At 32.9% G+C, this 72,089-nt stretch overlaps 2 protein-coding genes and 5 pseudogenes across 2 annotated transcripts; 6 read left to right on the forward strand and 1 right to left on the reverse strand.

Moving 5' to 3' along the window:
* The first annotated feature begins 4,454 nt into the window (after positions 1 to 4,454).
* On the forward strand, positions 4,455 to 5,308 carry LOC120146427 (annotated as a pseudogene).
* Positions 5,309 to 8,506: 3,198 nt separating this feature from the next.
* On the forward strand, positions 8,507 to 9,337 carry LOC120146439 (annotated as a pseudogene).
* Positions 9,338 to 24,766: 15,429 nt separating this feature from the next.
* Positions 24,767 to 29,177, forward strand: LOC120146423 (fatty acid hydroperoxide lyase, chloroplastic-like). The gene is given in 4 exon segments (XM_039159987.1): positions 24,767 to 25,321; positions 28,044 to 28,503; positions 28,506 to 28,529; positions 28,532 to 29,177. Coding segments are annotated over 4 exon segments (1,491 nt in total). The 5' UTR covers positions 24,767 to 24,856; the 3' UTR covers positions 29,074 to 29,177.
* A 174-nt stretch (positions 29,178 to 29,351) lies between these two features.
* On the reverse strand, positions 29,352 to 32,235 carry LOC120146440 (annotated as a pseudogene).
* A 16,036-nt stretch (positions 32,236 to 48,271) lies between these two features.
* LOC120146441 lies at positions 48,272 to 48,819 on the forward strand. Its single transcript, XM_039159996.1, has 2 exons — positions 48,272 to 48,326; positions 48,473 to 48,819. Exons 1-2 carry the CDS (start codon positions 48,272 to 48,274, stop codon positions 48,817 to 48,819), a joined length of 402 nt encoding a protein of 133 aa, XP_039015927.1.
* Positions 48,820 to 51,416: 2,597 nt separating this feature from the next.
* LOC120146442 lies at positions 51,417 to 52,531 on the forward strand (annotated as a pseudogene).
* An 18,881-nt stretch (positions 52,532 to 71,412) lies between these two features.
* The window catches only part of LOC120146431, a 1,505-nt pseudogene continuing 828 nt past the window's right edge, over positions 71,413 to 72,089 (forward strand).

A 72,089-nucleotide genomic window follows, 5' to 3' on the forward strand; every position in this document is an offset into this window, starting at 1 on the left:
ACACATCTTTTTCTTTGACCATTGCGTAAGAAAGCTTAATAAATATAATTTTTAAAAGTTGAAGGGTCAAAATATAATTAGACTATTTTTCTTTTGAAAGAATAATTAGACTAAAATTAAATTAAAAGGACGCTTAATAAATAAGCAGGACGAGCAATGTGAACGGTCAATAATGGCCCAATGGCTTACACTCCATTATCGTAGAGATATGTTTTCTGAACTTAATTACATGGTTGTTGAGCAATTAAACTCTCATTACAACTGAGTCGGTGAGTTAGGAGGAAACACCCAACTCACTCCCAAGAGCTGGTAATTTCAAATGATACTTTATGAGCTTTTGCCCGCTGCAAAATCAAATTTTAAATCAAATTTGCATCGATTTATCAACAAAAGATTAAAGATGACGATATAGATATATATAAATGGTGGATCATTCATCTTTTTTTACCGTTTAGAAATGAACACGTGATTTTAAGTTAAGGGAGTAAACCTACAAAGTTTCATAAAACAAATTAAATTATCAAAGAAAATATAAAGAAAATTTAAATTATATAAGAATTTGATCACCTCAGCCAACCCCTTAATGCATCCCTATTATCTTCTATACGGTATCTCTATCACTACACAACTAAATCTATATGTGTGTGTAAATCAATTTAAAATATATGTTAGTATAGCAAAAGAGAAAAGATGCTGCAATTGCAAAGCTTATAAGGATCAAAGAAAAGCTCACATGTGTTATCTGATCAAACTTGAGTTGGGGTCTTCTTGGCTACCTACAAATCTACAATAATCATCATATCACCTGTTGTGCAGTGGGTTTGAACCTGTTGGAACTCTTCGTTTCTCCACGAACTGCCTCGGCGCTTGGCCGGTAAACCGTGGACGAAAAACCTGTCGGCCAGCTTGTCCGGTTCCTTTGCCCGAAGCCTCGAATGCAACCACGTTTCTCCGGTGACTCAAAACAAGGACCAGAATCATAAGGAGGGGCCAAGGCTGAAAGCGTTTCATCTTTTCGTTGAGAATATGGAAAGGTAGTTTTAGGCTCATGTAGGATATAGCCATACTATATATATGTGCGTGTGATCTTAGACCAAAAGACTTTGTCACCGTTGGATCAAAGATCGGACGGTGAAATGCATGATTTGACAGCGAGAGATCAAACATGAGATAGGGACAAGAAAACCAGAAATGGACATAACCCGACCTAATGTGTAAGAGCTTGAAGGAAAGAAAAATGTTCCCCGTCATAATTACTAATAACTTTCAGGAATATTTCCGAACAAATCATTGGACTGTACAAATATCCTACTTAAATCAACAAACTCTGAAATTTTACAATTTAGTCACTAACCCGTATTTTGGGATGTTACAAATCTCTCCCCTTAAGAAAATTCGTCCTCGAATTTTCATTGTTCAAAGAGATGGGATATTGAATCTTCATATCCTCTTCGCGTTCCCACGTAGCTTCTTCCACCTTGTGATTTCTCCATACACTTTGACTAATGGAATAGTCTTGTTCCTTAATTGCTTGACTTCATGAGCCAATATTTGAACAGGTTCTTCCTCATAAGTCAAATCTGATTGAACTTCGATCTTTTCAGTAGTCACAATATGAGATGGATCAGATCGATATTTCCTCCAGCATGGAGACATGAAAGACGTTATGGATTTTCTCTATTTCAGGTGGAAAGCCAATTGATATGCCACTGGTCCTACTCTTAACGATTTCATATGGTCCAATGAACCGAGGACTCAATTTTCCTTTACGTCCAAATTATTATACAGTGACCAAAAACCAAGACACAGACTTGTTTTGGTTTTAAAAAGTGGTTGTTTTGTTTTATAGCAAAGTTAAGGAATTTTTTCTTGTCCTAAATGATGAGATGTTGAAATGTAAAAGAAAAGGGGTTAGAGGAGGGACCCTAACGGCCGGCAAAACCTTCCAAGTTTCCTTATTTCCTATTCCTATATTTATATTTATGAGATTACGCCCCATGGTGAATATATATATATATATGTATGCATGTATAACACAAAAAATAAAGAAAAATAGAATAATTGATACGATTAAACGGATTAATTAAACTACATGAAATTAGTTTATTAAGATTTATATAAATAAAAAATAAATTCAATTATAATATAAATATATGAATTATTGAGTTTGAAAACAATAAGTAAAGTCATTATCAAAATATTTTACAAAAATAAAATCTCTTGAAGTTGCAAGTACCCAACAAACGGAATTGTAAACGTAATATTTTGTCTAGGCTAAATTATGAGGCCCAAAACAATTCAATATTGCCAGTTTTAGGCCCAAATATACTCATCCCATTTCCTTAGACCCTAAACAGTCTAAATTATCTCAAACCCAATTTCTTAAACCAAATCTGAGCCTAAACCTGGGTGAATCTACCTCCAACCTCTCCCCATGTACATCGGCAACCATCTCCTCCAAATCCCTTATTAAAATTTACAATTTGGAAAGTACAGGTACTAAAATTGATCAGAATAAAGTATAAAGTTTTATGATTTATATATAATATAGGACTAATGACAAATTTAACCAATAATTTCTCATATATTTTGGGGTAAAATACACAAATGGTCCTTTGAATATAGGGTGTTGCTTTGTTGAGTCTCTGGACTATTAAAAGTTATAAATGGTCCTCCAACTAAAGTACATAGCTTTGTTGAGTCCTCTGACTATTACAAGTTACAAAATAGTCACCTAACTATTCATATTCTAAACTTATAATTTTCAGTTAAAAGTTTACGGTCATCTAAGCTTGACGTTAACTTGTTGATTGAGATATGATAAAATATGATCCCAAAATTATTTGAGTTGTATTTTATGGATCGAATCGATGTTTGCATTATGTCGTCGAGTCAGTGCTTGAAACATTATATTATTGAGCTATGTTTGAAAGTAACAACGGTGCTATTAGAAATTATTAAAATATAATTTTATAGTACATCAATCATCATGTTAAATGTCCAACTCATATAAGTTTTTAACGAAAAAGGATGAGCTTGTTATATATGAATGATCAGGGACTCAATAAAAATGTACTATAATGAAAGGATCATTTTATAACTTTTAATAGTTGAGGGACTCAAGAAAGCAATGCTCTATAATTGAGGGATCATTTGTATATTTTACCCTATATTTTATAAAAAAAATAAATGGTAACTTACACATTTAATACATAAACTATCAATTTTAATTCGTTTCAGTACCTATTTTCAAAACAATACCTATTTTCAAAACAATACCTAAAGTTTAGTTTTTGTTTTATTTTAATATCCTCGTTCAAAATGTAACGTTATCTTTGAAAAAAAAATGAAAGTTTAGGTACAAAAAAGGAACAAAATTGATAGTTTAAGTATTAAACGCATTAAGTTTTTAACAGTGAGTAAGGGTGTTTAGATTCAATCTGATCCAAATAATAACCAAAAAATTATCCAAAAAACAATAAACGAAGAAAACCGAAACTGATTTAGTATGTTTTTTTTAAAACCGATTGGTTCAATTTCGGTTTGGAAAACCAGAACCGATCCAAACCGAACCAAACCAATACTCTCTTATAATGAATGACTATCTCCCTGCGCAGAATGACACCGTTCCATTTGATAGATATTACAGGCTGTTTATAACCGATCCAAAAATATTTTCCAATGTTTTTGTTTTTGTAATATATTCTTGTTTTATTTTTTTTGTCTGTGTCCTGTGGATATTACAGGCTGCATGTGATGATGGGGCTGAAAAATATGAGAGGGCATTTATTCTCCAATTGCTAAACTCCAACAGTAGTAAAGAGGTTTTCGTGTCTCTCTCCCTCTCTCCCTCTCTCCATGTTTCATTTGTAAGAAGCTGGGAAATCAGTTGCATTCTCATGGACTCATACTCATGTGTGAAAAGTTTTTATCAACAACTAAGAATAAGAGATTTTAACTTTTTTAGGGATCTACTTGCAAAAACCTTTCTATATATATTTAAGTGCAATGGAATTAATCAAAGGGAAAGTCACTTAGGACTTATTGTCTTTGTTTTTTTTTATGAAAAAAAAATTCAAGAATTATTTTGAAAAATTAAAATCCAAAAACCGCACAAATTCAAACCGAATCAAGTCGCACTTAATTGGATCGGATCGGATCAGATTTTTTTTAGAAACATCCAAACCGATCCAAATCGCAAACATTTATACTTTCGGATCTGATGAATTTTTAGTCAAAAAACGATCCAAACCGACCGCGAACACCCCTAACAGTGAGGTACTAAAATGAAACAAAAAATAAACGTTAGGTATGATTTTGAAAAAAATTAAAAGTTTAAGTATTAAAACGAATCAAAACTGATAGTATATGTACTAAATGCGTAGTTTATCCAAAATAAAAAACACTCCTAGCCTCTAGCTTCAAAGCGCTTCGCCTCTTGGAAGCCCCTCACTCCGCAGCTTCATTTTAGAAGTCCCAGCGCCGCATCCCTCACCACTCCCCAACATGGTAAATCTCCGTTCATCCTTTTCATCTTGTACTTAACGCTATCCATTTTCTGCTATTCATCTCTCGTTAATTCATTGTATGTTTCTTATGGTTAAACCAATAACATCTGGATTTGGGCTGTTCGTTTTGTAATAATTTTAGGTTCTCCAAAACGATATTGATTTGTTGAATCCCCCGGTGGAGATTGAGAAGAAGAAGCACAAACTCAAGCGTCTCGTTCAGTCTCCCAATTCATTCTTCATGGTAAGATATCTGACCTTTCTCTCTTCATTTTCATATCAACAATTTAGTCTATATGGTAGATTAACGTTTTTTTTTCGTTCTGTTTGTTTATCTCTTCCAAAGGATGTTAAATGCCAAGGTGCTTCAACATGTACGTGTATACATTGGATTTTAGATTTACCGTTTTAAGCTGTATAATTCGCAATCGCATCTTGAATTATGTGTTTAAACTTCCTCTTTTTCTTAATTTTTTTTCAGAACAACTGTATTTAGTCACTCTCAAACCGTGGTGGTGTGTGGTAATTGCCAGACAGTTCTATGCCAACCTACCGGTGGTAAAGCTAGACTTACCGAAGGGTGCTCATTTAGGAAAAAGGGTGACTAAATCTGTTTCATATGGCCCATTCTGGGTATCTTGTTGATTTGTTAAAATGTCTTTATTTTAATTGCACTATCAATCCTTTATAAAGATTTTGCTACTTTTTTCTATTAATCCCATGGATTTTTTTTGTTTAAACGAGTGTTTGGTCTTTTACATTTGGTTGGTTTTATATATGAACATTAATATCTTTATTTGATGTGTTTAGAGTTTGCCCATAGTTTGTCCTGATAATTTGTCAATATTTTCCTTGTACTGGTTAACTATCAAAGTTGTCCTGATAAACATTAAGTTTTTGGATCGAGTTTCATTGCGAGTCTGGATCATTTTTGGGTTTGGTTCTGGTTTTTTTCTAGTTGAATCGAGTCAAGTCCGGTTCAGATCACAATTGAAATGTTAGATTCTGCAGAGAAAGTTGGTAGTAAACTGTTTGTTATTAGTTTCTGCAAGCATTGTCGTTACGGTTGATGTCATTTTTGCTCTGTGCAGCCCCCCCGGGGGGCTTATTTCTAACTTTTGAACCAACCTTTTATGTTCTCTCTTCAAATTAACTGAATAGTTTTGTCATTTTAATTTTTGGGTAAATTATACTAGTGACTATCCAACTATAATTCCTGTTCATTTTGACTACCATTTTTTAATTTTTATCAATCAGGTTATTCAATTATTTAAGTGCATTTAATAAGACCACTTGCAGTTAATGGAAATGATTGATGAGAGATTTAATAAAATTGGTAAAATTACACATTTGATCTTCAATACATATACATTCTATCAATTCAGTTATAATTTTAATTAAATTAAATGAAATTTATCTCCAATTAGATGATGACATGTGTCACTATCATATTGGATGTATTTTATTGATTTTAATTATTTAATTTATTTTATTTTGCATCTAATAAAGTGGCGACACGCCTAAACCACTAGGGTAACCCTCTCGATTGGTTATTTTTTTACAACATTTTGTATGTACTGTCATAATTAAAGGCAGGGAATTTAAGAAGAGTGCAAGCACTTTAACCCTTAAACCAAATCCTATATTCCATTAAACTAATGAACAGTTAAAGGTTAAAAATAATATAAAAATCAATATATTTTTATAATTATAGTTTAGGGCTAAAAAATATAAAAAGTTAATATATTTAAAATGGTAGTTTAAGCTTAAAATAAATCAAGTCAAAGTTTCTCAACATCCTGGTGGCTATAAAGCTGATACTTAGGGGCTGTTTGTTTACTTTAGAATAATTTAGCGCTGAATAATTCCAATACTGAATGATTTAGAGACTCTGAATGAATTAGCTCTGAATGTGACATGTTATTTGATAATGGCTCTCAGCACTGTTTTACTGAATTAGTCAGCACTGTTTTACTGAATTAGTTAGCACTGAATCATTCAGATGTGCGAAACAAACGCGCTGAATGATTAACAATTCAACATTCAGCGTTGAATGGTTCCATTAAGAGGCAAACAAACAGCCCCTTAGTAAAGAATGTTTAGGAGTTACTAGCTAGAATGTTTTATGTTCTTATTTCACCAAAAATTAAATAAATAAATTTTTTATATATATAATATTGTAAATTTTAATTGATATTAATGATTTTGTTTTTATGTAAAAAACAAAAAAACATGTTATTTAATAATAAAATATTTAAATGATAAAAATTATAAAATAAAAAGAAATAATAAAATATTAGTTTTTACCCAAAACTGTTCATTAGTTTAATTGAATATAGGGTTTGGTTGAAGGGTTAAAGTGCTTGCATTTTCTCTTAAATTCTCTGCCATTAATTATAACATATTATATATAAAGTGTTTTAAATATGTAACCAACCAGGAGGGTTGGCCTAGTGGTTCAGGCGTGCCTTCACTTACTTCAAGTTACAGGATTTATACTCCTTGGAAGCAAGCATATTTTAACGTGTCTTGCTTATCAAATAAGGTGTTAACACGTGTCAATATTTTATTTAAAGCCATCTAATTGGAGATTATAATATTAAAATTGAATTAAAATTATGACCTTGATAGAAATTCAAAAAGGATAGTCAAAATGAAAAAGAGATATAATTGGGTGGTCAATAATTTAATTTACCCTTAATTTTTCTTGTTTTCACTCAAATATGATTCGTTAAATGAAGAGTTCAACTAAATGACAAAAAGGGAAGCCTTTTTATATTTTATAAAATTATACAATAAATTAGTTGATCTTATTTTCATATGTAATGGGGTAAGGGAAGTAAGATAGTAGGTTGTCCCTAACGCCAGGTTGAGAGCAGCTTCTGTGGGAGACCTCCGACAGTCAGAATTATGAATTGCTCATCGTGGGACTCGATCTCACGACCACAAGATTAAGAGCCTTGCGCTCTAATTATAAAATTATACAATGACTACCGATATTAGTCGATTCTATTTGAATTTGACTTTAGATTTAGGCTAAATGATAAATTTTACCTACCTAAAATTTTTCTTACTCTTATTTTAATTATTAAAATTAAGAAAATCACTTAATCGTTAACCTCTAGATATTACATTATTTTTTTCCCATTTCTCTATCTCTAAGTTATTTTTCAGTGGCATGACACTATGATGAGACATTTCTTATTACTTTTCGTATTGTCATTTAAGTGTTAGTCAATATTTTATTGATATTAGTATTGTTTTATATTTTTGGATGGATTATACTATTGATTATTTATGGTTTTTTTTCATTGATTTAAAAATAATATATATATATATATATATATATATATTTAATTAATATATATATTTAATTAAGTTGGTCATCACATATTAATTATCGTTAACAGTTAACATATTAAGTGACGGGTATTTTGATATAATTATACATTTGATTTATGTTATTTATATATTCTTTCAATTTAGTCATACTTTTAATAAATTAAAATATATTTAGTTTCCCAATCAAATTATATTACTTGTCATTGGTGTCGGGTGTCGTGTCCTGTGTACCCAACTATTGAGCTAAGGCCAATGCTTAGTTTAAAATAAACTACATGACATATATATTGTGTATCTTAGTGTATAAATATTTTACTTAAATTCGTAATATTATATATATATATATATAATATTAACTTTAAGAAATATTTGTATATTAAATTATTAAATATATTTTATTATTAATTTAATATAAAAATAGGGTTAATTCTTCAAATATCACCAACCTTTAAACATTGACTCGTTTATACCACAAACGTTTAATTTTGTTAATTTTAATACTAATATTTATTTTTAAGTGTAATTATATTGCTCTGCCGTTAACGATTTAACGGCACAATGACATGACAACGGCATGTCGTGACGTCGTTGACGTAGATGTCTCATCTAAACGACGTTGTTTTAACATTTTTGTTTTAGTGCTAAAAAGACTCAAAATGACGTCATTTTGTTTGAACCCTAATTTTCCTAGGGACTAAATTCAAATTTTCTCATTATATTTTTTCTCTTCTTCTTCCTCATCATCTTCTTCTGCATCTCCTTTTCCAAGTTTTCTCGGCAACCAAACAGATTTTCCCGACAAACACAAGGTCTTCGATTATGTAAAAGATTATGCAAATCACTTCAAACAAAGGTTCAACAGTGTTCCAAATATCCTGGAATTCCCTCCGAACTAGGGTCCCGAAGCATTTCACGGCAAGGTGATACACTCCATGGCATGGACTACGCAGCCATGGAAGATGCAAAGGCGATGGAATTCATCAAAGGCAAAAGTCATCGTTGTTGGGTTCCAAAAATCCGCACTGGACATCTCCATGGAGTGTTCTACAACAAATAGGATGGAAAATCCATGCACATATTTATACAGGACAACACACTGGAACCTCCCTGATTATCTTCCCTGGGGGCTTTCATTGGTGCATATGCATCTTACTCGTTTTTCGGAGCTCATAGTTCATAAGCCCGGTGAAGCGCTTCTCCTTGGTCTTTTAGGCACAGTTTCATGCACCTCTGGTCAACTTCAAATCAAATGGCATGGCGTCTGTATAGTTTTTTGTTCACTTTTGGTTATTTGACAAAGATGGGTGTGTTCAAAATTTGTGGAGAGTAACATAAGAAGAAAGCTTCGTTTGGCGAAGAATGACACCGTGCCAACGCACAGTTTCCTCCATGAAATCTGTTTGGTTGCCAATAAAACCATGGAAAATGAGATGAAGATGAGGAGGAAAAAGAGAAAAATAATGGGAAAATTTGAGTTTAGTCCCTAGGAAAATTAGGGTTCAAGCAAAACGACGTCATTTTGGGTATTTTCAGCACTAAAACAAAAATGTTAAAAGACGTTGTTTAAATATGGCATCCACGTCAACGACATCACGTCATGTCGTTGCCATGTCATTGTGTCGTTAAATCATTAACGGTTGAGTGACATAATTGTACTTAAACATAAACGTTAGTGTTAAAATTGGAAAATTGAAACGTTGGTGGTATAAACGAGTTAGCGCTTAAAGGTTGGTGGTATTTGAAGTAGTTAACCCAACAAAATATTTTATTTTTATATATATTTTTATTCTTTAACTTCAAAATATTTTAACACAAAATATATATTTTTAAATAAAAATAAAATATTTTCAAATTTAATTGCAAGACACGTGACACTAGTGACATATAGCATCATTTGATTACATAATTAAATTTATTTTAATTTATTAAAAGTATGAGTAAATTGAGATAATATATAAATAACAGAGACCAAATGTGTGATTGTATCAAAATATTTAATGATAGTAACTCGTGGTGATCACATCTTAATTAAATAAAAAAGAAAATGATCATATATATATTTTTAGAAATCAATGATAAAAAATAGACAAAGCTCAAACATAAACTATTAATCATGTAATTAACCCTATATTTTTTAGTTGAATTGGACTTTCCGCTGTCCATCTCTTTTGGCCCATGTCCCGGTTTCTGTTACATCGTCTATATTTTCAGATTAACTATTAACCGAGCATTCACCCAATTTCAGATGAAAATATTGATAAGATATATTTGACACCTTACAAATGCATAAATCTTAAAAATTATATAAATTAAAAAAATAATTTAATTGTAGGAAAATTCTAGAATCATGTCATTCATTGTAATTCACCGTTAGTTTTATAGGATAAACTATGTCAAAATTATCCTTTTGAACATTTAACTTTTAAAAGGTACATAATAAATATTAAATTTTAATTTTATTGAAAAATGGGCACAAAACCAATAAGAAATATCTCATTTGACCTTTCAATTGTAACTGAAATTTAATTTTACTCTTAATTTTAATTGAAATCATCCTTATTAGGCATAAAATAGATATAGATAAAATAAATATTATCTTTTAATTTTGTGTTATAAATGTTAAATTTTTACTATATAAATTAAAAATTATTTGATATGATATTATAAAATTATTGATGTATGATTTTTAATTTACATTTAAATTTGTTAAATAAAAGTTAAATGCTTAACTCACATCATTAATAAAAATAAAACCAAAATTAAATAAATAGTTAGTTATAAGATAATTTGTGCTTCATCATTAATAAAAATAAAACAAAAATTAAATAAATAGTTAGTTATAAGATAATTTGTGCTTAATAAAAATAATTAATTTCATTGTTTGATAACTGAATTTTTTGAAAATAAATTTTAATTTTTAAAATTAATTAATTTTCATATATTTAAAATTTATAAAAAATCTATTTTTTAGAATTACTACTTAAAAATGTTGAAAAATATTAAAGTGAAATTTTAGTTATAATTGAGGGGCTAAATTAGATATTTTCATTAATTTAGTATTTTATTCGCCCTTTAATAGCATTTAACGGTTTTTTATTATTTTTAAAAAGTTCAAAGTTTAGTCTCTATTTTAGCTTCTAAAAATTAAATTATAAATAAAATCAATTTTAAAAATTTGTGACTATTTATGAATTTTATCCTATTTATATTAATGGTGCATTTCAATAAATATCACTCATTATAAACTCATCCTTAATTGTAATACTCAAATACAATTTTATGACCTAAAATTTTAGACTATATTTATAATTTAAATAGTTAAAAAAATTCATCTCTCATAAACACTGATTCATTTAATTATTATATAAATTTAGGTAAATTTTATTTAAATTTTATACTTTTAATACTTTTATAATTTGATTTTTATTATAAATAACGAAATAAAATTATTGATAGTTATCGATTATTATTCCAAAATGGATTTGATTGTTGATTAATTTTAACGTTATTTATTTAAATTTTTATAAAATTTAAATATTTTTCGGATTAAAACCTGTAATTTAACTTATTTAGAATAAGAAAATAAAAAATAAAGACAAAAAGTATGCACGGTCCCTAAACTTAAAAAAATATATGATTCTCATCTTATTTTTTGGATTAATGTGATCTTCTAACTTGAAAAAATAACTTAATGTGCTAATTTGATCGACATTTTTTGTCATTGACCAACAGTTCCATTAATTCCTGCTGACGTATCATGCTAAGCAGGCCAACCCTTCGTTTAATGTTGTTATAAATGGAAAAATTACACCATTCATCACTCAATTATTTTCTTTCTCCATTTTAGTCACTAAATTTTAAAAGTTTTCAATTGAATCACTCAACTTTTGAATTGCTCATATTTTGATCATCATAACTTATTTTATTATTATTTATGTATGGTGTGAAATTTATTATTATTTTATTAATATTTAATTAAAATAATATTAATGAAATTAAAATTTTAAAATTGTAATTAAATTAATTACCATAAAGTTTTTGAATCAAACGAGGTTGAAAAGTTCATCTTGTTCTTTATCATTCTTGGGAAAACCCAATTCCCGTCCAGGCTCTGTCGCATTGACCGCTGCTAATCAGTGTCGATCGTCACTCCCCGACAACAGAGAAGAGAAAGTTTGGCCTTTTTCGACTCTTTTCTTAACCTCAAACTCAAATTTAAACTTAGTTTCCTCAAAAAGGACTCCGATCGATTTTTATTATAATTAATTTAATCATAATTTTAATATTTTAATTTAATTAATATTATTTAATCATATATTAATAAAACAAGAATACTAAATGTCACATCATACATAAATATTAATAAAATAAGTTATGATGATTAAAATAGAAGCAATTCAAAAGTTGAAAACTTTTAAAGTTTAGTGACTAAAATGGGAGAAAGAAGATAATTAAGTTATGAACGGTGAATTTTTCCTTTTATAACAACATTAAACCATGGTTATCAAAACCGAACCGGACCGGCCGGTTCAACCGTGAACCGGTGGCCTGTCCGGTCCGGTTACCTCACAAAACCGGTATGGCAATGAATCGACTGAAAACCGGTAAAATCGGGGTGAACTGGCTGAAAACTAGCAAAACGTGTTTGAACCGCCGGTTCACTTTTTTTCTTTTTAAAAAAAATTAAACCAAACAACGTCGTTTGTTCAACGAGCCAAGTCAAATTCGAGTATTGCTGAGCTCGACTCGAACTCGAAAACTTTAAAAGTAAGCTCAAGTCGACTCAAAAACTCACGAGCTAAAAATTATCAAGTTCAACTCGAACTCGAAATATAATATTAAAACTTGAACTCGAAAAGGCTCGAACTCAAAAAAAAATTAGAAGTTCGATTGAAGCCTAAAATTTGAGCTCAATTGAAGCGAAAGAATAGTTCGCTTTGTGCTTACCAAAAGGCTCCATGATTTTGAATGTCAAATTACCTCTATTATTTATAGAAGTAAGTTGAGATGCTCTTCTATGTTTCTTAGCCATGTGAGATTGTTTTGTTCTCATATTTTTACTCTTTAAACTTTTGGGATGCTCTTCTATGTTTCTTAGCCATGTGTGATTATTTTTTTAAAAAAAATTAAACCAAATGACATCGTTTGTTATGATTTTTTTAAGCCCCAATTTTATTTTTTTGATTATAGTTATATAATTATATTTATTATTTAATATGTTTTACCTTAAATATTATGTTGTAGTTGATTTGAATCATTTTGTTTCACTGATTTTATGGTTTTTAATTTATATATGTTATGACTTGTGATATTTTTATACCTTTAATATTGTAAACTTAAAAAAAGTGTTACATATATATTAATATTGCTTTGAATATTATGTAAATTAAAAAAAATTATTTTATATAAAATCCGGTTCAACCGCGATTAAACCTGATTAAACCAATGAACCAGTGAACCAGTACCTTCACCGGTTCAATGTCTGGTCCGGTTTTAAAAACATTGCATTAAACAGATGATCAAAGGGTTAGATTGAGTTTTTTTAGTCACAGGACCATATCTAGAGAAAAAAAATAGGACGAGGGTCAAATTAACGTGTCATGTCAATAGAAACTGTTGAAAACATTTTGATATTTCGATATAACAAATTAAGTTAAATTAATTTTAATATTTTCCAAAAAGATTTCTAAGTATATTCAATATAATTATTTGAATATCAAAATATTACTCCAAATCTTTCAAATGTCATTTTTAATCCTTACTCAAGTGTAAAATTAAGTTTTAATCTTAAAATAATTTCAAAACAATTTTACAAAATATTTCGAACCATTTCAAAGCCAAAAATTTCAGATTGCTCAGAGGGAACCGATTCCCCCTGAATGGTTTGGCTCCGAGAAAAACAGAATGCTCGGAGGGAACTGATTCCCCCTGTTTAACGGTCGAAATATTTGAATTTTACACTTAGGGAACCGATTCCCTATGAGGGGCACGCTCCAAGCAGAAATATTAATTGTTTTCACACTTAAACGACTCTATTGACTCCACTAATCATCCCCAACGTTTAGAATCATTTGAAGGTGTATTTAAACAAGCTTAGAAGCCATTGATCAAAAACAAGAAACAACAAGCAACTAGAATCAAGAGAGAATCAAAGAGAAAGCATCAAACCTCAAGTTTGAGCATTTCAAGCTTATTTTTTTCATTCAATATTCATTTTGCTTTCAAGAACACTACTTGTACTAAATTGTATTCCTTCTTGAGTGTTCTTTTCTTTGTTTTAGAATTGTGCAAACAATCTACCTTGTGAGGATTTCCTTGTAAGTTTGCAAATTTGTATTGTTCTCTTTGGGATAGAGTGTTCTCAAGAATTTGGGGTATAATTCTTGAGGGTTTGTAAGGTTACTCTTTTTCCTCAAAACAAAGACAAATTAATGAATTTGTGGAAAATCCTTAGTGTGGATAGCTAAGGTTTGGACGTAGACTTTGGTTGAGAAAGTGGAAAATCCTTAGTGTGGATAGCTAAGGTTGTGGACGTAGACTTTGGTTGAGAAAGTCGAACCACTCTAAATTGTTGTGCAATTATTTTCAATTTTCTGCAAAAGCTTCCACCAAATTTTTAATTGTCAATTCACCCCCCTCTTTGCCGATTCCGTCAATCGATTAACTCAACAATTGGCATCAGAGCCTAACTCATTTAAAGGTTTAATCTCCTCTTGAGTCAATTCGGGAAGAGTTACATCGATAATCAAAGTCATCAATGGCCTCCACTTCAAACTTCGACTCCGGTCTCGATTCGATGCCCGTCAACAAGCCTCCTTTCTTCAATGGGGCTAACTATGCCTATTGGAAAAATAGGATGATGTACTTCATTCAAGCAAGTGACATGGGAGCATGGAATGTTGTAGAAGATGGATATATCAAGCCTCTCATCCAAGAATGTGGAGTGAAGAAGAGACAAGATTGTTCCAGCTCAACTCTAAAGCCATTCATATCATATTTTGTGCTCTTGGACCAGATGAATACGAAATAGTTTCATCTTGTACAACCGCTAAAGAAATATGGGACAAGCTTCAAGTCACTCATGAAGGTACCGATGAGGTAAAAAAATCTAAAATTAGTATTCTAACGTATAGCTATGAAAATTTCAGGATGAAACCAAATGAAGATATCAAAGCTATGGCAGATAGATTCTCAACGATTTTCAATGGTCTCAAATCATATGGAGAGATCATTTCAAATGAAAAACTTATGAGGAAGTTAGTTTACTCCCTTCCAAAATTATGGCAATAAAAGAAGACGGTAATCATCGAGTCTAAGGACCTAACATCCTTAACTCTTGAAGAACTAATTGGTTCCCTCCTCACTCATAAAATGATGCTTGAAGATGAGGTGGACCTCGATAAGATTAACGAGACACCAAAGGAGAAGGAGAAAAAGAAAAACATTGGAGTTGCTCTCAAATCCACAAAAGATGAGAGTGATTCGAATGAAGATGATGATCACGAGGAAATGACATTGTTTTCCAAACGGTTCAAAAAAATGATGAGACCTTACCGAGGAAGAAAATTCAAACGAAATGAAGGCCTCAAAAATGAACCAAAAGAGAAGGACCCAATCATTTGCTATGAATGCAAAAAGTCGGGGCATGTCAAATATGATTGCCCACAATTGAAGAGAAATAGTCAATCAAAGAATAAGCACAATACTCATGTGGCTACATGGAGCAATGAAGAAGGTTCCGATGAAGAGGAACAAGAAGTAGCAAACTTGTGCTTGATGGCATTCGGGGAAGATTCTAAGGTAACCTCTAACTCATCTGATTTTGATGATTTATCCTATGATGAGCTATTAGAGGAATATAATGGGTTGGCTTTGGATTATGAGAAATTGTTTTTAAAATATAAAAATGATGTTTCAAAATTGAAAATTGAAAACAAACTCATATCCAAAACCAACAACGATCTTGAAAGTAAAATCAAAGATTTGCAAATCAAACTAGAAGAGTTTGAAAAGAAAAATTTGGATTTGCAAAATTTACTTTCAAAGGTCAATGATGATCATCAAAAGAAAATTGTTGATCTTAAAACTTCTTTTGATAAAGTTGGAACAAAACGTTTTGAAAAATGAGAAAATTCAAAATCCAACTTTGTTAGAAAAGATTTTAAAAACTACAATCATAGAGGTCCCCAAAGAACCTCTAATGGAAAATCGTTAGAAGTATGTGGGTTCCTAAGAACTCATTACTACTAAAGATAAAGATATCCTACACAAATGGATACCTAAGGAACTAGGATTTTGGAAACTAATGAATATGGACCCAATAATTTGGGTACCAAAAATTAAAAATTAATATATGTTTGTAGGGAAAGGAGCATTGCTACAAGGCATGAAAAACAAATTCAAATTCATGGTACCTTGATAGTGGATGCTCGAGACACATGACCGGGACAAAATCCGGTTCATAGAGCTTAACGCCAAAAATGGAGGAGAAGTGACTTTTGGTGATAATTCAAAAGGTCACATTGAAGGTATAGGTACAATAGGTAATACCTCTTCCATACAAATTAAAAATGTTTATATGTGATGGTGAAAGCATAATCTTTTGAGTATTAGTCAATTTTGTGATAAAGGATTCAATGTCTTGTTTGAAACTAATGGTTGTAAAGTTATTGACATTGCATCTAATTGGATTATGCTTATTGGTCATAGAATAGGAAACATTTACATGGTGCATTTAGATTCTATTAATGTGACTAATTTATGCCTAGTTGCAAAATATGAGCATGATAGTTGGTTATGGCATAGGAGACTAGGACATGCTAGCATGAGTGTTTTGCAACGGTTAGTTCAAGGAGAATTGGTTCGAGGGCTGTCTAAACTAAAATTTAATAATGATAAAATCTGTGATGTTTTTGCTAAAGGAAAACAAAAGCGAGTTTCTTTTAAATCCATTAATGATGTGTCAACTAGTAGAGTATTCCAATTGATCCACTTAGATCTTTTTGGGCCATCTAGAACTACTAGCTTGGGTGGAAAACAATATGCATTTGCCCTGGGAGATGACTATTCTAGATATACTTGGGTTCTATTCTTAAGTACTAAAGATGAAGCATTAGAAAAATTCATCACGTTTTTAAAAGTAATCTAAAAACGAAAAAAGGTTACTCTATAACTAGTGTTAGGAGTGATCATGGAACTTAGTTTGAAAATTTTGGATTTACTGAGTTTTGTAATTCTAATGGTATTAGCCATAATTTTTCAGCATCTAAAACCCCTCAACAAAATGGAGTTGTTGAGAGGAAAAATCGAACTTTAGAAGAAATGGCTAGAACCATGCTTTGTGAAAATAATCTGCCAAAGTATTTTTGGGCGGAAGCCACAAATACCGCTTGTTATATTATTAATTGAGTAATGATTAGGCCTATTTTAAAGAAAACTCCATATGAACTTTTCAAAAATAAAAAGCCTAACATTAGTTATTTTCATCCTTTTGGATGTAAGTGTTTTGTTTTAAACAACGGTAAAGACAATCTTGGCAAATTTGATGCTAAAAGTGATGAAGGAATTTTTCTGGGTTATTCCTTAAATTCTAAAGCTTATCGAGTATTTAATAAAAGAACTTTGGTTGTAGAAGAGTCTATACATGTTGTTTTCGATGATAATCTCCTTCCAAGGAAGGATTCTTGTTTGAATGATGATGTAGGTATTATAAATACAAATGACGTTGGAGAATCATCATCAAATGAAGAAACAAAAGATGAGGAAACTCATGATCCTCTCTAGAATCCAACCATTGAAGAAATGGAAGTATCTTATCCAAGAGACTACAATTATGTCAAGGTTGGTGATATTATAGGTGATACATCCAAAGGGGTAACAACTCGATCTTCTCTTAAAAATATTTTGTAATTATGTTGCATTTATCTCATGCATAGAGCCTAAGAATATTAAAGAAGCATTAAATGATTAACATTGGATTATGGATATGCAAGAAGAGTTAAATCAATTTGAGAGAAGCAAAGTATGGACATTAGTTGAAAGGCCTAGTAATAAATCTACTGTAGGTACTAGATGGGTATTTAGGAATAAGCTTGACGAGAGTGGTAATATAGTGAGAAACAAGGCTAGACTTGTTGCTCAAGGGTATACTCAAGAAGAGGGCATAGACTATGATGAAACATACGCTCCCGTAGCTAGGATGGAAGCAATTAGAATGTTATTAGCATTTGTATGTTTTCATGAATTTAAATTATATCAAATGGATGTTAAAAGTGCATTTTTAAATGGTTTTATAAAAGAAGAAGTGTATGTGGAACAACCTCCAGGTTTTGAAGATTCAAAATTTCTGGATCATGTTCTTAAATTGACAAAAACACTTTATGGTTTAAAACAAGCTCCTAGAGCTTGGTATGAAAGATTGTCAAACTTTTTAATTGAAAAAAGGTTTTTCAAAAGGGAATGTTGACACTACATTGTTTTTAAAGCATAAAGGTAAAGATTTATTAGTAGTTCAAATTTATGTTTATGATATAATATTTGGTTCTACTAATGATGTTCTTTGCCAAGAATTTTCTAAGCTAATGCAAAGCGAATTCGAAATGAGCATGATGAGGGAGCTCTCATTTTTCTTGGGACTCCAAATCAAGCAAAGAAAAGATGGCATCTTCATCAATCAAGCTAAGTACGTCAAAGATTTGCTCAAGAAATTTGGACTGGAAAATGGCAAGCCTCTTGACAGTCCAATGACCTCTTCAACAAAGCTTGACTTAGATGAAGGAGGTAAATGTGTAGATGTTAAATTATATAGGTCAATGATTGGATCTTTACTTTATCTAACTTCAAGTAGACCAGACATTATGTTTAGTGTTTGCTTATGTGCTAGATTTCAATCATGCCCTAAGGAATCACATTTACTAGTTGTTAAGAGAATCTTTAGATACCTTAAGGACACTCCTAGTTTAGGACTTTGGTATCCTAGAGACTCTAGCTTTAGCTTGCATGCCTTTTCTGATGCGGATTATGGAGGATGCAAATTAGATAGGAAAAGCACCTCCAGTACTTGCCAATTCCTTGGAAATATGTTGATTTCTTGGTTTTCAAAGAAACAAAATTGTGTTGCATTATCTACCGCTGAAGGTGAATACATTTCAGCCGGTATTTGTTGTGCACAAGTTTTATAGATGAAACAACAACTTTTTTATTATGGAATTGATGTAAGTACTATTCCTATCAAGTGTGACAATACTAGTGCTATTTGTCTCACTAAAAATCCCATCCAACACTCTAGAACTAAGCACATTGAAATTAGACATCACTTCATTAGAGACCATGTCACTAAGGAAGATGTAGTTCTAGAATTTGTTGATACTTTGCACCAATTAGCGTATATCTTTACAAAACCTTTAGACAAAGAAAGATTTTGGACACTTAGGAGAGAATTAGGTTTAACTGACCTATCTTCACTTAGTGTTTAAATCAATTATAGCACTTTTAGAATAAATGGAAAATGCTTATAATAATAATAATTTTTTATTGCATTCTTTGCTATTAGTTAGAGGGAGTTTATGATTCTTAGTTAAAATTAATTTTATGTTCAAATGTAGTTTAAGGATAAATTGTTTGATTAAACATAATTAATTTTTCTATATATGAGATGCCAATACCACTAGAGCAAATTAATTTAGCATTTGTGAAGTTTTAAAATACATATTTTTGAATTATAGGGCAGAGGGAATCGATACCCCCATGAAGGGGAACTGATTCCCCCTTTGAATGGGAACCGATTCCCCCCTTAGGGGAATCGATACCCCCAAGGGTTCTGGATATACTCGGCCAGAATCCATTTTTCCTCTTTTATCTCTTTCTCTTCTTGCCGCCTCTCACTCTCTCTATCACTCAAAATCTCCACTTTGCTTCAAACATCGATTTTTATTCAGAATCTCTTCATCTTTCAATTCCTAAACCTCTTGGAATCATCAAACTAGTGCAAAAATCATCACATTCTCACAAAATCTGAAAATCTTCAAGGTATTTTTCTAAAACTTCTATTTTGTCAATTTTTGAACATAGGACTAGATTTACTTAGTTCTAGATTGAAATAATGATTGGGCATTGATTGTTTAGTGTTTAGAAACTATATTTTACAACCAATTTCATCAAAATCTCACAACTTTTAAAATAATTTTTAAAATTTTAAAATATTTAAAAAAAATTGTGTTTTGATTTAATTGTGTTATTTACATGTTAACTATACATACTATAGTTTTTCAAACATTATTTTCAATATTTTTCAAAACTTTGCCCATTAGATTTGTTTTAGAGAACCTTGAAATATTGAGGACTCAATTGAGTTTTGGGATTGATTGAATTGCATACATGTGTTTTTCTAAATTGCAGGTTATCTATTCTATTCTGATTTCTTAAACCATGTCAAAACGAGTTAGGTCTAGTCGTTCAAACCGTCAATCAAACCCTCCTCCAAATCCTCCTCCTATCCTACCAAATCCTATTCCTAATCCCATTGATCCTAATTTAACTATCCAAAACTCGTGCTTCAATCAACCTGGTCCTAGAAATCATCGTTTTTGGTATTATCAGTATTTTGACTAGTACAAAATTAGAGAAGAACATATCACATCTCTTCAAGCTATGATTGATATCAATTTTAAATATCTCTCTATCTTACGAGAATGGAAATTTGATAAACTCTGTGATCTTGAACCTAAGGTTTACCATCAGCTTGTTCGTATCTTTTATTCTAATGTCGTTTGTATTAAAAACTGAAATCAATACGAAACCATAGGAGTTCGTTCATGCCTTCTAGGACAATACTTCTATCTTGACCCGACTTACATAGCCAATGCATTAGGATTAGATAATGATGGTTTATCTAATGAAAAACAGTTATTAGGTTCTCGATATAAAAGAAGGGATAGTGCAAGTGTCTTAGATCTTCATGAGCGTTTTCTTCATCTAATGATCACTTGGTGGTTTCGACCATCCAAAGGTCGTTACTTTACTCTTAGAGCTTTGGATCTTTGGTGATTACATTGTTTTGAAAACAATATTAAAATAAATCTTCCTGAGATTATTTTTGCTGAAATTATTGAAACCGTAAACTTAGTTCCAAATAAGAAACTTTGTTCTTCTCTAGTTTATGGTTGCATTCTGAGTAATCTTTTTTCTAAAGCTGAGCTTAGAGTTGGTCTAGATGCCTTCTTTCCTCTTAAAAAACAAATCAATCTTCTTTCCTTAACGAGACCGGGATGGGTCAAGGATAAAGAAACCGGTGTATAGGTTCGATCTGCTGAATTTACTCCGGGATCTAGTTCTTCACAAGCACCACCAGCAGTTGATGACGATTCTGACGATGAAGATGAACCAGATCAGCACGCGGAGCAAGCACAACAAGTGGATCAAATGCCTCCATATTTTTAATCTTTTATGGAGACATTTAACTTACATTCTGCATCCATGGAATCACGCTTTTCTTTCATTGAGTCCCAGCTCACTTCCTTGGGGGCTCAATAACGGGAGATGAACGATCGTTTGGATGGACTCTCTCTTGAGATGAGAGCTCGATATCCTCCTCCTCCTCCCGATCCTTCTATGGATGAATATATCTTGCTTTGTTTTAGTTGTGTTTGGTTTGAATTTAGAACTTAAAATTGTTAAAACATTTTGAATGCTTTTGGATTGTTTATTTTTGGTTGTTCAAACTTATGTTTAATACATTTGATTTGGATTTCGTGTTTATTTTGCATCTTTAGACATATATGACCAATTATCCATTACATGTTTATGAATATTGATTATGAAACTAATAGCTAACGTTTCTCTTGATTGTGATCTTAGCAGATTAAGCTATTTATCTATATATAATCAGTTGGCTGAATGATTTCAAAACCTTGTTTAAAATATTTTAAAAGTCTTTTTGATTTAACAAAAAGGGGGAGAAATGTTAAAAGTGTTTTAAAGGGGAGAAGTGTTAGAGTAAGGGGGAGTAATTTCAAACTTGATTTCAAAATAAAATCATAAAATTAAGTTAAATTAATTTTAAGATTTTCCAAAGAGATTTTCTAAGTATATTCGATATAATTATTCGAATATCAAAATATTACTCCAAATCTTTCAAATGTCATTTTTAATCCTTACTCAAGTGTAAAATTAAGTTTTAATCTTAAAATAATTTCAAAACAATTTTACAAAATATTTTGAACTATTTCAAAGCCAAAAATTCCAGATTGCTCAGAGGGAACCGATTCCCCTGAATGGTTTGGCTCCGAGAAAAACAGAATGCTCGGAGGGAACCGATTCCCCCCAAGGGGGTACCGATTCCCCTGTTTAACGGTCAAAATATTTGAATTTTACACTTAGGGAACCGATTCCCTATGAGGGGTACAGATTCCCCCACGCTCCAAGCAGAAATATTAATTGTTTTCACACTTAAACGACTCTATTGACTCCACTAATCATCCCCAACGTTTAGAATCATTTGAAGGTGTATTTAAACAAGCTTAGAAACCATTGATCAAAAACAAGAAACAACAAGCAACTAGAATCAAGAGAGAATCAAAGAGAAAGCATTAAACCTCAAGTTTGAGCATTTCAAGCTTATTTTTTTTCATTCAATATTCATTTTGCTTTCAAGAACACTACTTGTACTCAATTGTATTCCTTCTTGAGTGTTCTTTTCTTTGTTCTAGAATTGTGCAAACAATCTACCTTGTGAGGATTTCCTTGTAAGTTTGCAAATTTGTATTGTTCTCTTTGGGAGAGAGTGTTCTCAAGAATTTGGGGTATAATTCTTGAGGGTTTGTAAGGTTACTCTTTGTCCTCAAAAGAAAGACAAATTATTGAATTTGTGGAAAATCTTTAGTGTGGATAGCTAAGGTAGTGGACGTAGACTTTGGTTGAGAAAGTCGAACCACTCTAAATTGTTGTGCAATTACTTTCAATTTTCTGCAAAAGCTTCCACCAAATTTTAATTACCAATTCACCCCCCTCTTGCCCGATTCCGTCAATCGATTAACTCAACAGAAACTAACAGAACCATTAGTCAATGACAAAATATGTTAATCAAAGAGTTACGTTGAATTTTTTTTCTTAGAGTATCACTCTAATCTAAAAAATAAAATGACAGTTACATTAGTTTTTTTTTTAAAGTTCAGAGATCTACCGTCCATGTGTCTGATTGCCAAAAATAAAGAGTACAAATAAAAGGAAAAGCAATAAAGGGTGGGATTCAGATTTGTACCACCATAAAAATGGTTGTCCTTAGGGCACAAGTAATGGAAAGCTTATCCGTACTTCCTCATAACATTGTACACATCAGCCGTCCTACAATTAGGGTGCGTTTGGTTCACGGAATGTAAGATTACCAGTGGGAATAAAAGATTACCAGGGAATAGGATTACTGGGAATGTTGTATTTTATGTTTGGTTGGTTTAGCAGGAATGTAAGATTACCGTGTTTGGTTAAAGGAATAAAGAGATTGGAATGTATTTTGACCAAATTGTCCTTATATATATTTGTAATATTACAATTGTAAAATTTATATATTTTCTTTAAAAAAATAAATTCATAATATTTATATAATTTTTTTACAAAATTAAAAATATAAAAAAAGTTTAATGAAAGGGTAAATTTTTTTTAATCTCTGAACTTCATATAAAATTTTAATTATAGAATTATTTTTGTAAATCTAAAATAATTTAAGGATAAATTTTTAATTTAACCTTCGTAGAATTTTTATTATTCAATGATAGAAGAATGATATTTTTGAAAAAAAAAATAAAAATTTAAGGACATTTTAGTCCAAAACGCCGGTAATGTTACAATACCTAAGGGAAGGGAGGTAATGACATTCCCGGTAATATACCCCAAAAAATCTACTATTGGTAATAAAACATTACCGGGAATGAGATTCCCGGCCAACCAAACATGGGAATGTGGGATTCCCATCCCATGGGAATCCCACAATCCTTGAACCAAACACCCCATTAGGGTTATAAAAAATTGACTCGACCTGTAAAATTAATTAAAATTAATTTGAGTTAAAATTATTTTTAATCTCGCTGTAGTGATTTAAAACCGACTCTTTTGAGTTGGACTTGGAAATTGTGGATCCGAACCCGACCTACACCCGACCTGACCCGAATTGAACCAAAAAAATGATACCTGAAACCGACCTGCATCCGACTGATATGAACCCGAACCCGAGATTGACCTGGTAAATAATTAGTATTATCTGACCTGTTTTTAACATGACTTGCTGATCTGATATTTATCTGACTTAACCATGGACGAAATTATAAGATTTTAATAAAATTATGAGTTTTTTAGTTTATGATGTAATTAAAAAATTAATACGATTAATTTTTAAATGTTATAATAAAATATTTATTATGATAATTAAATTAATAAATAGACATATTATATAAAATTATTTAATAAAATTAATAAAATTATTTAAATGTAAATTATATAAAACATGATTAATAATGTAAAGAAAAAATAATATAGTTTAATTTATATAATTTAATTTATGTAAAGAAAAAATAATATTAATAATGAAAGTATTTATTATGTAATTATGTCAGATGTTAACTGTTAGTGTCTTGATTGACTACAATTAAATAATTGTTTGATTTGATTGATAAAATTAAAAGATCGATGGTAAAAATAAAATGATAAATAATTAGGTGATCAATATATAATTTACCCAATATTTTATGTATCACGTTTATTTTTTTTTTCTTATTGAAAATGTATCACGTCCATTTATTTTGTCATTGATTGAACAATTTCAGACTTGGTGGGCCTCGATTGGTCCTTTTCTTTTTTTGTTTCTTGTGTCTGCCTTTGAGTCCCACTTATAAGAAACTATTTCAGACTTTCTATATACCACTCAATTCCCAATTATGAGAAAACTAAAATTTAAAACCAATACCACAGAACCAATATCTCTTTTGGTTTCTCTTTCCCAGTATCCAAACTAACCCGCCATGGCGACCATGATGATGAGCAGAATGATGAACATAACCCCATCATCATCATCACCACCATCGTTGGCAACTGACTCTCTATCAGCACCACTACCATTATCATCATCAAAGCTCCCACGCCGTACAATCCCAGGATCACACGGCTGGCCTTTGATAGGACAACTATCCGACCGTCTAGACTACTTCTGGTTCCAAGGACCAGACGCGTTCTTCAGGTCGAGAATGGAGAAGCACAATTGCACCGTTTTCCGTACCAACGTTCCACCGAGTTTCCCTTTCTTTTCGAGATCGGTGAACCCCAACGTCATCGCCATCGTCGACTGCAAATCTTTCTCCCATCTTTTCGACATGGAAATTGTCGAGAAAAAAGATGTTTTAGTCGGCGACTTCATGCCTAGCACCGAGTTCACTGGTGGCTCCAGGGTTTGCGCTTATATTGATACCTCTGAACCCAAACACGCCCAGGTATTTCTTCATTTTCTTTTTTCTCTTTAATTAACTTCAGATCTTGGATGCTTCTTCAAGAATTTGAATTTAAAGAAAAAACAGTAAGTAAAACTTATTCGCAGCAGCGTAACTTGTTGAGTTTGAGGTCAACATAAACTTTAAAAATTTTAAAAGTTTAAATTAAAATTTTTCAAAACATTTGGAGGTTTAGTTTACATTTTTTTCAAAAAAAAAAATAACTATTTTTCAAATTTTTTTTAGAAATTTAATAAGATTTTTTTAATTATGGGAGAAGATTTAATTAATAACATTAAAAAAATGAAAATTTTATATGAATTTTTTAAAATTTTAGAGATCAAATTAAATTGTTTTAAAATTAAATGATATAAATTATAATTTTTAAAATTTTGGGTCATGTCCCTCACTAGCCATTCTTCTTTTGTTCCGTCACTTCTTATGCGGTTCACTCACATATACCGAAATAATATCTCTGGTAGTTTTGAGTATAATAAAATGTTTTAATATAAAAATAAGTGTTAAAATTATACTTTTTTTCTCATTTAAATATCTAAATTATTTTTTAATTAATCTAGATTCTTAATGTTTTCAATGTTATAATTTTAGGTGACTGGACAATTATTACCGTTAAATTCTGCTGTTAAATAACATTTGTTGCTTATATTAAATTAAAAAAAATTGTATTTTTAAAAAATAAATTTTTAAAATTATATAAGTTTGACACATGCTACTTAACAGTGTGATTTAACGTCCATTATAACTGAGGCACCTAAAAGTATAACGTTGAAAATATTAAATACTTGATTGACCGACTTAAAAATTTAGACATTTAAATGAGAAAAACATATAGTTTGAGCACTTATTTTTATATTAAGCATAATAAAATAAAAAACATAATTAATTGCATCATATGTTCCTAAACTATGACATTCATTTTAAATTGGCCACTAAACTTTAAATATTTTAATTTCATCCCCAAATTATGAATCTCATTATAAATTAGTCCTTCAACTATTGAAAATTTTAATTTTATTCCTAAACTATGTCCATCTTTCTAAATTGATCCCAAACTTTTAAATATTCTAATTTTATCCCCAAATTCATCCAAATATGAAACTAATTTCAACCATAATTTAACCTAAATTTTGTTTTTTTTTTCAAAAATTTAATAATATAACTTGACCTAATAATTTTATTAACAATGAATGTGATTAATATATACGTATAGTTTAGGACAACATTGAAATGTTCAAAAAATTTAGGGACTAATTTAGAATTAATGTCATAATTTGGGGATGAAATTGAAATGTTTAAAATTTTAAGGACTAATTTAAAATTGTAATCATAGTTTAAGGATGGAACTGAAATATTTTAAAGTTTGGGGACTAATTTAAAATGAGGGTCATACTTTGAGTAAATGTGGTACAATTAACTCTAAAAAACATGAGACGAATATCATATTTTTAATGAATATGTTATAGTTATTAAAATTACTTAAATTATATTCATATTAATAAATGTTCATAAATCATATTGATTAAGACGGATAAATCTGTTAACCATAGGTGTGAATGTGAAGGGACCACGTCAGTTTATATAGGCGATCCCTTATTTCTTTTGTTATGGAACATTAGAAGTAAAAAGATTTTAAATTACCAATGTATAGGTGGTAAAAAGAAATATTGTATTTTTAAAAAAAGTTTTGAATTTGAATAATTGTGTTTATAGTCTATGGTATACATGTGTTTATCGATTGATTGAGAAAAATACGAATATATATTACTTTACAATATTAAAAAAATATTAAATTATACTGTTAAAATTTAAAAAAAAAATTATATACTTTTTATATGGATAAGAATAAGTTACTAGTGTTAATATATTTTATTATTTTTGGCTTTTTAAAATAAATTTTATAAGAAAATAAAATTTCTTTTTTGAGGTGTAGACTGATACCCTTTCATAAAGGTAACTCTGTCATTGCCAAATACCCTGCTTGGATCTTAGGAAAGGCCAATGGGAAAAATAAATAGAAAAAGGATGGAGAAAATGGAGTAGTTATTGCATATATTATTTGCAAATATCTTATTAAAATAATTTTTAATGTTTTTTATATGAATTGCCCGTCCAACTAAATTGATAGAGCGCAATACTCTTAATCTTATGGTCGTGAGATTGAGTCACACGGTGAACAATTTATAATTGCTAGAGATCTTTTACGGAAATTGCTCTCAACCTAACGTTGAGACCAGCCTATTACCCTAGCTCCCCTTTATTCCATTACATATGGGAATAGGGTTAGCTAATTTTTTTAATGTTTTTTTATATATTTTTCATTATCATTATATATATATATATAACCAAGTAATTAAAGCAATGGATGAACGATGAACAACTGAAGTAAACACATGAAGCTTTTTCATTATCCGGCCAAAGACATGCAAAATGTTTAGTTTGAAAAGGAGTTGTTTGTTTGAAAGTGAAATTTGATCACGTGGGTCCAACCAGACCACGTGCCGTGCTTTCTAATTGAGATGCTGATTGATTTCCCACTATCACCTCGTCTTTTATAATTAAGAGATTTTGATACTGAATGAAATTATTTGAAATAGAATTAATTATAGTTTCATCCTCAATTATGTAACTTAATAGAATTTCCACTAATTTCTATCATTATTATTATTTTTTTTTTTATTTCATGGCCATTTGATAAACAACACAGATCAAGAACTTTGCCATAGACATACTGAAGCGGGGTTCCAATGTGTGGGTGAATGAGCTCCATGACAACCTCCACAAATTCTTGGACGCCATCGAATCCGACATTGCCAAAGGAGGCAGCGCATCCTATTCCCCACATCTCCAGGATTTCATCTTCAATTTCCTCACCAAGTCCCTCGTCGGCGCCGACCCCGCCATCGACCCCGAACTCGCCAAGTCCGCTCCCTCCACCCTCAACACCTGGATCGCTTTCCAAGTCCTCCCCGTCATGCCCCTCCGCGTCTTTCAGCCCCTCGAAGAGATATTCCTCCACTCTTACACTTACCCTTTCGCCTTCATAAGAAGAGACTACCAAAAACTCTACAACTTCATCGAAGAGCACGGCGGAGAAGTTGTGCGGCGCGGCGCCGAAGAGTTCGGCCTTCCTCTGTCTGAAGCAATCCATAACTTGATCTTCGTTCTTGGTTCAATGCCTTTGGTGGTTTCTCTGTTTCTTACCGTCATTGCTTAACACTGTAGCTAGTGATAAAACCGGGTTACAAGCCAGGCTAAGAGAAGAAGTTAGAAAACTATCCGACCCATCAACGAGCTTGAGTTTTGACTCGGTGAAAGATATGGAGCTGGTGAACTCAGTTGTTTACGAGACGTTGCGGTTCAACCCGCCTGTCACGCTTCAATATGCACGAGCGAGGAAGGATTTCGAACTCACTTCTCATGACTCGGTTTTCGACATCAAAAAGGGTGAGTTGTTGTGTGGGTATCAGCCTTTGGCTATGAGAGACGGTAAAGTCTTCGATGAGCCGGAGAGTTTCAAGCCGGACCGGTTCGTTGGGAAAGGGAAGGAATTGCTGAATTACTTATTCTGGTCGAACGGGCCTCAGACCGGATCCCCTAGTGAATCAAATAAGCAATGTGCAGGAAAGGATTACGTGACACAGTCGGCTTCGTTAATTCTAGCCAACGTCTTTGAAAGGTATGATTCAATCAGTGGAGGAGCTGGTAAAATCACAGCCGTTGAAAAGGCTAAGTAATTGGCACTTCAAACCCTTATGTGTCAAATTCATAAACATTAAACAATTAAATTTGTAAAATCAATGTCTAATCAAACTGTGAAATAAGTTATGTTTTTAGTCTACATTCTAAAAAAGTAAGTTTATGTATGGGATATAGATGCTGTGTACTGTGCATTCCAAGTGACAGCCTCGACCAGCCTGAATAAGGTAAATTGCACTCCATCATCGAATGAACGACCCTGGAAACTCGCCGGTAGATCGAGTGGTGGTGCTCTGGCTAATTTTTATATTGCAGATCAATTGTGTAGGTTACCAAGGGATTCTGGATCACCCTGGAAAGGAAAATAGCACGAGGAATTGTTCAAAAGGCAAAAGAACCGGATGAAGTTTCTGAAGCTTATTTGAAGGGTATTGACATATTTGGAATCCATCAGCTTCCGAGGAATGTAGCTTGACAATTGTGGTCGTGTCCTACTTGTAGAAATAACAGGTTTCAAAATTCAAGCATTAAAGAATAAACTGGTACATATGATATATACACATATGTAATGTACAGAGAGAACATGTATTTTTGGCTAACCTCTGGTTTTCCGAGAGCCTGAGATAGCAACCGATGATGTTTCTCAGCAGGCGCGGCAGATTTTCTTCATCTTCTTCATCAAGTCTCTCCCCTAATTTTGCCAAACATTGGCTTACCGAAAGATACCGCTCCGCAAGAGTGAAACAATACTTGAGGCCTTCCTCAGTCGGTAAGATTCTGTAAATTATAAAGGTGGCAACCTGTAGCGTCCATTATATTAGCAGCTGATAATGTTAGCTTCAAGAATATAGCTAAGCATGTTAATAAGAACTCTTCTTTTCCTAAAGTACCCATAATTTATCAAGCCTGAAAATTTTATAAGCCGACAGGAATTGTTGGTTTTGATTCATGTCTAGTGTTGTTAACTTTTTTATGATATGGACACGCAAAAAGAGAGAAAAAGAGGGTGAAACAACTGATGCAACATTTATAGATTTCTATGTTTGAAGAAAGTGCAGTCACTCACTGTTTTTGTCTACGTTCTGCCGAACTCCATGCAGCGTAGGCAACTAGGAAATATTTGGGTAGAAAGAAGGTATTCAACCACTTCTGGATCATCAACCTGCATAAATCGAAAACTCGAAAAACACGAATCGAAAGAAAGTAAAATATATTAACTGAAAAACCATTCAATAAAATTCCATGAGTTCTAATGGTGTATGTATTCTGCTAGTGATTGAGACGAAAACAGAAGAGCAGATGTGAGGGAAGGGTACCTTTTCTAGCGAGCAAATGACACCTAAGCTGGTGAGCCTTAGATATTCATAGTTCCTTTCACTGCTCATAGTGTTCAAGAAGGGATAAAGATACACTGGCATAGTAGCTACAAAGAAATATTTGAATTAGAACAATTCTTATGATGCAACCAACAAATATTTTTATAAAAGGTACACTAATACACAAAGCCTCACGTGCTTGGAGGACTAAAAGTGGAATTACCTCTAATGAATGGCATCTTTGTTTCAGGGTGAGAAGCCACAAACTGTGAAGTTACAAGCAATGGATGTAATTTAGTTTTTCAAAGAAATAAAATAGCATAATGTAAAAATACAGAAAAGAATCATCTTTGAAATTCTTAGCTCCAAGCTTAAGATATTAAAGTAGGCTACAATAACAAGAATTCATTGTACGCAACACCATTATACATGTTTGGACCAGTATCCATTGATAGAATCATTAATGAATAATATATGAAACTGAAAAATACGTCTCCATGAAAGTTATTCCAAGATAGAAGATGAAAAATCAACCAATAAGTCAAGGATGGACCTAGACGGGCTGGTGGGGTGTTCGTCCTAAAAATTTTAAATTTTTATATGTTTTAGATATTTTCTTTGTATTTTATATTGAAAATATGTTTCGCTCATTAAAATTTTATAAGATCCATAACATAAAATTATGCGTCTGGTCCTTCCACGATTAAAGACTAAAACTTGGCCTTGTTCATCCACAAAAGTGAATAGAAGAATGGACCTGGAGAAGCGCTATGGCATTGCAAACTTGTGTGACCGCTCGTTCTTTAAGGCTATCGGATAATAATGGACAGTAGTTATTACCTGAATATTGACAAGGTAAACAATCATTTAGTATTGAATTCGTGTGGGCATTGTATGTATCAATAAAGCTTGCAAATCTATGATTTTCTTGGAGAATAACATTGGTATGATAGACAAATAGTACTATTCTAGAGATGCATGGGAATTGATTATCGCATGAGAATAGATACATAAAACATGCTCACTAATATTTAAAAAAAATGAAAAATCCGACGCCAAAACTAATGCTTAAAATTAATAAAAATAAAAAATCAAAATAACATAGAATGAAATAGCAAAACCTACCACTAAAAGGACATTAATAGTACCAAAAGAATTCCATAATAAAATTGCCAACTTGTCACAAGTTTGTCTATTCTGGGGAGATAAGAAAAGATTACAAATGAATCAAAATATCATATGAAATTATTACTAGAAAGCTATGTATCTATCTAATAATCAAAGCCCTAATTTTGGCGAAATAAGATCTCAAAAAAGAAAATTCTTAAAAAAAAGGGAAAGTAGCAATCATGAGAAAAGAGGAGCAAATCTTTTTAAAATATTAAAAATGGTTCTACCATTTCCTGAGTTAAAAATATTAAAAATGGACCTTCAATGAGTAATAGGCATTCTGATGCTAATCAAGAAGATATCTTTTCCATCCATCATGAAGCTTTGTTGCATTTGCATTATTTTGTTTGAATTTGTTATTGTTATTTCTCTATTTTTTACTTAAATATTTTGTAAAAATGTTTGGTGATTGAACTTATACCTTCTTCTAAAGTTATAAACAATGAAATAAGTTTTAATCTTGAAGTTCTTTAAATATTGATGAATTAAAGATACTTTTAATTTTTTTTCAATAATTATAGATCTTTGGCAAGTGGCAAGATTAGACCTTTCATATCCTGTCCAAAGCCAAAAGTACAAACATTTGATTCTTTACCTTGACATTACCTCTATTTGAGACTCTAAAGTCATGCTCTTACCTTTTTCGAGACACAAAATTCATACTTTTACCTTCTCGGGTAGAGCCGATCTTTTTATATCAATACCTTTCTCCATATATACGACTTCAAAGTCACACCCTTGTTTTTTTAGAAACAAAATTATCTTTTTTACGCCAATAAAACCTGAAGGCCTTAAGTGCAAAACTTTCATTTGTCCGTGAATCTTCCTGGAAGAAGAGACGATATGGGGTATCCTAGATCGAGTTTTTGAAGATAAGCTCGAATAATTGGTGTATACCATAGCAAGAAGAAGAGGAGGAAATAAAGGGAATGATTGAAATAAAATGATTGAAATAAAATGATTGAAATAATTATATCATGTATTAATTACATTGTTTTCATATGAATAAAAGTTAATCTTGAATATTCATCCCCTTGAGGATACCTTTTTTTTGTAAGGACTTATGTGTATGAAATGATGAACGGCCTTCTTTCATTTATCCCTTTACAAAAAGAAAAAGATATATCCCTTGTTGTCCCCATTTAAGTCTGGATTATTTTTCTTCTGATTCAACCATAATCAAGAATCACCCCACACTGGGGGGAAAGGTGAAGGAAATCTAATCGCAGGAGTGAAGACCATCAATTCATGTCGTTGTGAAATAAAGTGCGAAATAATAAGATACCTTGAGGTGGATCAAATACAATGCGTTCGAAGACCAAATCCAATCGAGAACAACAAAAGAAGCTCTAAATGCAAGGAATGAATAGAACAAGAAGGTGATCGAAGACCAAATCAATTCGACAATAAAGAGAGAGAAAAAAGAAAAAAAGTAATAAAAAAGAAGCAAAAAATGTGAAGCAAAAAATGAGAGGAAAAAAGTAAAAAAGAAAAAGAAGAAAGAAAACAGATTAAATTTTTCAAGATGATCGATTCATTGAGCCTCAAGCCACAAGGTTGATCAAGTACAATCGTTTCAAAAATCCAAATCACAAGAAGATTATGTAACACCAAAGGAAAGCAAAAGAAAATAAAAGACATATCACAAGCAAATTCAAATTGAGCAACGCAAGATTTACTATATCAGAATGAATTGATCCTTGGTTTAATCACCCTTAAACACTTGTTTGGGCATGTTTATCCATTTCTTTCATAACCGTGAATCATGACCTATATTATGTGCCTAAAAGGTCCTTCTAATCATACATGGAGTTTTAGCAGAAAAGACCATTTTCAGAGTTCATTTCGCCTCTCAGGATTAATTTTTTATTTGCAAAAGGTTTTCTAAAATCTTTAATGCATGATAGGAAAATGACAAAATGGGGGTTCAAGACGTAAAATTTTGAAAGACGTCTTGAAGCCAAAGGAGGATTTGAGTTGAAAGCCTGAAGGGGCGACTCGAATATTAAATTGCACAACTATGCCATAAGAGGCGGTCCTACAAATCTCTTGATGAAGCACCACACATCCCAAATGCGCTCCTGAGAGTGGGAACCGATGAGTATCTCTAGAAGATGAACATAACAACCACTTCCTCCCAGATATGTTATAATGAAAAAGGCCAACTTGAGAGACCTTACCTTTCCAGAATTAACATATACCTCAATTTTGTCATTAATCTTGACACTTGTCATGGGGCTATAATTCTTGAAGAAATGAAAGAGTAATTCATTTGTTGATACCAAATTAACTCTTGTTTTATAATTTGTTTCAATTGCGAGCCCATTGTATGGGGCACCATTTAAAAAAAATTCTTAATTAAACATTTTCATATTCTAAAAAATTAAAAGAGAAAGAAACATTTTCAAACAAGACAATCTCTCTGGAATAGATCTTGGAAAATGGCAAGTGTCTCTCGGACATAGAATCTCATTATCAAAACTGGAGGAAATGACAATTTTTGGGGCAAAACATGCTGAGGCAAGCAGAACAAGTTGTCACAAGTTAAGAATTGCAAGGGTACACTCTGGTGTAAAAAAATAATAAAGACAACCAAACCAGGAAGAGAATGAAAACTGCTCTTATAAACATTCACACAACATATCAAGAAAATATGTATTTATACATGTTACATGAATTTACATCATTGCATCATATCATTCATCATTTCATACATACATGATAAATTTTGATTTCTCTCTCATAATGATGCCAGTAAAATCTATTTTGAAAAAACCATTTTGTTTTTCTTAAGACTGTTTCCTTAGAAACCTCACTCTAATCCTTCTTAGGATGATTTCTCTAGAAATTCATTTTTATCATTTCTCTAGAAATTTGTTAGAGTCCTTCTTAGGATCATTTCTCTAAAAATTCGTTTTGGTCATTCTCATGATTATTTCCCTAGAAACTTCAACTTAACTTTCTCGTGAAGAGGAGTCAATCTTTCAATGTTGTCATTCTTGACTTTCTCATGAAGAAGAGTTAATCTTTTAGTTATGTTATTCTTGACTTTCTCGTGAAGATGAATTAACTTTTTAGTGATGTTATTCTTGACTTTCTCATGAAGAGAGTCAATCTTTTAGTGTTTTCACTCTTGACGTACTCATGAAGAGGAGTCAATCTTTCAGTTTTAACTTTATCGTGAAGAGGAGTCAATCTTTTAGTGTTGTCCATCTTGACTTTCTCGTGAAGAGAAGCCAACTTTTTAGTGATGTTATTCTTAACTTTCTCTTGAAGAGGAGTCAATATTTCAGTGTTGTCATTCTTGATGTTCTCATGAAGAGGAGTCAATCTGTTAGTCTTGACTTTCTCGTGAAGAGGAGTCAATATTTTAGTGTTGTCCTTCTTGACTTTCTCGCGAAAAAGAGTAAGCATTTTAGTGATGTAATTCTTAATTTCTCGAGAAGATGATTCAACTTTTTAGTGATGTTATTCTTGACTTTCTCATGAAAAGGAGTCAATCTTTCAGTGTTGTCATTATTGACTTTCTCGCGAAGAGGAGTCAATCTTTTAGTGTTGTCTTTCTTGACTTTCTCGTGAAGAGGAGTCAACATTTTAGTGATGTCATTCTTGATTTTCTCGCGAAGAAGAGTCAACCTTTTAGTGATATGATTATTGACTTTCTCGCATAAAGGAGTCAACCTTTTAGTGATGATATTCTTGACTTTCTCGGGAAAAAGAGTCAACCTTTTAGTGATATCATTTTCAACTTGACTTTCTCGTGGAGAGGAGTCAACTTTTCTGTAGTATCCTTCTTCAACCTAACATTTTCGTGTAGAGAAGTCAGGTATTCATCAAAAAGCGGCTAAATCTATTAAATGTTGATAAGAAATGTCGTCTTCAGCACCAAATTATCTCAAATTTACCTGATTCCTCAACTAGAAGGAACAATGTCATCTTCAACAAACAATTTATCTAAAAGCGGCTAGATCTCTTCAAAGTGGATGAGCAGTGTCGTTTCCAACATAAAATTCCAAATTAAAAAATATGACTAAATAAAAAATTCGTGTCTTCACACCAATGGTTCATGCATTTTACATGAATATTCATCTGGGCACCATTCACCATTTCATCAAAGCAAGAAGAGTTTATCCTCTCATGAGGATGTCTTTAAAATCTATTTTGAGAAATCATTTTGTATTTCTTAAGATTGTTTCCCTAGAAACCTCAACTGTGAACTTCTTAGGACTTGTATCCCAGAAAACTCAATTTGGTATTTCTTAAGATTGTTTCCCTAGAAACCTCAATTATGACCTTCTTAAGACTTATATCATAGAAAACTCAATTTGGTTTTTCTAAAAATTGTTTCCCTAGAAACCTCAGCCTTGTCTTTCATAAGATTGTTTCTCTAGAAACCAACTTTATTTACTTTAGGTTGTTCCTTTAAAAGTTATAATTTCTTCTTTCTTAAAGACCTTTCCACATTTTCAAAGGAATAAAGATAAATGAATTGCATCATTGCATTCATGAGAGCATTATTCATATAGCAAATAAGTTGCACTTTCAAGATGAATATTTTATAGGTTTTTTTTAGAAAACTAAAGGTTTATGACAAGAAGAACTCATTAACCAGATATAAACCTTCAAGATGGAGAAAGGAAAAGGTCACGAGATTCAAGACAGAGCTTAATGTTTGTTGAATTAGAGATGAACTTTCATACGAGAAATTGATTTTTGAAGATTTCTTGAATATTAACCTTCAGGTATGATATTTTCAAATTCTTGAATATACATTGACAAGTTGTAATTTTGATCTACAAATTTGATCTTCTCTGAAGAGCATTGAAGCAAATCAATCTCGATTTAATCTTCTTTGGAGAGTAGTAAAGTGAATCAAAGTTTTCGTATATGATCTGCCCTGAAACGCAGTAGAGCATATCCCTTTTTTTTCCAGATTTGATCTTCCCTGAAAAGTAGTAGAACAAATCTACCTCAATTCAATTTTATGCATGTCGCATTTTGGTCACTGCTTTAAATGTTATGGATTATTTATGTGTTTAACCCTTATTACTTTAGTTTTCTTAGATTTAATCCTTACGTGATGATGTATATATTTAGTTGCATATATAAATATATGTTCCATATAATAAGATGTCTACTTTTAATAATAAACACTTTATTTAGCTATTATTCAAATACTAATTACTTTAGTTTATATCCCTTAATTTTAGTATTTCCTTCAATATTGATGCAAGTACGTTTTCACCTACAAAGGGAGAACTCTTAAACATTTTTTATATTGATTTTACTTTATACTAGTTTAATAATATATGATATTATATATACATCTTGTGTTAAGAATACTAGTTATGTAGTTAATAAATAACTTAGCATAAATACATCTTCACACATTATGCACATTGTTATTTTAATACGATAAGCATGTTAGAATAGTCTTACAATCATATTAAGCATGATTACCACATATACACCAAGGCAACATACTTATCATTCATTTTATTAAATCTTATTAGCTCAAAGACTTTATACATTATCTCACACACATTATAAGATGATATATTTAGCTCATGAAATGCAAACATAACTCACAATACCATAATCATGCATGGCAGCAAGGTATTTAGCTCATATCAGCTCAATACCATGTAATTACCTTGTTTCCTTACACATGTAGGTACATTGGAGCATGACACACATTGGGGTAGCTTGGTGGATTATTTGGACATCATATGCATCTCACAAAGTACAATGCAGCTTATGGAATACTAAGGAAAGCTCAACTCAGCTGGAGGAGCTCAAGGTTAGCTAATCTCAGCTAGTTGGACTATTTGAAGCTGAGTTGCCAAAAATGATATCAATGGTAGCTGAAAGTAGCTGAACATGCTGTTATGAAGCTTACAAGGTCTCAGGTAGGAAGATTATTCACAAACAGCCCCTTGCTTGCTAGCTAGCTATACACTCAAGCACGCTTGGAGGAAGACACATGCACGCCCAAGATAATGCACATGACCAGCCCTCATCCCATGCACAAGGCTGCACCACAAGGCTCCCTAGAACACCCATGTGCGTGCCATATGACCAGCTCCCATGTGCATTGCATGTGGTTTCATTTAGGTGCCAAGATAAAGAGTCTCCTATCTATTCGGCCAAACACTCCATTCTCTCCAATTTGGTGCCAACTTGACGAAACACAAGAGTTATTCGGCCAAGGGTTATTACTCTTCATTTAAATCAAAACATCATCTCTATTTGTAATTAAATTATGACTTTATAGGCAGACACAAGGGCTGGCCAAACCACTATGTCTCTATTCGGCCATGCCCCCCCAATTTCCTATAAATAGGCCATCAAAATTCATTTGTAACCAGACCTTTTTGATTAATTAAAGTGAGAATTTCTCTTTACTTAAGTCCTGGTGACTTTTATTGACTTATCAAGTATTTTAATACTTGTGGCGTCAACCCCTTCCCCTTGATACTTGTGGTTCCTATCTCTATATAGATAGTGGGTCCAAGTCCTTAATATCACCCCTTAAAGAAGTAATATAAAGTATGAGTCTTTGCTCTCTATAGTATTGGTTCTTCTTTGAGTCTTCTTTAAGATACTATCCTCACAACCATTCCATTGTTTCATCAACCAAAACCATAGCCAATTCAACATCCTTTCGCTATCATCTCTCAAATTATAAATAGCCTACCTATTTACCTTTACGTTTACAACCCTTAACCATTTATTTTGAGCCATTCACTTATGCAGGTTGTTTTGCTTCCTTCCTAGATCCACAATCAATTAAAGAGGTAGAATTACCTTACATCAAGCGGTAATCAGAGGTTTGGTGGAAGAAGCAATGTGCAGCAACAACAAAAACAAAAATACCAAAAAGAAGTGCAAGTGAGTGCAAGTGAAAGAAAAAGAAAAAAAATCAGCAAAAAAATTGAAGCACTCAAAAAGAAGAAAATTCCAGCACTAAAAAAAGCAAAAAATAGAAAGAAAGAAAAGTTGAAAGCACACAACAACAATTCTCATCACCAAGCCATTCAAGTAAGCCTTTAAATTGATTGTGGTGATATAAGGTTGTAAAGTGACTTTGTGTAGGTAACCCCTTTTGTTCTCTTCTTTCTATTTCTAAGCCACCTTTTCATTATATTTTGTTTTTTTTCATTCCTTCTAACCTTTTTGTAGCCGACGCCCAACAAGTAAAATATACTTGATACGGTTTTGAGTAAAGCCCTCTAGAACTTGGGATAAAGAGAATTGAGAGGAAAAAGGCTTGAGCGTATGTGAGATCAGAAGAGGACAAGTAAAAAACCTTAAAGTCTTAGAGTGCAAACACGAGCAGATTGAGTGACATTCAAGTTTTCTTGGAGTGACTCGTGAGGCTTTGTGAGAGTATTATATGGTAAGGTCTTTTACACATCTTATTCTTTTCTTATTTTACTAACCATGTCTCGGAGTCCAAGACGAACCCCAGAAAGAGAAGTCCCTAACTTGCAAACTCAGGCCATTATGCATGAAATGGCAAGATTGCTGAAATTAGAATTGGAACATTTTCATGATCATATAGATCAATTTGAAGTATCCTTAGGCAACCTGAGAGTAAATCGTCCTAGAATGGAAGAAGAATTCGATGGGGAGGAGGCTGAAGTAACATCAGTAGCAAGAAGAGATGTTCATCGAAATCAGAATGACAACTTCAGCAACATTAAGGTAACCATTCCTCTATTTCAAGGACGAACTGATCCTGAAGCCTTTCTTGACTGGGTAATCAAGATCGAACATAATTTTGAATGTCAAAACTATACGGAGCCAAAAAAGGTCAGGCTTGCTGCTATGGAATTCGTGAACTATGCCCTAGTCTGGTGGGATCAATTGGTGAGTTCAAGAAGACGAAATGATGAACACCCCATCACTACGAGGGAAGAAATGAAGGCCATTATGAGAAAAAGGTTCGTGCCTACTCACTATCATCGAGATCTTTATCATAAGCAACAAAATCTTAAACAATGGAGCAAGAGAGTTGAATATTATTTCAAGGAAATAGAGATAACCATGATTTGAGCCAATGTTAATGAAGATAGAGAAATAACTATGGCAAGGTTTTTATCTGGACTAAATTCTGATATTGCTAACCTTGTTGAACTACATCATTATGTAGAGATTGAAGAGATAGAACATATGGCCATGAAGATTGAACGATAACTTAAAAGGAAAGCCTACAATCAAAGTATTCCAAATTCGACCACCAAATGGAAGCAAGAGCCTAATACCTTCCGGAAGTCAAATCCAGTCCCAACAAAGGATCCTATAGAAATAACCAATACTAAAAAAGTGGATGAATATAGCAAGGGTAAAGAAAAGCAAACCAACACTTTCGAGAGGTCCAGAGACATCAAATGTTTCAAGTGTTTTGGGAAAGGACATGTTGCCAGTCAATGTCCCAACCGAAATGCCATGATGATACTTGACAATGGAGATATTGTCTCTGATTCTGAAGAACCTATTTATGATGAGGAACCTGAAGCAATTCAAGACGAAGAATCTGAAGAGAATGCATACTATGGAGAAATGCTTGCTTTGAAAAGGTGTTCACAATCTCAAACATCTCAAGAGGATCTTCAAAGAAACAACATTTTCCATACAAGGTGCCATGTCAAGGACAAGGCTTGCACAATGATTATAGATAGAGGGAGTTGCACGAACGTAGCCAGAACTCTTATGGTTGAAAAACTTGGTTTGACAACATCAAAGCATCCCACTCCATTTAAACTCTAATGGCTCAATGAAGGAGGTGAGTTGAACGTTACCAAATAAGTTCTAATTCCTTTTTCAGTTGGTAGGTACAAGGATGAGGTGCTTTGTGACATTGTCCCTATGCATGCTAGCCACATTCTACTTGGTAGACCATGACAGTATGACAAAAGGGCCATTCATGATTGTTATCACAATCAATATACTTTTAACCAAGGAGGACGCAAGGTAACCTTGATACCTTTGACGCCTAAAGAAGTACAACAAGATCAATTGCATATGCGAAAGAGTATACAAGCATGGCGTAAAGATAAACCACCAATGAAGAATAAAGAAAGACAAAACATGAAATCAAACTTCTTCATGAAGCAACATGATAGTTAATTGCTGGAAAATGAAGGGTCTCCTATGAAAAATGGTGATGGTTGGGATTTAAAGTCACAACTTTTCACCAAGGGTCTTAATCTTCAAAAGGTAAGTACCCCTTTATTTGAAACCTCTTTTCTCCTCACTTTTCAGGACCAACCACGTGGAAGGTCACTTCCAAAAGGGATATCCCTAGATGAAGTCATTCCAAAAAGGTACCTGTTGGTAAATTATATTCCAAAGAAAGGCCTAAAAGGAGATCTTATGAAAGGGTACCTATTGGAAGAACACAAACATTCAAATGATGCTTTCTTTTAGCAAAGAAACGTGAAGTTATGCAATGGTAGAATGATTTCGATTTGAGGATAAATCACCCTAAAGAAGGGGGATGATGTAAGCACATTTTCACCTACAAAGGGAGTACTCTTAAACATTTTTATATTAACTTTACTTTATACTGGTTTAATAATATATGCTATTATAATACATCTTATGTTAAGAATACTAGTTATGTAGTTGATAAATAACTTAACATAAATACATCTTCACACATTATGCATATTGTTATTTTAATATGATAAGCATGTTAGAATAGTCTTTGATAGGGAAGCGGTGGCGGGTTAATGAATGTTGCTCTTGTTGAAGAATCAAACATAGAAAAGATCTAGACTCAATGAAGAACAATAAGGGATGAATGGGGAAGGTGGCGGTAATAGATAGGGTTCTTTAGGGTTTTTTTTATGTGCTGGAAACAAGATAAGAAATAAGATTAAAACAAGATAAAGAAAAGATAAAGGAATTGCAAATAAAATAAGATAACAAAAAAATCAAAAGATCTCCCTTATGAAGGTGAACGGTAAAGATGATTGATGATGTGGATGGATATGCGGAAAATCGATGGATAATGTCATATCGAGCCCTCCTAGTCGCAATGAAAAGGCAAACACGATAATATGGCTCTAACCAACCCTCCTAGTCGCGATGAAAAGGCAAATTGGAGTGTGAAGATTAATCTCCCTCACAAGAACTTGAAAGATCTCAAGGAGAAGAAGCTTCGAAGGTACAAGGCAATCAGCACTTGCAAAAACGAACTCTCATTGTATTATTAATCAAAGAAATCTTGAATTACAAAGTTTAATGAAGCCTCTTTTATATAGGGGCTGAGTTCTAAAGGTCCTAAATAACTAATGAATAAAATAATAATAAACTAAACATATCTTAACTCTAATTCCTAATAAAATAATAATAACTAAAGATAATATTTTTAACCCAACCTTAATTCCTAATAAAATAATAAATCTAATCCTAAAAGATAATGCATCATCCTATATTAAGTTATATTACAAATAATCAATAAAAATATTGAAAATTCGTAATATTTACAAAATCCCGTATTAATCCCGTATAGGATTGATGTGATTCAAGAACCATTGGAAAGATAAGAGACAGATGGTAGTATCTACAGAAGACATCTTGACTAAATAAGATCAGGATACCATTCAAAAAGTCGTCGTAAGTCTGCTTCTGTTCTAATCTTCTTTTCCAATGTTTGGACGAGTGGATCATTTGGAAGAGTTATTACTTCTTCCTTTGATGTGAGCCTTGTGATGCATGTATCAGTCTTACAATCATATTAAGCATGATTATCACATATACATCAAAGCATTATACTTATCATTCAATTTATTAAATCTTATTAGCTCATAGACATTATACATTAGCTCACACACATTATGAGATGATATATTTAGCTCATGACATGCAAACATAGCTCACAATACCATAATCATGCATGGCAGGAAGGTATTTAGCTCATATCAACTCAATACCATGGAATCTCCTTGTTTCCTTGCACATGTAGGTACATTAGAGAATGACACACATTGGGGTAGCTTGGTGGATTATTTGGACATCATATAAAGCTCACAATCAGCTCTCAAAGTACAAGACAACTCGTGGAACACTAAGGAAAGCTCAACTCAGCTAGAGTAACTCAAGGCTAGCTAATCTTAGCTAGTTGGACTATTTGAAGCTGAGTTGACAAAAGTGATATCAATGGTAGCTGAAAGTAGTTGAACACGCTGTTATGAAGCTTACAAGGTCTCGGCTAGGAAGCTTATTCACAAACAGCCCCTTGCTTGCTATCTAGCTACACACTCAAGCAAGCTTGGAGGAAGACACATGCACGCCCAAGATAATGCACATGACCAACCCTCATCCCATGCACAAGGCTGCACCACAAGGCTCCCTAGAAAACCCATGTGCGTGCCATATGACCATCCCCCATTTGCCTTGTATGTGGTCTCATTTAGGCGCCAAGATGAAGAGACTCCTATCCATTTGGCCAAGCATTCCCTTCTCTCCAATATGGCACCAACTTGAAGGAACACAAGAGCTATTCGGCCAAGGGTTATTACCCTTCATTTAAACCAAAACATCATCTCTATTTGTAATTAAATTATGACTTTATAGGGAGACACAAGGGTTTAGCCGAACCATCATGTCTCTATTCAGCCATGCCCCTCCATTTCCTATAAATAGGCCATCAAAATTCATTTGTAACCAGACCTTTTTGATTAATTAAAGTGAGAATTTCTCTTTACTTAAGTTCTGGTGACTTTTATCGACTTATCAAGTATTTTAATACTTGTGGCGTCAACCCCTTCCCCTTGATACTTATGGTTCCTATCTCTATATAAATAGTGGGTCCAAGTCCTTAATACCACCCCTTAAAGAAGCATTATAAAGTATGGGTCTTTTCTCTCTATAGCATTGGTTCTTCTTTGAGTCTTCTTTAAGATACTATCCTCACAACCATTCCATTGTTTCATCAACCAAAACCATAGCCAATTCAACATCCTTCCTCTACCATCTCAAATTATAAATAGCCTACCTATTCACCTTTATGTTTACCACCCTTAACCATCTGTTTTGAGTCATTCACTTATGCAGGTTGTTTTGCTTCATTCCTAGATCCACAATCAATTGAAGAGGTAGAATTACCTTACATCAAATATATATATATATATGTGTTAAGTGTTTCTATCCTTTATATGTTTATATTAATTTATGTACGTACACTACATATACGTGTATATTTGTGTATAACTTTCATGTACCTTTTGTTGTTATAAATACTATTTGTATATAATATTATATGTCGTATTTCATTTTTTATTTTATATAAGTATAATTTGTTTTTTATTATGTATTAATTGTATACATTATAGGTCATGTTTTTTTAAACAAAATTTGCACTTATTAAATATTATTATATATATATTTTATGTAAATTCTATGTAGAAGTTTTTTTATGTTATATTTCAATATGTTTTATGGTCTCTTGACATCATTTCGTTAATTTATATGATACTTTCATAAGCATTTTTTTGACTCGATCAAAATAATTTGAATAATGGAATATTCGTTTATTTTGAGATTAAGAGAGGTGATTGTCTTAAGGAATAAGAGGTCACTTTCAATAATCTTAAAATAAAAGGATATCCTATCACTCGAAACAATAAAAATTGATTTCACTTAAAACTTGGAATTGAGAAAAACATCATGTTATTTTAATTAAATTCACCAAGAAAAGACTGTTAGAATGGATCTAAAGTCTAGTCTCGATGTCTTTAAATAATTGAATATCCTTATTCTAATTAAATGTTGGTAAAATAATTAATTAATCATATTTTTTCATAGATGTATTTAATTTTCGTCTTATTTTGTATGCGTTTAAACGGGATCTCAAAACAAATTATATTTGAATGTATAAAATTTGTTGCAAGGACAACAAATTAATTAATTTGGTACCGATTTAGGGCGTTGTGTGGTGCTAATCCTTCTCTACGTGTAACAGACTCCCAAACTCAAATTTTTTGTAACACAGACCTTAACATTTTTGTTTTAATTAAAATCAATATTTTTATTAAAACGAAAAATATTTTTGGGTGCTCAATCATACCCTTATCAAAGATTGATGACGACTCTACGAACCAATTTTATTGTTTTTTAAAACTCGAGTCTCAAATTATTCGAGACGAACGTTTTACAAAATCCCGATTTTTTTTAATCAACACCAGATTTTTTAAAAGTAACGACTCCATACCTCTCTTGGTCCATTGCTGATTTTTGGCACGATAATTGGATTCTTTCCCTAGTGCCTCTCATCTCCCATAGATGACCTAATGCTTTGGTAAATGACAATCTTCTCGTTTGTGAAGTGGTTCATAATTATGGTTCCTGGAATTGTAGTCTTTTGAGCAGCCTTCTCAATCCCACAGCAATTCTCCACTTTCACAACATTCCTCCTCCAGCCTTGATCCATGGCCCTGATCGTTTGTTTTGGATCCATAACCAAAATGGTCGTTTCATGGTCAAATTGGCGTTTCTTCAACTCTCCAGTGTTGACTGAAACCCCAAGAACTCAGCCTGGAATTCTTTTTGGTGCCTTCACGTTCCGGAAAAAATAAAATACCTCATTTGGGTTGTCTACCATGATATAATTTTATCCAATGTTAACCGTTTTAAGAGGAATATTGCATGAAGTCCCCTTTGTGACATATGTAGACTTGACGAAAGTTCGCTCCACATCCTGCGCGATTGCAACGTTTCTAAGCCCTTTTAGAATTATCTCATATCGCCATCAGATGAATCCACCTTCTTCAGTCTCAACTTTGAAGATTGGATCCTCTATAATATCAGCTTGTCACACCTTCTTCCAGGGACTTCCATCCCTTGGAAAATAGCATTCCCTTCGCTAATTTGGAATCTTTGGAAGCGCCGTAATTCTTGTATCTTCAATGGAAACGGCCACTCCAACGCAGACCTGTATCATTCAAGCATCACGTGGGCATATTATTATATTTCTAACCCTCTCACTCTTGATCAAACTCCTCCACAGAACGTGATTGTACAATGGCTTCCAGCTCCTAAAGACTGGATTACAGTTAACTCTGACGGTGCCCTTGACTCGACCTCCTCGATGGGATCCTCCGGTGGTGTCATCAGGAACAGTACTGGTGCATGGTTATCTGGCCATCATAGAAGCCTTGTGTCATAACCGTTTTTTTAGAAGAATAATTAAATATTATTTTAAAAAAACAATTATGACTTTAATTTTGGAAAAAAATCTGTGATTTTGAATTGATTTGAATTAAATAGAAAAGAAATCGCCATCGACTTTTGGGTTAGGTAGGTCGAATACCTAAAAATGTCTTTTAAAATAATTTTAAGAAAAAAATCATTTTATAAGACAAAATTGGTCTGCATTACCAAAGATTCGATTTAAAAGGGTTCGGGATTCGGTTACACGTTGGGAAGGATTAATGCCCTACAACGCCCAAAATTGGTATTGGGTCGCTTACACGTTGTCGTAATGGCGAAAATCATAAATCGAACATAAAGTTAAAATATGATCCGTTTATTGAAATTTAATTAATTTGCTTCGAATTTATTATTTAAAGAAAATCCTCTTACTCGATAAAGAATCTTGAAATTTGTAATCCTCCGTTGGAAAAGCTATTTCAACCATTTCTCATTCGTAAAAGAATATTCTATCTTTGATATGAAAACTTGAATTGAATAAATTTAAAAAAAAAAAAATCAAAGTTTACATTTACATAAAATAAAATAAATTATTAGTTAAAACAATACATGTTGTATGATTTGAATTGGAACAAATTAATTAGCACTTAAACAACTTCGATTCATTTCAAGTCATATTTTGTTTGAATGTCGTATTGTATTGTACCACTTCGATTAAGTGATACTCTCTGCGCCCATTCTACAAATACGTGCGCTTGAAACAATTCGGATAATATTAACAAATAAATAAAACCATGGAAATAAACACGAATGAAAAATACAAAATAAAACATATACAATATATATATATATATATATATATATATATATATATATATATATATATATATATATATGTTTACAAATAACTACATTATGTAAAATATTCATACATAAATGACTAAAATAAAACTAAGTTAACATTACAACCCAAAATACAAACCAAATAAGCACATAGGATAATTTTAGGGACCAACATGATATTTAACCAAACTTGAAAGGCTAAAATAGCTAAAACATAAATTTAAAGGACTAAAATAGCAAAAATAGAACTTACAGGACTAAAATAGTAAAAACATAAGCTTGAAGGACTAAAATAGCTAAAACATAAATTTACAGGACTAAAATAGCAAAAACAGAAACTTACATGACTAAAATAGCAAAAATAGAAGCTTAAAGGACTAAAATAGCTAAAAACGAAAGTTCAAGGACCAAAATAGCTAAAACAAAAACTTAAAGAACTAAAATAGAAAAGACATAAAGTTAAAGGGCTGAACAGTAATTTCAAATAAACCATGGTCAAAATCACAAACATTAAACAATACATGTACTAAAAATGAAAATAACCCATAAATAATAATTAGGACTAAAATGAAATAAACATAAACATAAAGGACTAAATAATAATTAAACCAAATGCCCAAACAATGACTAAAATAATAAATTTACAAATATCGTAGCCAAATTCAAACATCCACAAAAATACACAAAACACAATATCAGTGACTAAAATTAAATAATTACAAATATTGTGACCAACGTCAGATATTAACAATAATAACAAAATATATAAGAACATGACTAAAATAAAAATATTGAAACATTAGTGCTCAAAATAAAATATAATATATTTTCATTAATGGCTAAAATAAAATATTACAAATGAGGAGGGACATAGATCGTAGTTACCCCGCACGGTGAAAATACATAGAAGACCCCGTCGAAACGACGTCGTTTCGAGTATTGAATATAAGCCCTAAGTGGGCTTATTTCTCACTCGTTTCCTCATTTTAAACGAGCGAAGAGAGAAAGAGTGGGAGAGAAAGAGTGGGAGAGAGCTCTCTAGAACCGACGAACAATCATCGCACCCGTCACCACTGATCGGCGTCGACCGCCGTTCGTCGGAGAAGAGAGAGGAAGACGTCACCCGACTCGTTTCTTCCTACTCAGCACGAATCCGGAGTCGGATTTTCGAGACGATGGCTAGATCGGAGCAAATCTAAAGCGAAAGGTAAAATTTTCTTCCTCTCTATGTTTTCTTTCGATGATTGATATTTTTTTCTTTTTCTCTCTTCGAAACTACCCTTTCTCTCCCTCTCTCTGCTTTTTTTATTTTCTCCAAACCCCGAATGCCTCTATTTTTTCTCTCCACCGAATAGTCCCCTCTCCTCTCCTCTTTGCATGTGATTTTATGATATGTTTTTGATCAACCCCTTTGTAGGAAATGATTTCCCTACATTTCTAGGATAGATTTGATGTGGATTTGTTCTGACTTGGTGTGATATTTGATTTCTATCACTGTGGATGGATTTTTGATAGAAACTGGTCACTGTTGGTGATGGAGCAATCGGTTTGAGCGGCGGCTGGAGTGATAACGGTGAAGCCTCACGCACCGATGGAGAAGCCGAATGATTGCTGGCGGCGGCTGGATGAGATGGATGAGAATTAGGGTTGAAATCCTAATTTGTTGTGTTTCGGGTTGGTTCGGGGCTCCAGCTGAGTCGGGTATGGGTTCTTTGTTGGATTGGGTTGGGTGATGGGTTAATCGGGTATGGGCCCCTGGTGGGATGTTGGCTGCTGGGGCTTTGATCTTGTACTGGGCTTGGGTTAGCGTTGGGCTCCATTTGGGCCTGATTTGTAACCTGCAAAATGTAATTAAAATAATAATAAATAATATTATTAAATAATAATAAAAAGAAGATCCAAACAAAAACGGGTCTACACCTTGGTTTCTCTTCCATCTTACGGTCAGAATTATGGGGCATCTATGATGGTCTTTGCCTAACCTGGAACCTGGGCAACAAGAAAATTCAATGCCAAACTGATTGTGCTGAGGCTCACGGACTGATCACTTCCTCCTCAGCCCATTCTTCACATCTCACACTCATTCGCATGATTGCTAACCTGGTGTGCGGGATCGTTAGCCTTACTCTCATCTTTCGGGAGGCGAACGCTGTTGCAGATCACCTGGCTAAACTTCGACTCATCACCGATGGCTCCATGCAAGTGTTCCAAGATATTCCCCCTTTAGTTTCAAGTCTTCTATATGGTGATATTCAGGGTCCTCCTTACTTAAGGAACCCTTCCAGTAATATGTAATTGGCTTTGCCTCTTTCTGTTAAAAAAAAAATCCCTACAAATCATCGCATTGTTCAAATTTTAATAATTTAATGCTTGTATAACAAAATAAAAATTCAGTGTTATAATTGAATAGAAAAAATTTGTTTGAGATAAAATTTATTCAAGCTCTAAAATTAAGTTATATTAATGAAGTTTATCCTATTTTTATTCAAAATTTAAAATTATTATTTTATCTCCGAACATTTTTGTGTTTTTTTTTTCTCATAATTGTAGTGTACATCTGTTAACGTCATGTGTTTTTATCTTTACGGTTAACTGGTAAACTGGTAAACTACATGGGTGATCACTAAACTTTTAAATATTTTCATTTTGATCATTAAATTTTACATTAGAGTCACTAAACTAAAAAGCTAAAAAAGATTCTAGCATAAATTAAAATATATTAATTTTATTTTATAAATGTTGTCTAATAATAAATAACTATTATCCTCAATTATTTATATTTATATTTAACATCATTTATACTATCACAACTTATCGTTTTAATGATTTAATCTCTTGATAAATAATAAAATCAAAATATACCAAAATAAATAAAACATTTTAATAGATTAATAAGCAAAACATATCAGATTTTTCAAGTTAAGTTGAGTAGGTAGTAATTGTAGTCATCAATATCATATTAAAATCTTTATCGAAAATAATCACTCAATAACTGAGATAATTGAGAGATCGTTCTGATAGTTTATTATAAAATTATAAAATTTGTAGAAAAAATAAAAATAAAATAAAAAAGACCAATTACAATGCGAGAGAGAAAATATTACCTTTCAATTGTTTGTGTATTATAAGTTTTACAAAGATATTATTTATAAGGCTATAATTCTAGTCATAGAGGAAGTATTAGAATGGGTTAAAAGATAAATAGTCTGGGGAGTTAAAATAGTGAAAATACACCCACATATAATAGAATTTATAATAATTCTTATATTATTTTATAATTTATATCATGATCAATACACTTTTATAAAATAAATAAAATTGATTTTAATTATGATTAACCTAAATATTATTCATTTATTTTACAATATTATCAAAATCAAAGTTTAATATATATTTTAATTAATGTATCATTTATGCTATAAACATAATATGCTTATCCTATTTTATAATTTACATTATAATTAATGGAGTATATTTTTACCATTACCTTTTTACCTTTCATATTCATTAATTTTTTAACTGATTTCGTCTAGTGTGCGTAGCAAATAAAATGAAATGTGTTGTTTAACTAATTTCCTGTACTTCTACTCAACTTAGCACATGTAAGGTCAACAAGTTGATCAATGGAGAAAATTGGGATTGGACTGTTTAACTAATTTCTTGGACTTCAACTTTAATTAATATTTGTTTTTCAATTTCACACATACATGTATTCAAACCGATATTCCATGTGTTATTTTAGCCAATTTCTAGGCTATTTTGTTTGTTTGTTCATATTTCATTGTTTTCATATTTAATAGGATAATATTATTTATATTACTTATTAAATTAATGATTAAGTTGATGCTACACGAGTTTCTTTAAAATTTGCATGTAATAGATGTGTCATAATTTTTAATTTTTTTTCATTTGAATAATAGATGTGTCATAATATAATTTTATATTGATTAAATGATTTAAAGTTTTAATTTTATATCCAAATAAGATTTATACTTTTTTATGAATAATTTGAGATGATTATAAGATAGTATTTGTTTAAAAGTTTTCTTAATCATTGACAATACACACCCTAAAAATACAACTACTCAAATTTAAAACTAAAAAAATAACACTATTTTTTATTATTTGAACTCGAATATATTGCTTGACTATCGTTTTTATTATTTGTTAGCAACTTATATCATAATAATAAACCAATTACAATTCTAGAAGACGCTAAATGTGTTGGTCATGGCAAGTGAAATGCAAATGGCCACATTGAAGAAAAAAATGTTGGTTGTTGAACGTGAACTTAAATTTTACGTGACTAATGAATTATTTGCGTGGACTGTAAGCATGTAACTACGAGTAGCTCAATATTGTTTATATTTACTTACTCTTCTTGGTTCTTATTCAGTTATTAATTTGTTCGGCATAATATAAAATTCTTTTAATTTTATAATATTTTAAGATCATTAGATGAAAGGAAATCAAAGGCTAAGATGAACTCCTCATTTTTTCCCTTAATGAATATTTTCTCATTTACTATTGTTAATTTCGGTCATTGATTTATATCATATAGAGTTGATGGACTCGACGCAAACTTGAAAATCAATACACTAATTATTAAAAATTTCAAGTTATTATTTGAATTCAACGATAATAAAATTGTGTAAACCCTTTTAGTTTTACACTATATAAATGGATTCTAGCCCATATGTATATAGATATATGTATATAGATACATATGAACGGCTACAGTTAGACATTGAACTTATCGTATTTTTATAGTATTTATGCATTTTTATAACGTAATAACCATGTTTAATTTTTTTATATTAGATTTAAAAATCTATGATTGTTATTATTGAATAAAATGTAAATCTCCACCCAATTAAACATTTCATTCTTGACATGTTGAACACTCCAACTCAGTTCCCGACTCACCTCGACTCGCCGGGTTCGTTCTTGACATGTTTTTAACACCTTTCGTGGAGTTGGCTAACGAGTTCGGCGTTCCTAGCTATGCGTTTTACACTTCGGGTGCTAGTTCTCTTGGCTTCCTGTTCGACCTTCGTGTTCTTCATGATGAGCGGAACGTTAATCTCCTCGAGTTACAAGGCTCGGACGTTGAGTTCAACTTTCCGACGTATGTCAACCCGGTTTCCGTTAAATTATTTCCCACCGGAATGCTGAAGCCTGAAAGTTTTACTATCTTTCTTAAAATGAATCAAGCGCTTAGACGAATGAAGGGTATATTAGTAAATACGTTCTTAGAGCTGGAATCGCATGCGGTTAACTCCCTTTCTAAGGGTAAGCTTCAAATTCCACCTGTTTATCCGGTGGGGCCAATGTCGAATCTTGAACACTCACACGGGACCCATCAAAATTATGATGCAATGCAATATTGCAATGAGTCGACGAACAACCTCGTTCATCGGTAGTGTTCCTCTCCTTCGGGAGCAGGGGAAGCTTCAATCCGGATCAAGTGGCGGAGATCGCCTACGCGCTCGAGCAGAGTGGACACCGGTTCTTGTGGTCCTTAACGAAAATCGACGACGCAAGTAAAGGGCATGAAGGGAAGGCCGACTGATTAAGAGAACGTGGCAGAGGTGTTGCCGGAAGGGTTCTCAGATCGAACGGCTAGGATTGGTAAAGGCCATCTTAGATCACCCCGCGACGGGAGATTTTGTATCACATTGCGGTTGGAATTCGATGTTGGAGAGTATATGGTTCGGAGTGCTAATGGTAGTGTGTCCGCTTGAAGCAGACCAGCACATCAATTCGTTGGTGAGAGAGTTGGGACTAGCAGTGGAGATTAAAATGGACTATAGCATTGATGATGGTGAAATTGAAATTGTAAAGGCGGAGAATATAGAGAAAAGTATTCGACTGTTAATGGAGCAAGATAGCAATGTTCGAAAGAGAATGAAAATGATGAGCGATAAATGTAGAAACTCTGATGAACGGTGGATCTTCATATTTCATGTTATGTCGTTTCATAAACGATATAATTAATAACATATAATAAACATTTTATTGATACAAATAAATTCATTTTATTAAATTTGATGTTTCATTCCTTCTTAATTTAAATTGTGAGTGAAGATTGATATTTTTATATTTTGAATAGAGTCATGAAAGATGAAGAAAATAATATAAAGGTTGCGAAAGTACCAACTAATGGCGGATTTTTTTTTGAAAAATAATGGCAGAACTTAATATTATCTTATGAGGGGTCGTCTAAAAAAATATATATTGACTAAAATATTTCAATAATTTTGTCAATATAGATTATATATCGAAATATCATATTAATAAAATAAAATTTTATAAATCCTTAAAATTCATATATTCACATAAAAATTTAAATGAACAAAATTCATCTGGTTTTTTTTATTTTCTCGTAATTTCATACAACTTACGTATAACTACAAAAATATATCAATTTAATTTTATAATAAATTAACATTACATATAAGTTTAATCAATATAATTATATTTATATAATCAAGATATTTAGGTACATTTTAATATATATATATATATATATATATATATATTAAATTTATGTCTATATTTATTTTTTAGAAATAAAATTTATGAATTTGTATAATAAATAAAATATTTGAAATAAAAATATAAATATAAATTAAATTAAAAAGTTTTTGAAAATTTATTTTCAACTGAAATGAAATACTTGATAGTTTGATTAAAGTTTCAACTTAAAGAAGAAAAACAACTCAAAGAAGATAAAAAATCAAACATGAAAAATAAAAAAACTTTTTTATATTTTAAAAAAAAATTAACAAATCAAAATGGATTTTCATTCATATAAAGTAAATTAATAATACAAAAAATAGATTTTAATTCTCATTCATAAATGATAATTAAATAATTTTTAAATTTTAAAATAATATAATTTTTTTGGAACAACCAAATTTAATAACTTATCATAAATATTTGTTTAGAATCAAATTTAATAGTTATATATATATTTGGTTGGAGGGCCATGCTTCCTACTAATCTATGGCGTTTTGTCATTGATACCAACCTTTTTCTCAACTTGATAAAGAATATTTATAATGTATTGCGCATATAGAACAAATAAAATATTTTACCGAAAGTATTTCGTAGGACATTCATAATGGTACAAATACAGATTTTTGGTATTAATCATACCGTATGATCATTGGCTGGAAGATGAAAATCGCTTGCTGTTTTCCTATGTTGGTTCGGACAGCCCGAAACCAATGACCCTGTCCGAACCAAATGACCGTGAGGGACATGACTCTTCCTTCAGGGTCTTGGGACTGGGCGATGCTCTTGGGGACCTTACCGGAACATATCTTGCAGCATATTGCTACTGTCCGACCACCTCAAGCTCATTTGGGCTCGGATATTCCTCGTTGGAGATGGGAATCAGATCGCACTTTCTCTTCTAAATCGACTTATGGGTACCTAGTTCAACCAAATGGGGAAGGCGACCATAAATGGTGGAACTTGGCTTGGGACTTGGAAGTTCCACAAAGAATTCAAGTGTTCATTTGGCTTGCCTTGCACTACCGTTTACTCACAAATTCGGAACAGTGCTGGCGGCATTTTACTACCGTGGAGGAGTGTATGACTTGTAACAGGGGTGTCGAGGACTTGGATCATGTATTGCGTCAGTGCAATTTGGCAATATCAGCTTGGTCCAAGGTTGTTAGAGCCGATAAGTTGAGAGCCTTCCTCTCAGTGCCAATGAATGAGTGGTTTGAGCGAAACCTTAGCTGAAATGGTAATTTTGCTTGCAATAACAATAATTGGCAGATTTGTTTTAGTGTTTACTGCTGGATCCGTGGAAAGATCGTTGCAAGGTGGTTTTCGATCCGAGCCACACTGAGAGAATTTCATCCTATGTTGCACTGATACAGATACGGACACGAGGACGGACACGGGGAGGGACACAGGGACGAGAACGGTAATTTTTAAAATTACAGGGTACGGGGACGGCAAATGTACGACATATAAAATAATTTTAAAATTATAAATATATATAAAAATCATAAATAAAGCTAAATATCAAGGCTCAAACCATAATATTAAATTTAGTACAGTAAAATTGATGCAGGGGGATCCGAGACAGATGATGCTGAGCTGTCAGATTGCACGTTGATGGCGTTGAGATACCATGAGTTGGCAGATCAGCGCAAAGGCGGGAATTGATTGTGACATGTTCCTCATTGGGGTCGTTTTGAGTATGTTTCAGTCTTTTGGCCATAACTTTGGCTACAGGTGTCAGAATCGCGCATAAGACCCCAATCCGGAAAGCTCTTTTCGACGCGCACGCTCTCCACATTGAGATGTGCTCCATGTGGCCTTTTTTCAACCTCAAATTCTGCCGTTTTCCCCTCCGAATCACTAGATTTAGTTATTTTTTACTATTTATGGTAATATTTCGATTGTTAATTAGGAAGTCAATTTAAATCCGATTTAGGTCGGATTTTTGGGAGATTGCTTATTTTATTTCGAATTTCAATTTAGAGTGATTTTCGGGATTTTGCTATTTTTTGCAAAATTCGAATAAAGACGATTTTTTTGCTATAACAGTCCGGCTTGTGGACTGCTTTTGCATTATTGGATTTTATAATATTTTATTAAACCCTAGAGACTTTTTTTCTCTGGTTTTTTTGGCGAATTTTCTCTTGTGAATCGTCTGTCGGAACTAGCCTACAGGATAATCACTATTCTGTCTGGCGTCAAAAATCCTAAATTATTTGTTTTTTTGTTAAAAATATTAGATTACTTTCATGTAACTTTTTTTAGTATAATAATAATTTAACAATAACTTATTATTGTTTTATGATAGAGTGCAATAATTCAACTCATATTTTAATTTGACAGACTGCTTATTTGATAATATCACAAAAAATAATAGATTGACGAAATAAACATGAAAGATTAAATTTATTGAACTGTTTTGAATTAAGAAAAAAATAATAGAATATAAAAGTTTTGAAGATTAAAAATGTTATTATACCAACCACATTAGATGTTCGTTTCATTTTTAACGACAAAGTAATCAATTTGTAATACTATTTTAATTGAGTAACTTGTTTATAACGTTTAGAAAAAATTTGTCACAAATTGAATGTCCTATAGTGAATTTTACCCAAAAATAAATAAACTAACCTTTTGTTGTACAATCTTGGATTTAAGCAAAAGCTCTAGTTTCAAGTTACTTGGCATTTAGAATCTGAAAAAAAAAACTTGAAATCAAACTCACATATGAATTAACTAACCTTTTGTTGTACCAAAATAAATAAATAAGGTTGTGAATGAAAATAAAAAAAAGGATTAGTCTAATGAAAATTTGAAAACTCTTACTCCTTCCTGCAATCACTGAAAACTGAAAACCAACTGGTTTCTTTCTTTTTCTTCTCTTACATTTAATTCTGCAGAAAGCTAAGGACTCAACTTTCTCACACTGTGAGTGGAAAACTTCTTTTTCTTTCTTTCTCCCTTGTTTTCCTTCCCCACTTAGTTGCTCGATGTCAGCCTCGCTCGGTGGGTTGCAAAAGCTACGCCACCTTGATCTACTTTCCTTTTCTCTGCCCGATACCTTCGGGGACGCCCCCGAAACGTCCCCAAATAAGCTTTGGCCGTTCCTGAATTCGATCAGCCGTACTGACATCGTGGCACGTCCCCGGTACGTACCCCGGCCGTCCCCGTACCGTTCCCGTGTCCGAAACATATTGGGTACTTGAAACGTGTCTCTTTAGATGTCCCCATGCAACATAATTTGAGAAAATAAAAATAAAGATAAAAGAGACACAAAATTTACGTGGAAAACCCCTAAATAATATAGGGTAAAAACCACAGGCAACTGTAGAATAATTTCACTATGGGAAAATAGGAATTACAACTTCTCTCGATCAACGAAGGAGAAAACAATGATAATTCTCTCTTGATAAAAAGAAGAAAAAAAACTCTAAAAAAACTCTCTAAATTCTCTAGTATTGGAAGAAAGCTAGAATGTTTTGGGATGGTTTTGAAGTTAAATGAGCTAGGGTATTTATAGTTGAAGCTTAAGGACTAATTTATAAATACCCTAAATTATAATGACTAAACATAAGATTTAACCATTGTCCAAATTCAACCAAAAATTTCGGTGCATTAATTATACCACCGAAAGTTATTTTGGCCACGTGGCCAACTTGGGTTTTTCAACAATCTCCCACTTAAAGATTTGATTGGAACAATCATATCTTCACACCATTCATTCTACCTTGTACCATCATGTTTCTTACGTCTCTGACAGGCCACAAGAGGATTGACATCAAGTAAATGTATCAGCATTTACCGCCTTTGTCATGAAATCTGCTATGTTGTCTTTGGTATGGATCTTCTGCATATCTACTGTCCCTTCTTCCACCTTTTCACGAATGAAATGGTACTGAACTCGTATGTGCTTTGTCCTTGAATGAAATGTTAGATTCCTTGCTAGATGCAAGATGCTTTGACCGTCACAAAATAGAGAGACATACTCTTGATTGTGCCCAAGCTCCTCCAATAGCATCTTCAACCAAATTGTTTCTTTACTGGTTTGTGTAGCTGCTACATATTCTGTTTTTGTTGTTGACGTAGCCACAACTGACTGCAATTTTGAAACCCAGCTTACAGCTCCACCAACAATTTTAAACACATATCCTGTAGTAGATTTGCTTTTATCCAAGTCCCATGCATAGTCAGAATTTACAAACCCATTTATTAGTAAGTTTGATCTTTCGTAACATAATGCAACATTTGAGGTCCCTTTGATGTATCTTAGGATCCTCTTTACTATATTCTAATGCTCTTTGCCTGGATTCGCCATGTACCGACTAACCACTCCCACTGCTTATGCATGTCTGGTCTTGTGCAAATTATAGCAAACATTAAACTTCCCACTGCTGATGCATAGAACACTCGAGACATCTCCATCCTCTCTTCTTAACTGCTAGGACTCATATTGGAGGATAATTTGAAGTTAATAGGAAGAGGGGTAAAAATTGGCTTACAATCTTGCATGCTGAATCGTGACAAGATCTTCTTCAAGTAATTCTTTTGTGAAAGCCAAATCTTCCTATTACTTCTGTCTCGGTGAATTTGCATCCCTAGAATCTTGTTTGTTGATCACAAGTCCTTCATTTCAAATTCCCTAGCTAGTTATGCCTTCAATTCTTCAATATGATCTTTGTTGGGTCCTGCAACCATGTCATCCATATACAACAACAATATAACAAAATTGTTATCACCAGACCTCTTGAAATAAGCACAAGGGTTTGCATTAAGTCTGTTGTATCCAAGGCACATAATGAAGGAATCAAATCTCTTATACCAACACCTCGACGCCTACTTTAGACTGTACAGAGATTTGTTCAACCTGCAAACCAAGTTCTTCTTTTCTTTTTCTTTAAAACCTTCAGGCTGGAGCATGTAAATCTCTTCTTCAAGATTTTCATAAAGAAAAGCTATTTTAACATCTAGCTACTCTAGATGTAAGTTCAATGTAGCATACATTGCCAAAACTACTCAAACTGTTGTTAGTCGAACCACAGGAGAAAATATTTCATTAAAATCAATACCTTCTTTTTGAGCATATCCTTTGACCACCAGTCTTGCCCGATACCTCTCAACTTTATCATCACCATTTCGCTTTATTTTGAATACCTATTTGTTACCAATTGGCTTCCTTCCTTGTGGTAGTGGCACAAGGTCCCATGTATTATTTTATGAATGGCTTCAATTTCTTCTTGTATATCCATCATCCACAGTGAAGCATCTCAGTTGTTTATTACCTCCTGGTATGTTGATGGCTCTCCGTCCACTGTTAAAAGGCAGTATGAAACATTTCCTTTTATAACATAATCTAAGTGCCAATTGGGACGCCTTCTCACACGAACTGATTGATGAGTTGTTGGAGCTTCAAAACTCTCTAGTTCTTGTTCATCATGTGCTAGTTCTGCTTCATAAGAATCTCCTTGTTCAACATCCTTGTCCACATGTATTTGTGTAGTCTCTGACTTTTCAGTGCTATCATCATCTTCTTTTCTTTGCGGGTAGTGGGATCCCACAATCGGTACCCCTTGACTCCATTAGCATACCCCAAGAATTTGCATTTCCTGGATTTTGGATCCAACTTTTAGATTTCTTGAGAGTTGTACATCACGTACACAATACTTCTAAATACATGGAGGTTTGAATAATCAGCTGGTTTACCAGTCCACATCTCCATTGGTGTCTTCAGCTCTATTACAGTTGATAGAGCTTGATTCACCAAATAACAGGCGGTATTGACTGTTTCTGCCCAGAATGATTTTTCTAGGCATGCATCCCTCAACATTGCTCTTGTTCTTTCTAACAATGTTCTGTTCATCCGCTCTGCCACTCCATTTTTTAGGAGTGTTCGCCACTGTGAACTGTCTTTTGATGCCTTCTTTCCTGCAAAAGTCATTAAATTCTTCACTTGTGTATTATCCTCCATTATCTGTTCTGAAACACTTGATCTTATTTCCAGAATCAAGTTCCACCCGCGCTTTGAAGTTTTTGAAAGTTGAAAACACATCTACTTCTTCTTAATAGGGTACACCCAACATCTCTTGGAGTAGTCATCAATAAATGAGACAAAGTATTTTGCTCCGCCTAGGGATGTAACTGGTGCTTGCCATACGTCAGAGTGAACCAATTCTAGAACACTTTTGCCTCTAGAATTTGATTTGTTGAATTTCAATCGGTGCTACTTACTTGTTATGCAATGCTCACACAAAGTAAGTGATACATTTGTTAAGCTTGGAAGCAGCTTTTGCTCCACAAGGACTTTCATTCCTTGTTCTGACATGTGTCCAAGTTTCTGATGCCATAGCATTGAAGAATCTGAACTACATGAGGCAACAGAGGTTTCTTCTTCTGGAAAAGTCTCTCCCTTCAGCATGTACAAGTTTGCAGCTATTTTTTCGCCTTTCAACACCACAAGCGCTCCACGGAACACCTTCATGATTACTTTCTATGTTTTAATCTTTCTTGCATTATTATCTAATAATACATAGGATAATAAATTTTTCTTTAGGTCTTTCACGTGCCGTACATCTCGAACAACTTTAATTGTTTCATCATACATCTTCAATTTGATGGTTCCCACGCCAACGATCTCTAAGGCATGATCATTGCAACTATACACAAATCCTCCTGAGATAGGTTCATAATGATGGAACTATTCTCTTCTTGAGGTCATGTGATATGTTGCTCCCGAATCAATGAGCCATATATCTGCATATCTCTTTCTACCTTCCACGGTGGTTGACGCTTCACAGCATAGAACATCTCCATCGTCTGAAGTGTTTGCAGTATTGCCTTGTGGATTGGAGTTTTTATTTAGACTCCAACAATCCTTCTTCAAGTGACCATTCTTTCCACAATTGTAGCACTTTAAATTCTTCTTGCTTATTGACTTCGATATACCATGTTTGTGACTGATGCTTTGGCCACGTTCTGTTAATCTCCCTCTCATCGTTGTCAATGCTTCTGCTTGCTGCAAATTTTCTTCTTTTAGAATAGCAACTGCAACGTCATCGAAGACTAGACTGGTGACATTACTGTTTGTCAAGTTGATGATGAGTTGATCATACGAATCAGGTAGACTTTGAAGTAAAAGTTCAACACGTTATTGTTCTCCTATTGTACATCTTAAGGATGTAAGCTGAGAAAATAAAGTGTTCAGCGTGTTTAAGTGCTCCGTCACTGAAGTAGATTTTGGCATCCGGAGAGTATACAATTTCCTCTTAAGAAAAATTTTATCGTGTAACAATGTGGCCTCGTACAATTTGGTGAGATGATCTCATATCTCCTTAGTTGTCTTCTTCTCCTCGATGCTTGACAATACTTCATCTGCTAATGCTAGATGAAAGTTTGCCATAGCATTCCCGTCCATTTCGATCCATTTGTTGTCATCTGTGAAATTCATCGGCCTTTCACTGATAGCTGCTAGACAACCGTCTTTCCTCAAGATGGCCTTCATCTTTAATTTCCACAATGAGAAATTTCTCCCATTTATTTTTTCAATATCAAATTTCATTGACATAGTTTCTATTACGGATAGCTCCCACTATTTCACTACCGTGAATAGTTCTCTGGATCATTCAAAGAATGAGTAATAACTCCTTAGTTTCTTATGTTGGAGGATTCACCTTTTGGTGGCAACCACAAAGACAATAAGTAGATATTACACACTCTAATCTGGCTTTGATACCAATTGTTGCGGAATACGGCTCTCGAATAAAGCAAAATCACAACTGATAATTTGAGAAAATAAAAATAAAGATAAAAGAGACAAAATTTATGTGGAAAACCCCTAACTAATATAGGGTAAAAACCACAGGCAACGATAGAAGAATTTCACTATGAGAAAAAAGAAATTACAACTTCTCTCGATCTACCAAGGAAAAACACTGATAATTCTCTCTTGACAAAAAAAAAGAAAACAACTCTCAAGAAACTCTCTAAATTTTCTAGTATTGGAAGAAAGCTAGAATGCTTTGGGATGGCTTTGAAGCTAAATGAGCTAGGGTATTTATAGTCGAAGCTTAAGGACTAATTTATAAATACCCTAAATTATAATGACTAAAAATGAGATTTAACCATTGTCTAAATTCAACAAAAAATTTGGTGCATTAATTATACCACTGATAGTTGTTTTGGCCATATGGCCAACTTGGCTTTGTTGTACAATCCTGTATTTAAGCAAAAGCTCCAGTGTCAAGTTACTTGGCATTTAGAATCTGAAAAAAGCTTGAAATCAAACTCACATATGAATTAACTAACCTTTTGTTGTACCAAAATAAATAAATAAGGTTGTGAATGAAAATAAAAAAGGATTAGTCTAATGAAAATTTGAAAACTCTTCCTCCCACTTGCAATCAATGAAAAACTGAAACCAACTGGTTTATTTCTTTTTCTTTTCTCTCATTCAATTCTACAGAAAGCTAAGGACTCAACTTTCTCACACTGTGAGTGGCAAACTTCTTTCCTTTCTTTCTCCCTTGTTTTCCTTTCTTTCTTTCTTTCTTCCCCACTCGGTGGCTCGATGTCAGCCTCGCTCGGTGGGTTGCAAAAGCTACGCCACCTTGATCTACTTTCCTTTTCTCTGCCTGATACCATCGGGGACGTCCCCAAAACATCCCCAAATAAGCTTTGGCCGTTCCTGAATTCGGTCAGTCGTACCTGCCATCGTGGCACGTCCCCGGTACATACCCCGGCCGTCCCTGTGCCCGAAACATATCGGGTACTTGAAACGTGGCTCCTTAGCCGTCCCCGTGCAACATAGATTTCATCTTCAAATGTAATCATTTTGTTGAGGACATATTCTGGGAAAACGATTTAACGAGGAATTCTGTTACGGCAGTTGGAAACTCTCTCAGGGTACAGGTAAGGCATTTTTGTTGGTTGGATTAAGGCGAACTCGGATGGTGCAGTCTGAATGAATGTTAACATGGCAGCATCAGGGGGTTTATTGTGTTATTCAGATGGGAACTGGTTATTTGGTTTCTCCCGTAGTTTGGGTAGATGCTCAATCCTTGTGGCAGAACTTTGGGGTGTTCATGATATTCTCCTTTATGCTTGAGACCTCGGTCATCGGAGGATTGAATTGGAAACGACAATCTCGAGGTATAGAGAATTTTATCATGCTCGTAAGATGCTTCGTGGAAATTCGTCGGTGGCAGCTCTTCATGAGTTGAGAGAGCGTGATTGGGCTGTGCAACTTCGACACATTCGTCGGGAACAGAACCAGGCTGTCGATTGCTTGTCAGGCCTCAGCCTTCGTGTTCCGATTGGAGTGATGGAATACTAGAATCCGCCGCAGGTGCTTGTATCGACGCTGCTCAAGGATTTAGGGTCTTCTAGTTGATTTCGGTGTCTATCTGCATTAGAAAAAAAAAAAAAAAATATATATATATATATATATATATATATATATTTAAAATATTATAAAACTTCTACGAAAGCAGTAAAACAAATAGAACAAACCTTAAAAAAGATTCGGTTAGATAATCGGGACGTAAATAAAGTATATCGTAGGCTTAACTAAAAGACAACCATAATACAAATTAGCATGGAATAATATACCTGACATGCATCTCTATTTTGTAAAGTATCATTATCACGGCAAAGTATTAGGATCGATTCATTTTATTGATTTTAGTATGATGATATACAAGTAATCTACGGATTTTCAAATTTTACATTCTCACAAAGTGTCAATACAATACAATAATACTAATTATCCCTCCTCATCTTCATGACACATAATCCTAAAAATCAACATCTCTTCTCTCCTCAAGACCAAAGTCTTTAGATAACTCGTACACAAGTGTTATAAATCTTATGTCATCCCAGTTTTATTCGAAACTAAATTAATAACCAATGACTCATTTTAATATATTATCACCATTTCAAAATTTGATATTTACATTATCAAATTAGCACACACACTACAATAAAAGTGTTATGTAGTGGCATGTTTAGCGGCATTTTAAGGGCAAACACCACAAAATTTAAGCATATCGTGGCGTTTACTATCCAAACGCCACAAAAATGATACTTTAGCGGCGTTTTTTAAACAAACGCCGTAATAGAGTGGTAATTTAGCAGCGTTTATAGTTAAAACGCCGCAAAAGATATGTTTATAGTGGCGTTTTTTCAACAAATGCCGCAATAGAGTGGTAATTAGCGGCGTTTTTATACAAACGCCGCGATAGTGGTGTTTATAGTGGTGTTTGTTCAGCAAACGACACTATAGAGAAGTAATTTCGCGGTGTTTATCAAACAAACGCCGCAATAGTATTGTTTATAGTGGCGTTTGTGCAAGAAACGCCGCAATAGAGTAATAATATAGCGACATTTGTAGGAACAAAGCCGCAATATGTTGTTTATCGTGGCGTTTATATAAAAACGCCGCAAAAATATGCACTACACTGGCCTTTTTTTTAAAAACGCCGCAAAAGGGTCAATATATGTTCCACAATTTTTTTTGCCCAATCCCTAAAATCATTTCAGCGTTACTTCCCTAAAAGAGATTTCTCTGGTACAACAACAGCCCTCACACGATTGCAGCCGATGTCGTCTTCTGTATGTCCCGGCGACCAAATTTGCCCTCTCAATAGCGAACAATTATCTCACGATGGCACGATTTGATCCTTCTCTCACTACTGAACTTTTTCATTATTTTTTGTTGATATTTTGAAAATGGGGAAAACCCAGAAAGCTAACGTAATGGAGAAATATAATAACTTTTGAATAGGAAAAGAATATCTATACATATTGTTTTACTGGTTTACTGCTTGGGAGAAGTGTTTTTTTTTGCTTTCGAATAGAAAAATAATTGCTTTTGAAAACGTGAACAAATGGTTGTGGTACAAAGAGCAGGTGTTGCATTCAGTAAGAGAAATTATCGTCAGAAAGTCCACGTGGCGTCTTTGCTCTGATGATGGATAAAATTATCGTTGGGAGGCTATAAGTCCGAACTTGGCGTCCAAACTCGATGATTACCCGAAAGACCCTCCTATTGCAAAACACCCTTCCATGTCCGATCTCCTAAATGAAGGTAATAATTAATCGCTGAAAGTTTGTGGCACTAAATTTTTTTTACTATAAAATTTCATAGATCGAACGCATGTAGGATGTTCAAAGCTTATTGAGAACGATGATAGAGGAGTTGATAAATACCCGATGTTTAGAACCGAATTTGGTAACTTTGTGGCGTTGAAAGAATGTTCAATTGCAAAAGCAATATCTATCCTCAATGAAGAAGACGTTGCCTCTACTGTTACTCCAAGTAAACCTTTATATCATCTATTTAAATTTTTTTAATGTTTGATTATGTTTCCAAGCCACCTCCAATCAAGTTTCATATTTTAGGTGGAAGGTCGTTATCTGTTTCAAGTGAAGCACTGAAGAGCGCATGGAGTCTTCTTGGTGAACCGGAGGTAGGGGATTTATTTGGTGAAATGCATGAAGAATTTCTCCATATAGAGTTTTCACGGAGGAAAAACTTAACGATGCGTCATCAAACAAGGAAACCAACTTTCTTACGTCCTTTCCTCACGAAGGAGCAATGAAGACTAAATTCTAGTGAACAATATTGTTAAGACTGTTTATGCATAACTTTAATGTTGGAGTGGATTTTAATGTATTTTGTTGTTAAGTAATTGTATGCATAACGTGTGCCTTAATTAAAATATATGGTTGTTGTTAATTACATTAAGCGTTATGATAGTAAATTAAGTTTATGTAGAGAATAAATGAAATTAATAAGTAAAATCAATTAATCTTATATAAACAAAGGTAATTAGCGGCGTTTGTATCAAAAAACGCCGTAATATGTTCATCCATAGTGGTGTTTTTCCAACAAATGTCGTTTTATGGATAATGATTTAGCGGCGTTTTTATATAAAGCCGTAATATAATAGAACTTTAGTGGCGTTGTTATTAAAATGCTGCTATAGAGGCTTACGTTAGTGGCATTTTTAAACACAAACGCCGCACAATATTTGGAAAGTAGTGGTGTTTTTTAAGTAAACGCAGCGATAGAGTGCAACTATAGCAGCGTTTGGATTACAAACGCCGCAACTTTCTATAAACCCCTAAATTTTGCGACTGAGCCCTATCCCTATTCTCTTCATCGTATTATTCCCCAATCAGTTGCTCAGTTTCCTCCATCAACCCTCACATCGGTTCTCCACCATCGACGACAGTCACAAAGGTAAGAACATCTTCCTCCACCATCGACCTTTTCGCTCTTATTTCTTTATTTCTTCGCGTTATAAATGAGATAAGGTAAATGTGTTGTCTTCCTTTGGTTTGATTTCTTCGCAACATTTCGTTTTGATTCATTTTGATAGCATTAAATTTATATTTTGATTTTCTGCTTATTTCTTCATTTTGATTCAATGGGCATTGTTCCTTTAATGCATTTTTAGAGCCCATGTCCCAAAAAGTTGATTAATTTGATTTAATTAAAGCATCGTGCATACTGGGTCTTTGTATTTTCTGCAATTTGTCCTTTGTTTAAAATATTTTCTGCAATTCGTCTTTATTATAGAGGAATTGCTCTACATTGCTACTGAAGAGTTTGGTAAAGTCAGTGTTAATCAGGGCTGGACATTTTTCAAGGGTACATTCATTATCACTCTGCGTTTTTTCCTTTTTTTATACATTCATATGTGTTTTGAGTTAAATGTGTTTTACTAGTAGTATCATTAATCTAATTCAATCAGAGCTGGAGAATATTACCTTGATGAAAATTGAATAGAACAATATGGAGAAGATTAAAATATGAAGAAGAAATATAGGAAAACTCTAGGAAGCTGTGTTATCATTAATCTTTTATGCAGGGATGATATGATATTCCTGACTCTTTAAACTAAGTTGTCCCCTTCTTTTGAAAATATTAATATACAAATATTAGGAGTGATTAGTTCTATACTATGCTAATATTATTATGCACTAAATCTGATGGTTAATGCTTCCGTTTAGGTTCTAAATTTATCTATAATATTAGCAATTAACATTTGAAATTGAAACTCCAGAAATACGAAATGGATAAGAGTTGGATGGATTTCTCAATGATAAGCGTCGAATATCGAAATAAAGTCGAAAACTTTCTAAATTTAGCTTATCTGAATGCAAGCCAAGAGAATATGATTCTTTGGCCTTGTAAGAATTGTGTGAACATTAATTGGCATATTCGTGAAGTTGTGTACGAGCATCTAGTTGTGTTTGGATTTGTTCCGGGGTATAGAAATTGGATCTTTCATGGAGAGTTTGTATAAGATAGATCTGCATCCACGAGTTATTCGACTTATCATGCTCATTCTCACCATCCAACTTTTAGAGAAGATGACATGGAAGGGATGTTACGAGATGCATTTAATATGCACACTCATCAGCCGTATGTTACAGAAAATTATTGTCAGAATGATGTTAACGATTTCATTGAGATGGGAAGAATTGTAAGTGATGAAGAGCCAAATGGAGAAGCGACAAAGTTTTACAAGTTGCTGAATGAAATGAATGAACAACTTTATAAGGGATCAAAGTTTTCAAAGCTTTCTTTCTGCATTCGTCTTTTCCACTTAAAATGCATGGGAGGGTGGACTGGTAACTCCTTTACGCAATTATTGGAGTTACTAGCAGAAGTGTTTCCTTTTGCAAAAATCACTCAATCATGCAAAGATATGAAGAAAATGATAAAAGATTTGGGTTTTGGATATGACAAAATTCATAGTTGTTCGAATGATTATATGTTGTATTGGGGTGATCGAAAAAAATCATGACTCTTGTCATGTATGCGGAAAATCTCGATGGATGATTAGAGAGGCAGAAAATGTTACTAAAGATGAAGCTCAAGCACGATCAAGAAAGAAACCAGTCAAGATTCTGCGATATTTTCCTCTCATACCTAGGCTACAAAGATTGTTTATGTCCTCCAAGACTGTTGAGTCTATGAGGTGACATCATGATGGCAGAACAAATGATGGATTATTACGGCATCCTGTGGATTCTTTAGCTTGGAAGTCATTTTACAACAAGTATCCAACTTTTGCGAGAGATCCTCGAAATGTCAGGCTCGATCTTGCAACTGATGGGTTTAATCTATTCAAAATCTTGAGTACTTCTTATAGTACTTAGCCTGTTGTCCTTGTTCCATACAATTTGCCTCCCTGGATTTGCATGAAACAATCATCTTTCATCTTATCCATGATAATCCCCGACGAGAAAGGCCCCGGGAATGATATTGATATTTACATGCAGCCGCTAATTGTAGAGTTGAAACAGTTATGGGAAGGGGTCGAAATGTACGATGTGTTGACGAATGAGAACTTTAATTTACGTGCGACTTTATTATGAACAATTAATGATTTTCCTGCATATGCAAATTTATCTGGTTGGAGTACCAAAGGTCGTTATGCTTGTCCTTGTTGTGCTGCACAAACATGTTCGAAGTGGTTGGTTAATGGAAAGAAGTTCTCTTATATGGGACATCGTCGGTGGTTACCTGATAATCATAGATTTAGATGTCGAAAGAATATGTTTGATGGTGATGAAGAGTTTCAAAATGCTCCTGACCAAAAAATCGACTCTGAAATATTCAGAATGTTGAAAAATATCAATTTTACTTATGGAAAGATGAATCAACCAAGTAGCTCACGATCAAAGAAAAAGGCAAAGCATGTCAATGAAGAGGTTGAAGTTGACGAACAAACTAATGATGAGTCTGATGAAGAGGATGATCCAAATGAGGTAGACTTGTGGAAAAAGAGGAGTATATTCTTCGAGTTGCCTTATTGGAAAAAGCAGATTCTGAGACATAATCTTGATGTAATGCTTATTGAGAAAAATGTTTGTGAGAATATTATCGGGACCATTCTGAAGACCATGAAGAAAGAAATAACAAGGAATCGAATGCACCTGAGTCTTTTGAAGTTCCTGAAACTGTTGAAGAAGAAGTAGAAATTCAAGGTAATCTTCGAAACTTTATTTACTACTTTGTTCATTTTCAAAACTGACATTTAATAATTTCTTATATAGTTGAAAATGCTGGAACGCGCAAGACTCGAGGACGTATAACTTTGAAGGAATTATATCAACTTCCTCCTGGGCATCGTGTCAAAGTTTCAAGAAACGATGTCGGTCAACCTATTGGCCCAGAAGCACGTCTTCTAGCAGGTTACTTAGGCATAGTTGGACGTAATGCAAATATGTTACCAATCAATTATGAGTCATGGCGCGAAATGCCTAATAGTAACAAAAATCAGGCGTTGGATTTTGTTAAGGTAATAATGTCATCATTAGTAAATACTCTATAGAAATTCAATACTAATGTAGTCTTACGGTGCACACTTATTTGCTGTATAGGAGAAATTTTTGTTAGAGATCTCTGACAATTATGTGAAGCAAGCGTTAGGGAAGAGATGGAGGGACCACAAGAGCTCCTTAAAGAAGAAATACTTCAAGAATGATCTCAACCTAGAAGAAAAGCTGCAAATAGTCCCACCTGGAATGCTCAGGTACCAATGGGAAGATGCAGTCCGATTTTGGAGTTCACAAAAAGGACAGGTATGATGTATTTTTCATTAATAATTGTAACAAATTATAAATCATCATTAAAAGTGTTTGTTTGACATTGTAGGACCGAGAGCATGTTGGTGTTGCTAGCAGACAACAAAAAAAGTTTACGCACACGGCTGGATCGAAGAGCTTTACTTGTATAGCTAATGAGGAGGTATTATAGATTATTGACATTGTTTTTGTATTCCATGTACATACTAACTAATAGTAATTATATTATGGAGCATTGTAGGAAAATACATCTGGTTCTAAAGTTGGCCGAATCCAACTATTCGACATGACACATACGAAGAAGGATGTCACTCCTATGACTGTTGAAGCTGCAGAAATTATGGTACGTTTATTGAGTAGATGTTTTAAATTTACCTGACTTTATTTAAATTTGTACCATGACATTTTTTATTTTAATTATTTATTCACCTTATTATTAGGAAAAATTGAGGGAGAAAATGGCGGAGTATCACGATACTAGTTCGAGTCAAGGTCTTGTTAATGATGATGACGTTGAAAACCGAGCTATTAGTGACGTTTTGGGTCCTGAAAGATATGGGCGGGTGCGCTGTCAAGGATCATTTGTTACTCCCACCAAATATTTTGGATCCAGTTCATCATAGTACACGTCATCACAGTCTCAATCTTCCCAAATAGAAGTTAGTCGTTTAAAACAAAAGTTGGCTGATATGGATCAACAAATGGCTAACATGAAAGTGGAAAATGAAGCAAGGGAAGCAGCGACAGCACAGAGAGAAACATCATATCAGCAGAGATGTGAAGAATTTGAAAAACGACTCAATGATATGATGCAGATGATAAAGAAATCTCAACCTCAAAATCCACTATCATAGTCTCATTTATGTTATCAGCATTCTGTTAATGTTATTGAACCATGTTTAACTGAACTTATATTACGTTAATGAAAACTTTTATTCATTATATTGGATTTGATGTTGCTTGTTATTGATATAGAGTTTGATGTTGTTGTTGTCATGTTTGTTGGATAATGAAACAGGTTGAAAAAATAGATTTGGGGTAATTGAATTGGTTAAATTATGTGTTATTTAGCGGCATTTGTAACAAAAACGCCGCAATATGTCATACATTTAGTTGCGTTTGTATAAAAAAATATCGTAAAATATTAACACCTATTGCGGCGTTTTTATCAAAAAAAACGTCGCTATATACCAACCTTTAGCGGCGTTTGTATCCTAAAAACGCCGCTATATACCAGACCTATTGCGGCGTTTGTATCCTAAAAACATCGCTATATACCAGACCTATCGCGGCGTTTGTATCCTAAAAACGCTGCTAAATACTAGACTTATCGCGGCGTTTGAATAAAAATGCCGCAAAATCTCAACACTTATTGCGTCGTTTGTGATAAAAACGCCGCTAAATATTAACATCTATTATGCCGTTTTTAAGACAAACATCGCTAAATATCAGTACCTACAAACGTCGCTATATATCGTTACCTATTGCGGCATTTTTGGTTAACAAACGCCGCGAACTTTAGCGGCTCTATTTTCAGCGACGCATTTTGCGGCGTTTTTCATTACGCCACATGTATTTTTTGCGGCGCTTAAAAACGCCGCTATAGGTAAAAGAAACGCCACAAAAGTCAGTTTTGTTGTAGTGACAACTTATAATCAATATTGATTTTACATATAAAACATGACAATTAATATATTTTTACAAAGATAATATAACTTGCATATCAAACATGAATATCGACATGCTTAAATATATCTAATCATCGAGATTTCATAACAAAGCATATGATAACTTATATTATCGGATCACATGCTAGTTGAATGCTCAAATAGAGTTGAAACAATAATTCATATATTTTTACACGATATACCTACATAAACCAAAATCACAAAGCATATAAATACAAGTACAAACTTGATTTCGACTATATTTATCTAATTTGTATTCTTCAAATTAATGAATTACTCAATTAGTTTGGATTTCTCCATTTCTTTTGATGATTCAACGATATATTGCTCAAGCATTGGAACTAAAGATGAACGGTGTCAAATTGAAGGATATCATTATGAAATTTTAATAGATTCAGCTTTACAGTGATTTTTTTTACAAATATGACAGAATTAAAATTTATATATAATTTAATATTATTTGTAATTATTAATACTAATAGTTTTAGTTTGCAGTGATATCCTTTTTAGAAATATGATAAAGTTAAGTTTGATAAGTACTTTTTTTTTTATATAAAAGTAAGATATGTAATTTTAATATACGTATGGATGAACTTGCATATCCTATATATGTGGAGCGGAGCTTTTGTTGTTTCTACGCCACGAAGTACGATAAGGGATAAGGTTTTCCGATCATCAAATACTAAACTGAAATTTAATGAATTAATTGAATTAACATAATTTTGTTAGAAGCAACGACCTATTCAACTAATGGATTCGAATTTTAACGTTTACGAATGAAATAAAATTAGTTGAAAAAATTACTTTTGTCCATTCAAATTAATTGATCAATAGATTAAATAAAATATAATTTTATTAGTATTATTTAATCAAGTAAAAAAGTGATATTTTGACTTTTTTTTCTTCCAAATAATTCACAATAAAAATAACGAAACAGATAAAAAAATCAAATTTAAAAATACTAAGAATATTAGTTAACCGCAGCGTAAACCTAACAAAACTAATCATATTTAACAACGAAAATAACATTCCATCTATAAATTCGGCTCTTTTCTACTAATTTTTTTCATCCCAGAATCCCGACGTTCGTTCTTAAACCCCAGCAAAGCAATAACATCACCGATTTATCTCCACCGTTCGGTGTTGTTCGTCGTACTCTTTTCCGTTTCGACGATGAAGAAAGCGGAGCTAGTATTCATCCCATGTCCTGCCATGGGCCATGTCGTACCCCTAGTTCAATTGGCTAACCAGTTAGTAGACCTCAATTCCAACCTCTATATCACTGTCCTCACCGTTAAGCTACCGGACAACGCTAAACTCAACGCCTACATTGACTCTCTCGCAGTCGCCGACGCCTCCACCAGCCGCATCAAATTCATCAACCTCTCTCAATATGACACAGACGAAGATGCTTTTAAGTTCCAGAGTAATTTTGTTCAAATGATGGAACTGCTTGTGAAAGAATTCGTCACCAACATAGTTGAGCACTCCAACTCAGTTCCCGACTCACCTCCACTCGCCGGGTTCGTTCACGACATATTCTTAACTTCTTCCTTGGTTGATTTGGCTAACGAGTTCGGCGTTCCTAACTATGCATTTTTCACTTCGGGTGCTGGTTCTCTTGGCTTCCATCTCTACACTCAGGCTCTTCACGACAAGCAAAAAATCGAGTTCGACGAGTTAAAAGACCTCGACACTGAGTTCACAATTCCTTCGTATGTAAACGCAGTTTCTATTAAATTATTTCCAAATATTCCGTAC

This window comes from Hibiscus syriacus, unplaced genomic scaffold (genome assembly GCF_006381635.1).
Source record: "Hibiscus syriacus cultivar Baekdansim isolate YM2019G1 unplaced genomic scaffold, ASM638163v2 tig00110926_pilon, whole genome shotgun sequence".
Classification (NCBI taxonomy): domain Eukaryota; kingdom Viridiplantae; phylum Streptophyta; class Magnoliopsida; order Malvales; family Malvaceae; genus Hibiscus; species Hibiscus syriacus.

Excerpts from the sequence above, each read along its gene's own strand:
- LOC120146441 (XM_039159996.1), top strand. The coding sequence starts at position 48,272 with ATGGGCCCCTGGTGGGATGTTGGCTGCTGGGGCTTTGATCTTGTACTG. Across the intron at positions 48,327-48,472 it reads TGATCTTGTACTGGGCTTGG|AATTATGGGGCATCTATGAT; the intron begins GTTAGCGTTGGG and ends TCTTACGGTCAG.